At 46.4% G+C, this 72,089-nt stretch overlaps 1 protein-coding gene across 1 annotated transcript; it reads left to right on the plus strand.

Moving 5' to 3' along the window:
- Positions 1–12,069: 12,069 nt before the first annotated feature.
- On the plus strand, positions 12,070–38,997 carry LOC122922394. Its single transcript, XM_044272985.1, is given in 7 exon segments — positions 12,070–12,606; positions 36,722–36,848; positions 36,895–37,251; positions 37,254–37,717; positions 37,817–38,335; positions 38,450–38,581; positions 38,584–38,997. Coding segments are annotated over 7 exon segments (2,550 nt in total).
- The last annotated feature ends 33,092 nt before the right edge of the window (positions 38,998–72,089 follow it).

The raw sequence follows: 72,089 nt of genomic DNA on the forward strand, positions 1-72,089 counted from the left end.
AGGAATGGAGAGAAAGAGAAGGAAGGCAGAGAAGCTTCACATGGTCCCAGCTGGGAGAGCTGGGGGACCCCAAGGCTGAGTAGGACTGCTGGACTTTATCCCTCTGAGGTTTCTTCATGGTCACTGTCAGGAGGATGGGTGGACCGAACCCCATGTGTGGCGGGGTCACAGCTAGGAAGCTGTCTAACTTAATTCCTCAGTGTGAACGTGGTCTTAGAGGTGAGATAGGGAGACCACTGTATAGTTAGCGTTCAGACGAGCAGGGTGTTGTAACTTGGATGCCGCACTGTTATGCTGAAGTGTTGGATAAAAACACCATTTGAGCTTGACCACATTTCCAGGCAAGCGTCTCTGCATGCTGCTCCTCTGCCCAGTAATTGATAGGAAGTTCAGGTGACCGTTGGACTCTGCTTTCTGGGACAGAAAATAACAACGCAAAATATGTAACAGTGCAAAAAGTAATTACTAATAATGCAGAATAGGTAGCAATTCTGAAAATTGTTACATCAGTATTTTTGATGCTGCTACCCCCTCCTTCCCATCCCCCACCCCTCATCACTATCTATTGTAGCATTATTTCCCTATTTAGAAACAAAATTTGCAAATAAAATAAAAATAAAATTTCTGCTAAATCTGTGTTTGGCGGTTTCCCAGGAGCGTAGTGAAGGCGGGTTTATATCCTTGCGTGATTATAAGTGAGCTGTTACTTCTTAGAAAAATGTAGGATGTAAAGCGATATAAAGGAGAAGTTATGCCGCATGTGTTATTCCAATGACTATGACCCTCCGGGGTACGGGAAGGAGGTCACCGGCGGAATCTTGGCTGTGAAGACTTCTTCTGAAATACATTGTATCATTCCTCTGGGTGCACCATGAAAAGGAGAGTTTGGTAAATCATGTTAATTTTAGGGAACTTGCTCCGGTGTAGGATCCCGGAAAGGTGTCTCCATTTCCTTAGAAAATCTCTGAAATAATGAGAGACACATTGGGCCAGATGAAGGCTCTCGTCTATCTGTCCTGTGGCTCCATGGCCTAATAAAAGCTAGGAACGACGGAAGGAGATGTGATTCATTCTCTCAGATACAACCCTTCCGTCATGTACAGCGCAAAGCATAGGGAGGATAGAGATGGAAGGGGGGTTCTTGGAATACAGATGCATGGCTTCATTTTCCAAAAAACCCACAGTTGCAAAAAATTACGTTCAGCCATTCCCTAGATACTTATGTGAAAAAGTATGTCCCCCCCTCATTACTGTATATCTGCCCCTCTGAATGCTTTGTACATCAGTAGAATTGCATTTTAGGTTTTAGGGCTCATCCTCCAGAGGCTGCGCTTCTCATATCCTTCGTGATGTATTTCTGGAAAGCTCTGGTTTCTGTCCAAATAAAATGTCAAGAATTTGTTCATTTGTCTTGCAAAACTTTCAAAATATTTTTATTCTGATTAAGGCTACTTTCACACTAGCGTTAATATTTTCCGGTACTGAGATCCGTCATAGGGTTTCATTACCGGAAAAAAACGTAACTGAACAGAACAGAGAGCTCTAAAATGCATAGTGTGAAAGTTGCCTAATTCCTCTTTCAATTAATTTTGCTTGTTTCCCTCGTGACACCGGTTTCATTTCACTCGATTCAATGTTTCTTTCCGACTTAATTCATTTTGAAGTCATTGCGGTCTTGGAAGTTGTGATGATTCAGAGGTAAATTGGGTCCAGAAGTGCAATTTGCAACTTTGTGGGCCCCAGTTCCATAAGTAAAATTCATTGGGCCCTATTGTAAAATTAAATGGGCCCCTGCCACCTAATGACCAACAAGTACCAATAATTGGAGGTATGGATAATAGCACCATGGATCAGAGAACCCTTTAGTAGTGCCATTCCTGTACAAAAGGTGCAATGTTTTTACACCCGAGTGGGGCCCCTCAACCCCTGGTCCCTATAGCAGATGCTATGGTTATATTTACACCAATGGGGGCCCAATACCATGTGACATTTATTATACGGGTGTCCTCTCATGTGTCCAAGGCATCGCTCACTCAGCCAGTCAGAATTATGCTCCATACTGCAGCACCCGAAACAGCTGTCTGCAGACGGATATCTTGCTTATCGAATAGTCAGATTTTGATTCATACCCTGTCATTTCCAAAAGGTGGAGCTAGTGAGACAATTTCCTTTCTCTGGGAGATACTGCTTTGCATATTATTTTCCCATGGGGCATTGCCTCTAAGTCTCCATACACAGCTGGTCTCCTTAAGGGGGGCCAGCACCCTCCCAAGCTGTGTCCACGGCGTTCACCGCGCCACAATCCTACTCTATACCGGTAAGGTATGTCCGCTGTTCCAGACGTTGACTCAAGGGAAGCTGGTTCTTTTCCCTTGGGAGATAGATCTTTGCATAAAGTTTATTCCAAAAATGTTATAAGAAAAATAAAACGAAGGAAAAGATAAATGTAAAATATGAGCAAAATTCCTTTCCCTTGTATCCTGCCCTTAGTTTTCCAGCTGCTGAAACACTAACCCTAGAAATAAATGATACAACTAAACAGAAGGTTGAGGCATTTCCTTAACCTGCAGGGAACACAGAGGTTAATCCCCTTCTGCTGGTGCCCCAGTGAGGGGCGGGGCTTAGTACACTGCAGACAGGACAGAGGAGGGAGGCTCCTGCTGCAGACAGGACAGAGGAGGGAGGCTCCTGCTGCAGCCAGTTGTCTTACAGCCAAGAACGTGAAGATGAGGAGAGAGGATCTGGTTGATCAACTTGGAGACTGAGAGACAGTTTCTTTACATACTTCTCAGTTTTAGTTTTAATATGAGATAAAATACGATCAAAAGAAAGCAGGGAGATAAGGGGGAGGGATATTTTAGATTATTTTGTGCATTTGCTATAGTTTAGTGTTTCTTTGAAGGGCTGCCCATGGTAGAATGTTGCTTCCCTGGTGATCAGATGATTGCTGATTGTCGAGCTGATATTGTTGGAGACAGTGTGGTCACTACCATGGTAATGTATACAGATGAGCGAAAAATTAGGTTCTATCCTAATAAATTCACTGGGAATTTAGTTAAAAAACGACTATTTTCTTGGCTGCAGAGAGCCTGTATAGTGGTGTAGAGCACTGTGCCTGTATAGCGGTGTAGAACACAGTGCCTGTATAGCGGTGTAGAACACTGTGCCTGTATAGCGGTGTAGAACACTGTGCCTGTATAGCGGTGTAGAACACTGTGCCTGTATAGCGGTGTAGAACACTGTGCCTGTATAGCGGTGTAGAACACTGTGCCTGTATAGTGGTGTAGAACACTGTGCCTGTATAGCGGTGTAGAGCACTGTGCCTGTATAGTGGTGTAGAACACTTTGCCTGTATAGCGGTGTAGAACACTGTGCCTTGCAGTAACACACATAGGGAGTCTGCTGTGGTAGTGAAATAATACTGTGAGTCTGTATGACATGCAGATGACAGGTGTCGTTCTTACAATCACTGCACACTTCACTTATTTGGGCAGTCACGGGGCAAAAACTGACCAAACAACTCAAGTGTGAACTCAGCCTTACAGGTCGATGTTGGCTCCAAGAAGAAGCGCACTCCTTTTACACCGTCGTCAGCTGATTCCACATAGATGTCTACAGAACCTGTTCTATTAAACGCTTATACAAGTAGAGCCCCATTGCTACTACCAAAAAAAAAAACAGGAGTGGATCCAAGGAGTGGATGACACGTGAATGGAATATTTGCATGTCTTCTGTGCTTTGTACACACTCCTGCTTTTGGGGGGGGGGGGGGGGGGAACTGCAGTGTGATTGACAGCTCTGTTCTGAAACAACAGGTCCGGTTATGCCATCATATTACTGACAGTACTACAACCCTAACGGATGCCATTTTGTGGGGTTTGGTGCATTTAGGGTAGATTTTTTTTTTTACACGGATTGTACTATGCACTGGAGTCACCATGTGATCTAGAAATAGTGGCTGAAACAGTTGTGATGTGTGATTGACAGCAGATAAAATCGTAATTGAGCTTCTTCAAGAAAACCAACGAGATTCATATGGCGATACCAGTAATGAGACATATGGCCGCATTTGTTTTCCCAAACATCCCAATTAAGGGAAGGGAAACGGCTCTGATGGCGTTAACGATGAAGACGTATGCAAGGTTTAATATCATTTGCCTGTTCAGCTGTGAAATCAAATTTAGTGATATTAGGCGGGACATAGGACGATGTAATAGCGGCATATGGAAATATATTTACCATGACTAATAAATTCCACAGAATAAAAGAGACAGAAAAGAGAAGAGGCCATTTCACATGAAAAGAGAGATAAGAGAATCAAGTTCTGCGCGATTAAACATTGAAAATGAAAACAAAAACCGCCGCCGCGGGTAACGATATTCCCTGCCTGCCGTTTCCGAGACCGTCCGATATCCTGCAAGCCATGCATTAAATTATATACTCATCAGGGGTGCTTTAGTTCTTTAGGCAGTCATGGATTATGGGACATACCATAGGGAGAGGAGGGGCATCAAATTAGAATGGGGTCCTCACAGATCCTGATGGGCTTCATCAAGTCAAGAATTTGCAGTTGTCACCAAGTTGTTGCCAAACTCCAATTAGCTGCACATAAAGAGTATATTAATTAAAGGCAGACTTACTTGGGGAGGGCTGATGATGTCAGAGAGTAGGGAGATGGACTTATCTGGGGAGGGCTGGAGATGTCATAGTGAGGAGGTGGACTTATCTGGGGAGGGCTGGAGATGTCATAGTGAGGAGGTGGACTTATCTGGGGATGGCTAATGATGTCATAGAGTGAGGAGGTGGACTTATCTCGGGATGGCTGGTGATGTCAGAGAATGAAGAGGTTGACTTATCTGGGGATGGATAATGATGTCAGAGAGTGAAGAGGTTGACTTATCTGGTGAGGGCTGGTGATGTCAGAGAGTGAAGAGGTAGACTTATCTGGGGAGGGCTATTGATGTCAGAGTGAGGAGGTGGACTTATCTGGGGAGGGCTGGAGATGTCATAGAGTGAGGAGGTGGACTTATCTGGGGAGGGCTGGTGATATCAGAGAGTGAGGCGGTGGACTTATCTGGGGATGGCTGGTGATATCAGAGAGTGAAGAGGTGGACTTATCTGGGGAGGGCTGGAGATGTCATAGAGGGAGGAGGTGGACTTATCTGGGGAGGGCTGATGATGTCATAGAGTGAAGAGGTGGACTTATCTGGGGATGGCTGGAGATGTCATAGAGTGATAAGGCAGACTTATCTGGGGAGGGCTGGAGATGTCACAGCGTGAAGAGGTGGACTTATTTGGGGATGGCTGGTGATGGATCAGTGGGTGCCACTGACTGGCTATACGCGTGTCTAAGCAACTACCTGGTTTTCACTAGAGCCTCAGATGGTGAGGATAGATAGACTTGAGCCGTTAGGGTAGTTTCCAGGGGCTACTCCAGAGCAATCCTCGAGTCAGTGGCAGCTGGTTCAGGCGGACCAGGAGATACCTGGGTAGGTACCAGAAGTACACGCGTAGTCAGGCAGGCGGGGTCGTTACCAGGAGCAACAGTGCAGTACCAAAGGATGGGGCAGCGGCGTAGTCAGACAGGTTAAAGGTCAGGGCACGTGGCACAGGAACAGGTCAGGCAATCCGGGTTGGCAACAGAAGAGATGAAGCAACCCAAAACCAGACAAACTAATGATGTGTCCAGGGCTGAGTGGAAGCTGTGGAGCGGAAATCCTCAAAAGCAATACACCTACAGAAACAGAGCCCAGGACCGTATAATTAGAGCTGTTACTAAGCCCAAAAACAGGGATAGGGAGCAGGTCACCTCCTACAGCCGCCCTAATCCTGACCCTGATCTCTTGACCGTATGAGCGCCCCCTAAAGGTGGGAAGGCTCATACACTCGAACATGGATCCTACTGACCCTAACGGTCCATTGCATAGGGGTCAGGGATAGGAGACAACAGGTTCCTCAAGGAGACAGACAAACCAGAGTCTCCAGCGGCCTAGTAACAGAAGGGAAAAGATAGAATCAGCAGCAACTGAACGGCAGGTAAGCACCTGGAGAAACAGCACACCAGAACATCAAACACTTACCTGCCGCAGCAAAGATGGAAAAACACCAAAACAACCTGGACCCCCATGCGGACACCGATGCAAGGTGGCTCCAGTCAAGGCTGCAAATATCTTTTAGGTTCACCCCTCCGGGAAACCAATGGGACACCCTTTCGGATGTTACAACAGACAGGGGAAAATATCAATCATCCATGCAGATCACAACACCAAACTGACCTGACATGGAACACCAGACATGACATAAACAACTAAACCCCAACATAAACCACACCAAACAACATAACAGGTGAGAAGGGGAAAGAAGACAAATGTTATCCAACTAAGATGCCCTCACACAGGAAAGATGACACATCCAGAAAGGAGCAGAGCTCCTACACATATACAGGCAAACAACCATCTGACCTTCAGGTTTACAACACTGTATAAGAAGAGCCAGAAGCCACACCCAGCTCCACCAAGCACACAGCTTAACCCCGAACACACCAGGATGGGAAGGGACACACAACTTAACCCCTTAGGGACACAGCCTTATTACACCTTAGGACCAGGCCATTTTTTGCAAATCTGACCAGTGTCACTTTAAGTGGTGATAACTTTAAAACGCTTTGACTTATCCAGGCCATTCTGAGATTGTTTTTTCGTCACATATTGTACTTCATGACACTGGTAAAATAAAGTTAAAAAAAATATTTTTTTTTGCATAAAAAAGTCACATTTACCAAAAATTTGGAAAAATTAGCAAATTTCAAAGTTTCAGTTTCTCTACTTCTGTAATACATAGTAATACCCCTAAAAATTGTGATGACTTTACATTCCCCATATGTCTACTTCATGTTTGAATTATTTTGGGAATGATATTTTATTTTTTGGGGATGTTACAAGGCTTAGAAGTTTAGAAGCAAATCTTGAAATTTTTCAGAAATTTACAAAAACCCAATTTTTAGGGACCAGTACAGCTCTGAAGTCACTTTGCGAGGCTTACATAATAGAAACCACCCAAAAATAACCCCATTCTATAAACTACACCCCTCAAGGTATTCAAAACTGATTTTACAAACTTTGTTAACCCTTTAGGTGTTGCACAAGAGTTATTCGCAAATGGGGATGAAATTTGAGAATTTCATTTTATTGCCTAATTTTCCATTTTAACCCATTTTTTCCACTAACAAAGCAAGGGTTAACAGCCAAACAAGACTGTATCTTTATTGCCCTGACTCTGCCGTTTACAGAAACACCCCATATGTGGCCGTAAACTACTGTACGGCCACACAGCGGGGCGTAGAGTGAAAGGTGCGCCGTTTGGTTTTTGGAAGGCAGGTTTTGCTGGACTGGTTTTTTGACACCATGTCCCATTTGAAGCCCCCTGATGCACCCCTAGAGTAGAAACTCCATGAAAGTGACCCCATCTAAGAAACTACACCCCTCAAGGTATTCAAAACTGATTTTACAAACTTTGTTAACCCTTTAGGTGTTGCACAAGAGTTATTGGCAAATGGGGATGAAATTTGAGAATTTAATTTTTTTGCCTAATTTTCCATTTTAACCCATTTTTTCCACTAACAAAGCAAGGGTTAACAGCCAAACAAGACTGTATCTTTATTGCCCTGACTCTGCCGTTTACAGAAACACCCCATATGTGGCCGTAAACTACTGTACGGCCACACAGCGGGGCGTAGAGTGAAAGGTGCGCCGTTTGGTTTTTGGAAGGCATGTTTTGCTGGACTGGTTTTTTGACACCATGTCCCATTTGAAGCCCCCCTGATGCACCCCTAGAGTAGAAACTCCATAAAAGTTACCCCATCTAAGAAACGACACCCCTGAAGGTATACAAAACTGATTTTACAAACTTTGTTAACCCTTTAGGTGTTGCACAAGATTTAATGGAAAATAGAGATACAATTTCAAAATTTCACTTTTTTGGCAGATTTTCCATTTTAATATTTTTTTTCCAGTTACAAAGCAAGGGTTAACAGCCAAACAAAACTCATTATTTATGGCCCTGATTCAGTAGTTTACAGAAACACCTCATATGTGGTCATAAACTGCTGTACGGGCACACGGCAGGGCGCAGAAGGAAAGGAATGCCATACGGTTTTTGGAAGGCAGATTTTTGCTGGACTGGTTTTTTTGACACCATGTCCCTTTTGAAGCCCCCTGATGCACCCCTAGAGTAGAAACTCCATAAAAGTGACCCCATCTAAGAAACTACACCCCTCAAGGTATACAAAACTGATTTTACAAACTTTGTTAACCCTTTAGGTGTTGCACAAGATTTAATGGAAAATAGAGATACAATTTCAAAATTTCACTTTTTTGGCAGATTTTCCATTTTTTTATATTTTTTTTCCAGTTACAAAGCAAGGGTTAACAGCCAAACAAAACTCATTATTTATGGCCCTGATTCTGTAGTTTACAGAAACACCTCATATGTGGTCATAAACTGCTGTACGGGCACACGGCAGGGCGCAGAAGGAAAGGAATGCCATACGGTTTTTGGAAGGCAGATTTTGCTGGACTGTTTTTTTTGACACCATGTCCCATTTGAAGCCCCCCTGATGCACCCCTAGAGTAGAAACTCCAAAAAAGTGACCCCATTTTAGAAACTACGGGATAGGGTGGCAGTTTTGTTGGTACAAGTTTAGGGTACATATGATTTTTGGTTGCTCTATATTACACTTTTTGTGCGGCAAGGTAACAAGAAATTGCTTTTTTGGCACCGTTTTTTTTTTGTTATTTACACCATTCATCTGACAGGTTAGATCATGTGGTAATTTTATAGAGCAGGTTGTCACGGACGCGGTGATACCTAATATGTATACAATTTTTTTATTTATGTACGTTTTACACAATAATTTCATTTTTAAAACAAAAAAAATGTCTTAGTGTCTCCATAGTCTAAGAGCCATAGTTTTTTCAATTTTTGGGCGATTATCTTAAGTAGGGTCTCATTTTTTGTGGGATGAGATGACGGTTTGATTGGCACTATTTTGGGGTGCACATGACTTTTTGATTGCTTGCTATTACACTTTTTGTGACGGAAGATGACAAAAAATGGCTTTTTTTACACCGTTTTTTTTTAGTTATTTTTACGGTGGTCATCTGAGGGGTTAGGTCATGTGATATTTTTATAGAGCCGGTCAATACGGACGCGGCGATACCTAATATGTATACTTTTTTTTATTTATGTAAGTTTTACACAATGATTTCATCTTTGAAACAAAAGAAATCATGTTTTAGTGTTTCCATAGTCTAAGAGCCATAACTTTTTCAGTTTTTGGGCGATTATCTTGGGTAGGGTATGATTTTTGCGGGATGAGATAACGGTTTGATTGTTACAATTTTGGCGTACATGCGACTTTTTTGATCACTTTTATTACCTTTTTTGGGAAGTAAGGTGGGCAAAATTCCAATTTCATCATAGTTTTTAATTTTTTTTTTTATGGCGTTCACCGTTCGGGTAAAGTAACATTACCGTTTTATAGATCAGGTCGTTACGGACGCGGCGATACCAAACATGTGTAGGGAATTTTATTTTTTTCATTTTTAATCAGTGATAAATGTGTTTTTTGATTTCTACTTTATTTTCACATTTTTTTTTGACCCAGACCCACTTGATTCTTGAAGATCCAGTGGGTCTGATGTCTGCATAATACAGTACAGTACAATATATATTGTACTGTACTGTATTTTACTTACACTTTGTCTGAACAGATCTATGCTTTCAGCACAGATCTGTTCAGAACCATGGACAGCAGGACGCCTGAGAAGGCGTCCTGTTGCCATGGGAACCTTCCCCGTCTGCTCAGTAGTGGCTAGAACTGCGCAGACGGGGAAGGGTAAGGACGGGGCTCTGGGGGGGCTGCCTGGAAGCTCTCTCCCTCTACATTCGGGGGGCTGCAAAGGCACAGCAGCCCCCCCATGGGAGAGGGAGGGAGCTCCCTGAGCTGTTAACCTTTTCCATACAGCGGTCCGTACGGACCGCTGTATGGAAAGGGTTAAACGGCTGACATCGCAGCACAGATGTCAGCCATTTATACCAGGGTGCCAGCAATGTGCTGGCACCCTGGTATACCCACTAGACGCCAACGATTACGCAATGGGAGGCGGGCGGGGGATCGCGATCCCGCCTACCGCACCGCCCGCCTCCCGCACCGCCCGCAACCCTCCCCCTGCACCTCCCACCGTGCTCAAATAACTCAGGGGTGCAGGGGGGGGGGGATACTGGAAAAAAAATATAATCCTAAAGTTTCTGATCCCCGCGGTCAGGGACCGCGGGGATCAGAAACTGCAGAAATCGCAGCAAACCGCAGGTCTGAATTGACCTGCGGTTTGCCGCGATCGCTGACATGGGGGGGTCACGGGACCCCCCCGCGCATTTAGCCTAGGTGCCTGCTCAATGATTTGAGCAGGCACCGGGTTCCGATCATTGCCAGCCGCACGGCAGTGATCGAAAATGCACAGGGCGTACATGTACGCCCTGTGTCCTTAAGTACCAGGGCACAAGGGCGTACCTGTACGCCCTGTGTCCTTAAGGGGCTAAAGGGGAAGAGTCAAAACATGCAAAACAACATGTTGCCACCAGCAACAAGAATGCACGGCAAAAGTGTCATGGTCCACTACACCAGACCATGACACAGCCGTGACAAGTACACAGCTGTAGATTGAGGGTATGAAATCTTGATAGTATATATTTAGTGATTGACTGTCACGGCTGAGGATGGGGAAAATCCTTAGCCGTGCGATGCCAGATGATGTTATGGCTGATCGGCCAGGACAACAGGATAGGGAGCAGGTCACCTCCTACAGCGTCCCTAACCTGACCCTAACTCCTATCTGCATGGGCCGACCTTAAAGGTAGGAGGACCCATGCGCAGGAACCTAGGAGCCCTGACTTACCCTCCGTCCGGTCCCTAGCTAGGAGTCAGGGTAAGACAACCTACTCCTCCTAGGCACAGAGGAGCAGGAGTCTCAATGGCCAAGCTGCTGGGAAAAGGGGAACACATACAGCCTTACGGGTATGGCAGGCGAACTAGTAGTTCCACCAACCTGCCACAGCCTTGCTGACTGGATCCCTATGCAAACAGGAATCCAGAACCGTAAGCTGCACAAAGTCACAAGGAAGGTCCCAACAGAACATCACATACAACATCACACACAAGAAGACATAAACATAATGACAATAATGGTTATGGAGACAGCAGTGGCAAGCCAACTCCAGCTGCACGTAGAAAAGCATCGACTTCTAGATGAACACCAGTCGGGCTTTAGGCCAACACACAGCATGGAATCAGCCCTGGTCAGCCTATGGGATAAACCTATCACTGACTCTGCTCCTGAGGAAGGGGTCTATGTGTCCCCGAAACGCGTTGAGCCTACCTGATTTATTCTTCAATTAAAGGGATTATACCTGAAGACCCTTGGTGTGGACTGCCGTATTTTTCTACCACTCTACTTACGAACCAGGCGAGGGAGGCGGCTGTATTGGGTGTCTTGAGTTTTATCCCTCTACACCCCTCCCTGGTGAAGTGAGTTTCGGTGTTGTTTACCTTTTACCCTACCTTCTTTTATATCAGTTATTCCTTGTGACCCCATAGGGGCTTTTAATTAATTATTTATCTAACAGTGTTTCCTCTGCCGTATTCTGAGACACTCTATACCATAGCATTCACTACATGTTATCAGCGGTTGGCGCCATTTGGTGATTTTTTTCTTCTTTATCTCTCTCCAGTTTCACTATACTGCTTTTCTGCAGATAGTTTATCACCTAGGCTGCCCTGCTTTCTGGACTCTGATCTCTGATACAACAGTATATATACCTTACTATTTAACAATTTTTTGTTCCCCACTCCACTGTGTCCTTTACCTCTGGCGCCCTGTCTGTTCATCCCATACTTCCTATTTTTGGAGTACAGGATTAACCCTCTTCTTTTTTCCCCCTTCTACCTCGATATGGGATGAAGCCCTAGGGGTCGCAGACGAGGGAGGGGGGACCTGGTTGGTCCTCATAGACATGTCGGCAGCTTTTGACACTATCAGTCATCCCATCCTCCTAAATAGATTAAAAGCTGACATCGGAGTAGATAGCCACGGACTTACCTGGTTTGACTCCTTTCTGAAAAACAGAACTCAGAGAGTCAAACTGGGCTCATTCTTTTCCCCAGTCGAGAAGGTGGAGTGGGGAGTCCCTCAGGGATCTCCCCTCTCGCCATTACTCTTTAACATATATGTCCGACCTCTGCTCGCTATTCTGAAGGAGTATAACATCAGCTATGAGTCTTATGCGGACGATACACAGATCCTTTTGAGAGTATCGAAATCCGCTGATGACTACAAGCTCACACAAGAAGGACTAAATAAGGCCAGGAACTGGCTAGCACATAACCACCTCAAACTCAACCCGACCAAGACTGAGCTTATTGCACTACATAAAACACCTGAGGCTGCCGCCCCGTCTATCTTTGGGGAAAACGTTGCCATCGCCACACAAGGAAAGAGTCTGGGGATAATCTTGGATCAAGAAATGAGCCTCCGTCCCCAGATTAAAGAAGTAATACGGAAAGCAAACTTCGCCCTATTCCTTCTAAAAAAAAGCCCTACCGTTTCTCCCCAACACATGCAGACAGGTCGTGGTGGGAGCTCTAGTCAACTCCCACCTGGACTATGGTAATGCAATGTATGCGGGGCTGCCAGAGAAAGATCTGGGAGCTCTGCAACACTGTCAAAACAGAGCCATCCGGCTCATCAAGAAACTAGACTGGACAGATTCTGTCACAAAAGCACGCAGGGAACTCCACTGGCTCCCAGTGAAAGAGAGAGTGCAGTTTAAGCTGTGCTGCTTAACACACAAAGCTCTCTACAAAACAGGTCCCATCTACCTGCAAAAAAAGATAACACGTCACCATCCTCCTAGAGAACTGAGATCCACCTCAGCCTCCCTTCTGTCGGTGCCAAGAACCCGCCTCAAGACAAGGGGGGACAGACGTTTCTCAGTATTGGCCCCCAAGATCTGGAACTCCCTCCCAGAACACATTAGAACAACATCAAATTACCTGGAATTTAGGAAGTTGGTTAAGACCTGGCTTTTTGTGTAGGATGACGTAGGGGCCCACCAATATAGCCGTCGACAAGCGCTTCGATCAGATTGAGTTCCTCTAGAGCGCTATACAAGGACTTAGTAACATAACATAACACAGGGGTGGCTCTCACTGGCAGGTGGAAAATACAGGAGGCTGCTCCAGCAAAGCATGGCTGAAGCAACCTCCAGACCTGGGAAAACAGTGAGGCTTTATAGGCCAAGAAGCCACACCCCACAGTCGGACACACCCAGTAACCCACACACACACACTGGGAAGGGAGTTAACCCTTCCAGCACCAGAGAAGGGAAACACACATTAAAGGGAAAGTGTCCAACTCACTAACACACACTGTGGCTGTTGCCGCAGGCCGGGACACTGCCACCACATGTACACACAACCAAACGTTGCAACGGGCAACCACAGTGCAGGAAAGGTGTCAGTGCACGCCACACATAAAACCAAGTGTACACATACACACACACCTAACAGAAAGGTTGCTAGGTGCAACCGCATGCCATGCAGCAAGCTGCCCGCTCAAGCTGCTCTGCAGAAACCAACTAATACAACAGGTTGCCCGCGGCAACCACAAGTGAGGCCACACACCAGCGGCCCTCACCTGTGATTGAACAGCAAAACCAAACCGCAGGCAACCGCATGCGGTTGAGGAGTCACGGTCATGGCCATGGCCGTGACATTGACATGTTCCAATGTTTCTAAAGATATGTAAACACACTACCTTCATACTTGAGCGATTTGGCACACCTCATCCAAAATCTAGAAGATGTAACCTGGCAAGATGACTTCATCTGGGCAACTTTAGATGTCACGGCACTGTATAGTAATATTGTACACTCAATAGGCCTAAAAGCCACTAAAGAATTTTTAGATGCTGATACCCTCATGCCCCCCCACACAGAAAGATTTTATCCTTAGATCCATAGATTTCATTTTATGCCACAATTATTTTTCTTATAATGACACATTTTATATCCAAGAAAAAGAAACAGCAATGGGTATGAAATTTGCACTAACTTATTGAAGGGTGCTTTTGAAAACCACTTCGGCCTACTTAAAGACCCTAATGTTGCCTTTTACAGAAGATACGACATTATACTTATCTGGCAAGGGAGCAATGACGATCTTAGGACATACATTGAGATATTAAATGAGAACGACTGGAACCTAAGCTTCACCCTCAGGTCCCACCCCAAAGAAGCTATTTTTTTAGACCTCTATCTTAACAGTATTAATAACACCATCTCCAAAGGGGCCAACATGTTTGTGAGGGTTTTAGCCCTCTGGAAAGTAAGTTTGGGTTGTTTTGGTATCTCTTTGCCCAGTATGGGGTCTTTAATAATACAGTCCAATGTTTTGTTATTATTTGTCTAATTAGTTTATGGTTGTGTACACATTTAAAAAATGTTGATGCAAACAGTTTCTTAGATTTTAGAAGCTGCCACTATCACAAATGGAAGACCAACATACCATTTAGCCAGATGAAATGAATTAGACGCAACTGTACAAACAACGACACTATGAAAAAACAACTAGACATCCTTGGTATAAGGTTTACAGAAAGGGGTATCCCCCACAGCTTATTAAAGACCCGAAAAAAAAGGATGTCACAAATTGATCAAAAACAAAGCTTCCAACCCAAAATAAGTAAAAAAAAAAATACAGAAACTCCATTCCGACCAGGCCTTATAACAAGGTACAACCACAACCATAAACTAATTAGACAAATAATAACAAAACATTGGACTGTATTATTAAAGACCCCATACTGGGCAAAGAGATACCGAAACAACCCAAACTTACTTTCCAAAGGGCTAAAACCCTCAAAAACATGTTGGCCCCTTCGTGCCCTCAAAAACAAAACTCCCAAACATTGGAACAGATACACAGAAAATCACTAGAGCCAAAAGGCTCCTCTAAATGTGGTGCCTGAAAATGCAAATGCTGTTAAATGATCACCACATCCCAGAGAGAGATCCATCTACCGCATCCCATAGGAAAAATACAATTCCAACAATTTATGACCTGTGGAAGCAAACATATAATATACCTACTCCAATGCCCCTGTAATTTTGATTATGTTGGCCGCACCACACAAACTCTTAAGGAACGGATAACCGAGCATCGGTCTAACATCAACAGAAAGGTCCTAACGCACAGTGTATCACGTCATTTCTCAATGACACACGAGGAAAACCCATCAGGCCTCAAAGTAACCCCATTAGAACAAATCTCATCCTCCTTCCAACAATTGTGCCGGAAGGAGATGTTTTGGATATATCGGCTGAATACCCTCACTCCCTATGGTCTGAATGAAACATTGGAACACGTCAATTACTAAATATATACTATCAAGATTTCATACCCCCAATCTACAACTGTGTACTGTTTGCACTCTCGGCATGATGCTATTCTATGTTCTATTTTTTATGGTATACTGTTCACCCCACTGTATCTTCTGCTTCTACAAGAGATCTTTATTCTAAGGAAATATCCCAATATTTTAACATTTCAATATTTTTGTATTTTACTATATATAAATATTTAAATATCTTAATATCTACATCTATTATCCCCCCGAACACAGAACCCAACCCCCCCTTTTTGGGGGGGTAAAATATCCATGGATAAAAGGTAGATTTCTATACATAAGCCCAGATATACATTTACACACCAGTCTCATCTTAAGAATCCTTTTATACCCCTTTCAGCTTTTTATATCTAGATTTTAGTCTTATTCCAATTGTTACAATCCCACCAATGTCTAGAGGTGAGATCTAGGTCTAGATATTTTATCTTTTAGATATTTTATCCATTTTCGTAATATTATTTCTAATTTATTTATTTATCTATTTTTTAATCTATTTTTTTTATTTATCTACATTCATTTGTATATATATGTAATTGTGTGTATCGAGAGGTTATGTTTAGTTATATTGATTCATATATTTATATTTATTGGTATATATCTTGATGTCTCTGTATTTATGTATCTATATATCGACATATCTTTTCCCTTTCTGTATACCCCAAACACATTCCCTGTCTGGTATGACTGCTATTAGGATAGGACTATCTGCAAATCACCACTATCCATTTATATAGACATAATGTCTACTGATGAACATCAAATAAATATTAGGTAGTAAGCCCCTATACATATGAATACATATAAGGTATTGCGCTCCAACAACCTTTTTACACATAGGCTTATCCCCTAAAGACTTATTTCTAGGGTAAAACTACGCCACGAAACACTGAGAACCAACCTTGCTGGTAACCCAGCAACCGCCGAAGCATGCGATCCAACTGCTCTAGCGTGCGTTCCAGCTTGGAGCGCACCACACCGGAACTCCGCTTTCGGATATGCGCATTGGTCACAATGCGTCTCAGTCTGTAACGCATCACCCCAACCCTTCTGGTCCTGCGCACCACCGCCACCCAGCGCTTCCGCTTCCAGGCTGCTTTGAGTCCGCCAGACAGGCGATCCTCTTAGACGCAGATTGGAAGGACACTCCCACTATTTTTTGGCGGTCTTTTCCTAATTACCCTCAAGGTATATATATCCCATGTATGTAAATATGTAAACTGTTTGAGTACATGCTAATCATAATATATATATATATTTTATGCATTTACCTTTTACATAATTTTATACCATTTATGCTAGCGCTTACGGTACTCTAGCTTTTATGTGACACATAGCTGTTTGCTTCCCTCACCTACGGGCACATATCCCCTGGGCACGAGCAAGTGATTGATTCCTCCCACGAGGTGTTTCCACAGACTGGGGTAAATACTACAAACCCCATAACTAGAAGTTAACTACCTATAGTGAACTGGTGCTCGTCTTGGGTTATTGGAGTAGGTTGTATTGTGAGGACTAATGATGTCAGAGAGTGAAGAGGTGGACCTATCTGGGGAGGACTGTGTCACCTAGTGATGTGGGAGGGAACACCACACCGACAACAGAAGGGAAAAGGATCTCAGCCTCAAAGCTAGGGAAAGGGAAACGGACACCTCCTATGGAAACCCTAATCCTAGCCCTGAATCCTATCTGTATGAACGGACCTTGAGGGTAGGAATGTTTATACATGTGCACCATCAGGGGTAAGGAGATCTGGCGGTCTTTTCTCCTTACACTCACACTGCACACGCATGGATTGAGAAATCTCCTTACCCTCACAAGGGTTAGGGTTTAGGGTTATGCCCCCCAATATGCTGCACCCACCCCCCGGATGGCTGATAGTGCTGGGAGCAAAAGGAGATTCCACAATCCGCGCGTGTGCGCAGTGTGAGGGTAAGGAGAAAAGACCGTCTCCTTACCCCTGACTGCGCACGCGCGGTGTCTGTGAGTCAGGGCTCCATGTAATTTTATCTTTCCCGTGCCGTGGTAGTGCACTTGCGCTGATGTGCACACCCCCGGAAGTTGAGGCGCACACCCCCGTAAGTCACGAGGGGTAAGGTATTTTGACGAAGTAAGGATTTTTGGCAGAACACAGGCTTTCCACCAAGGCAACAACAAATAGAAGTCCAGGGTAGTAGATTAGACTAAAACTATAAGGCAGAGTACATATAAGAACTTAATGATACCAAGGGCTAGGTGCATAGATATTGCACAAAGTTACAAATGCTCCACTTGGCTACTGGCGGAATATATAGTGCTGAATACATACAAAATCTAGTTAGTCCTAAAGCTGAGTACATATAAAGGCTTTGTAAGTCCTGAAGCGGAGTACATAAATATTGCACAGAGCTGCAGAGTCCTAGGTGCTATGTTTCACCGGAGCAGTAGTACTGGTGCCGTGCTGAGTACATATAAATAATGACATATAGTAATTAAATCAATAGTTGCACACATATGTACATACAAAAAGATAACAAACTACTCAAAGGAACAGCCCATATGCAGCTATAGCAACCTACCCTCAGACATGATGTGCAATATGCTGAAGTATCACCCCACGCACAAACACCTCGACACGTGTTTCGCCCCTCAGGCTTCGTCATACGTCTCTTGTCAGCCATACGTTTATACTTGTTGCCCATCTTTTTCAGATCATTTAGAATTTTCCACCAAATAGATGACAAAGAAGAGGAAAATCATTCCTCTTCAGGTATACCAGAAGTCTCAGTACCAGAAAATGTGCCAAATTGCGGGTGGTACCCATATGCCCTAAAAAATGGCGACTTATCAGTGGACTCCTGTCTACGGTTATTTATCTGATTAGTGCGCTCAGTCTGTCCGTTCGACTGAGGGTGAAAGGCCGAAGAGAAGGACAATTGTACCTCCAGACGAGTACAGAACGCATTCCAGAATTTGGAAACAAACTGAGTCCCTCTATCAGACACCACATCAAAGTTTCACGATGTTATCGACAAACACTTGTGCAAGAGTTTTAGCCAGAATCTACGAGAGATGAGATCGACAGTGGATCTCCTCCCAGGGTGTCCTGTGAGAACCGTACAGTGATGTTCCTCGAACACCTTGTCAAGTAATTCAGAAGGAACAAACAACTTCCCCGGAGGGCAAGAATCCGGGGCATCTCCCTGGGCCTCCAACACCTCTGCCTCAAGGTCGGGATATAGGGCGGATATTGCTACCTCTTCAGACAATATCAGACCAGGATCTTCCGAATCGCCAGCCCAGGAAACCTACGCGACAAGGCATTCGCCTTGACGTTCTTAACCCTAAGGCGAGAGGTGACATTAAATCTGGTAAAAATCAACAACCATCTGGCCTGCCTTGGGTTCAGTCGTTTAGCCGACTCCAGGTAAGCCAGTGTTTTTGTGGTCAGTAAGCACAGTAATAGGATGAATTGCTCCTTCCAACCAAAGACCCCATTCCTCAAAAGCCAACTTAATGGCCAGCAATTCTCTATTACCTATGTTAAAGGGGATATTAATTATTGGTATTTATGCAAATCTCAATAATTATTATTCATAAAATATAGATACCTATCTAGGTTAACTATGTTAACTAGCTAACTACCTCTGTTACCTATACACTCCACTGAACTACACTAAAAGGTATTTATTCACACACTATACGTCACAGTATAATATTTGTTTATAATTATATATATCTATATCAATGGAATAGATATATATATTTATAGCAGCACACAGCAATATAAGTAAACACCCTATAACAGTGATGGTGAACCTTTTACAGACAGAGTGTCCAAACTGCAGCCCAAAACCCACTTATTTATCGCAAAGTGCCAACACAGCAATTTAACCTGAATACTGCAGTTCAATATAGTATATCTTTCATGTACTTTATCATTTAGCTATAATGGCCTGCCTACATTCAGTGTCCTGCCTATTCTGTTCATAGCATGCCCTGCGCTGATGAATGGCAGAAAAAGTCTAAGGCATATTGGTACACCATAGACTTTTTACAAGATGTGGGTGCCCACAGAGAGGGCTCTGAGTGCCGCCTCTGGCACCCGTGCCATAGGTTCGCCACCACTGCCCTATAACAACACACTAATACGGTTCTAACTACACTAACACAGTCCCAAATCCTCCCCAGAATCTAACTACAATTACAATAATACACACAAATATCAGTAAGGGTTAAACACAATTGTGGCACTGCAGGAGTAAATACATGCAGGCCAAGGAACACAGAGTAAGGGGTTAATGGTCAGGGACAATAATACAAGTCTAATTATACGCTATATCTATATATATTTATAGATCAATGGTTATAAATATATATATACATATAGACGCACACACCACAATCCAAACCTATCTACACTAGACAATTTACAATTCCCAATTCCACCCACACTCTAGCTATACAATACACTTACATACATTCCTTAGCAGCCCAACCCAACCTGGCTCTAAGCTATCCCTATGGGAGGCAAAGGGTTAACACACCATCAGCTGCTGCTGGGGTAAGCAGGCAGCAGTGAAGGGGTAGGATTACAGGGCAGCTACAGGGGTAACTGGGTTGCCTCCAGGGTACAGGCTCATCAGGGATTAATGCTGAGGCATGAGGTCAGCAGCCAGGGGTTAGGGGATGGTTGGTACTCAGCCATCTCCAGGGGCATGTGGTCTCTCTTCCTTCAGGCAGCTGTTCCCATGTGTCTCTGATTGTAGTCCAGATGCAAGAGGCCACCCCTTTGTCCTGCTTTGGCAAATATAGCCCCAAAAGCAGCCCCCTCCTCCCTCAACAGGAGGGTGATGACATCATCGTGGGAGTGTGACGGAATGCTTGAACTGAATCAGTTGGCCCCCCCCTGAGGCTAGCTCAGGAATCAAAAGACTTCCTGCCGAAGGTGTAAATGAGAGCATCCCCCCAGATGCCACAACATAGCACCTCACACGCCTACATCATAACAGAACCAGGCTGATCAATATATATATATATATATATATATATATATGTACACATATACACACTACACAACCTGGGGATCATATCAGTATATGCATATATATCCACCCAACCTGGGGGCACTTAGGTACTGGGCCCACATTTAGGTATATACATCCATATAGATGTTTGGGGCACATCTACTTGCATGTACATATACACAATATAATTCTGGGGCATAAATAGGCAGTAATAAGCCCACCTGCCTATGGATATATTATACATAGAGAATGTATGCTGGCAAGGGGGTATACATACATCTCCATGTATACACCCATACCACCTGGACCGGCCCATGCAAAAGGGCCAATATACATGCATATATGTAAGGGCATATATACATATATATTTTAATCCAACACTTCCCTCAACAACCCACGTCATAATTCCTTTCTGCAGCCGAGAGCTTCTTAGAGAAGAATGCACATGGGTGCCATTTACTAGGTGAAGGACCCTGAGACAAGATTGCTCCTACTCCTACCTCAGATCTGCCAACTTCCACAATGAATGGCTGTGACACATCTGGTTTCACCAGTGTAGGAGCTGAAGCAAAACATTCCTTCACCGCTGAAAAGGCTTGTAATGCCGCATCAGACCAGACTGAGACATCCGAACCTTTCCTAGTCATTTCTGTTAAAAGTTTAACCACAGTCGAGTAGTTCAAAATGAATTTACAATAGTAGTTGGTGAACCCCAAAAACCACATAAGCGCTTTCAGATTTTTGGGTCGATCCCAGTCCAACACAGCACGGACCTTTTCCATACGAAAACCCAAAGATTAGAGTAGGTAAAGCCAGGAATTGCACTTCCTGAACTGAAAATACACACTTCTCCATCTTAGCATACAATTTATTCTCTCTTAGGATCTGTAACACCTGTCTCACATGATCCTGATGAGTTTCCATGTCTGGAGAATAAATTAGTATGTTATCCAGGTACACAAAAACAAACCTCCCCACCAGATGATGAAAGATGTCATTAAAAAAATGCTGGAAAACTGCAGGAGCATTAGTTAACCCAAACGGCATGACCAGATTCTCAAAATGACCCTCTGGGGTATTAAACACTGTCTTCCATTCATCCCCTTCCATGATCCTGACCAGATTATATGCCCCCCTTAGGTCCAACTTTGAGAACACCTTGGCACCAACAATCTGATTAAACAAGTCAGGAATCAAAGGAAGGGGGTACGGATCACGTACCGTAATCCGATTGAGCTTACGGTAGTCCAGACATGGCCAAAGAGTTCCGTCTTTCTTCTTTACTAAGAAAAACCCTGCTGCCACTGGGGACTTGGAAGGTCTAATATGTCCCTTAGCCAAACTTTTGGCAATATACTCTCGCATGGCCGCTCCTTCGGGTTCAGAAAGGTTATACCTACATTTGCGCAACTTTGCTCCGGGAATAAGATTGATAGGACAATCATATTCCCAATGTGGGGGGTAAATCCTTGCAACTACTCTCAGAAAATAAATCTGAAAAATCAGAAATGAAAGTGGGTACAGCTTTAGCGGTTAAGAGAGAAAGAGATGTATTAAGACAGCTGTCCATGCAATAATCACTCCAATTGAGAATTCTGTCTCGCTTGCTAGTCAATAGTAGGATTATGTTTGCTTAACCAAGGTAAACCCAGGACCAACGGAGCAGGCAGACCCTCCAGCACAAAACACGAAATGGATTCCTGATGAAAATCACCTACTCTTAATCGGATGTCCTGCACCATCTGTGACAAACATTTCTGAGAAAGTGGTGCGGAGTCTATTGCAAACACCGAATAATTTTTTTCTAATGCACTTGTTGTCAACCCATGCAAACGGACGAACTGACCATCAACTAGGTTAACTCCTGCCCCACTGTCAATAAACACCACAATTCCCACACCACCAAGAGTAAGATGGGAATTAAACTTATTTTTTTTGTTTTCACCTTGACACTGAACGTAAGGGCAAACATTAACAAAATGTCCCCTTTTTCTGCAGGAAAAAAGTAACTCCCTTCTTAGGACTAAAACTCTTGCAAGCAGGCCCAGGGGTAGCTACCCCTAACTGCATAGGTTCATCACCAGGCATAAACTCGGGAGTCTCTCAACCCAAAGTGTCAGAGGAAGCCACCACATTATATGATGATTCGTCCTGAGAGGGATGGACCTTAGATCTCTCTCTCAGGCGTCTATCAATAAGTACGGCAAGGGACATAGCCGCTTCCAATGACTCAGGATTTCTGTCAAAGGCCAACGCTTCCTTTAGCCTCTCGGATAAACCATGACAGAATTGGCTATGGAGAGCTGGGTCATTGCACTCCGTATCCATAGCCCATCTCCTAAATTCAGAGCAATAGATCTCCGCAGAACACCCTCCCTGCCGTAAACCACGTAACTCAGTCTCGGCCAGGAAGATCCGATCCGGGTCATCGTAGATAAGACCCTAGAGCTCTGAAAAATTCATCTACCGACCGGAGGGACTGTCATCTGGTCGGTAGAAAAAAAGCCCAAGGCTGAGCGTCCCCTTTAAGCAACAAAATGATAACATCAACTCTTTGACTCTCCTCTCCAGATGACAGCGGACGTAACTTAAAGTACAATTTACACTACTCTCTGAACCGACTGAAATTATCCATTCCCCCAAAAAATCTGTTCAGAAGTGCAACCTTAGGTTCAGGACAGGCCTGGTAACTACTACTGGCACCAGCAGCCTGTGATCCCTGGATCTATGTGCGAAGGTTGGCTACCTCCAAAGACAGACCCTACAATTGTCTAGCCAGTGCAGTGATAGAATCCATAGCCTCACTGACACAATCAAAAATGACGGTTTTCGGCAGCTGATAATGTCGCGTAGTGATGTCGGTAGTAAACTCCACACCGAACACAGGAGGGAAGCGAAAAGGAACTAGGCCTCAAAGCTAGGGAAGGGGAAATGGAAATACCTCCTATGGAAGCCCTAATTCTAGCCCTGATTCCTATCCATATGAATGGACCTTGAGGGTAGGAATGTTCATACACTGGAACCTGAGACCCTGGAAACCCTGAATTTCCCTGGAGTAATGTCTGGGCTTGAGATGGCCTGTTCCTTCCAATATGAAGGAACAAGCATCTCCCTGAGGCCTAGTAACAAAAGACAGAGGGGAAACAACAAAATATAAAAGGGAAGTAACACTTAACTTCTGAAGTAAATGGACGAGCAGGAACTCAGAAGAGGACCACACACCAGCACTTCCAATACCAAACTGAAGCTATCAACCGCATATCATGATGTGTGAAGCCAGACTAAATAGGGGAGTTGGAATGACCACCAAACTACACCTGAGACAAGGTGTGTGGTCATTGCCAGCAACCACACTGACCCCAGTGAAACCAAAGAGGCTGTCAGATCACATCACGTGCAGCCAATCTCTTAGATCTTCTTACACCTGTCACGTTAGAGACCGTGACAGACTGGTGATGTCAGAGTCAGGAGGAGGACGTCATACGTCACCATGCACAGGATTTAGTGTGGGATCTTCAATCAAGATAATATGCAAGTATGATTTTTTTTTTTATCTTTTACCCTATTTAATTGAAAATCGATTTGTTACAATGAAGCATGAGGAAAATCGGCTTTGCTGTGAAACGAATTTTACCTAAAATTCTTATCGAAGTGCACTTCGTGAACTTCGATTTACTCTCATCAGAGAGTGAGGAGGGCTGGTGATGTCAGGGTGAGGAGGCAGACTTATCTGGGGTAGGCTGGTGATGTCAGAGTGAGGAGGCGGACTTATCCTGGGTAGGCTGGTGATGTCAGAGTGAGGAGGCAGACTTATCTTGGGTAGGCTGGTGATGTCAGAGTGAGGAGGCGGACTTATCTATAGATTTGACTGAGACAAGGGCGTGGGCAGGGGCTGTTACATTGAACATTTCCTCCATAATATTTAACAAATGAATTCAAAATAATTGCCTGATAAAAAATCCAGACTTTTAAATTAACCATAATATTTTTGGTGCTGTCCGTTTTATGATTGACCCCTTCACATCCAGGTGAGGATCCCTCGGAGCTGCTTGTTCCTATCCCTCTCTCTCATCCCCAGTGAGAAGCTGAACATTCATGATGTCTTTGGGAAAAGAAAAATCTGTAGACACCTGGAAGGGGTTTTCTAATTTGGGCATCATTATAAGAGCGGTGCCTCTGTAGCAGTTCTCACAGTCTGCAATGCAGCGACAAATAATCAGCATTAAAATAAACCCTCTCTGGAGCCGTCTCTGGAGTCTGCGGAATAAAGCTCTTACTGAGCACAAAAATATAAAAGTATGTGAACCCCAACTATTTGTAAGGATTTAGCTCCAAAAATCCACAGTAAGTCAAGCATACGTAACCGTTACGGTAACATAAGGAGCCCCTAGAAGTCTGTATTATTGACCTATAGTCATGTGTCACCCCAGGGTGCTTCAATACTGCACCATATTCTTCCATAGAAGCAATATGGGAAGAATTCCTCCTTAAGGGTGAATTCACACAATGCAGATTTCCTGCTAAAATTTCCTGCAACATCTCATTGTAATAATTTTTTAGCATGCTGCAAACAAGCACATCCAGATAAATGCAGCAGACTTTCTGCACCAAAATAAGAAGTCTGGTGGATTGTGACCAATATATTGCCCCCTTGTAAACTTGGAGGCTCATAGAGATACATTATGGGGCCACATAAGGCTAGGGACATCATATCAGGGACCTGTATAACATGGATCCAAGGTGGTCAGGCAATATGGTTGACCTGAAGTCACTTACCCGTTCTGGAAGCCCTGGGCATGCGGGCATCAGTAGTGCTCCCATGGGATGCGGGCATTGGTAGTGCTCCCATGGGATGCTGGCATCAATAGTGCTCCCATGGGATGCGGGCATTGGTAGTGCTCCCATGGGATGCTGGCATCAATAGTGCTCCCATGATATGCGGGCATCGGTAGTTCTCCCATGGGATGCTGGCATCAGTAGTGCTCCCATAAGATGCGGGCAGATTCAGTAGTGCTCCCATGGGATGCTGGCATCAGTAGTGCTCCCATAGGATGTGGGCAGATTCAGTAGTGCTCCCATGGGATGTGGGCATCAGTAGTGCTCCCACGGGATGCGGGCATCAGTAGTGCTCCCATGATATGCGGGCATCAGTAGTGCACCCATGGGATGCAGGCATCAGTAGTGCACCCATGGGATGCAGGCATCAGTAGTGCTCCCACGGTATGCAGGCATCAGTAGTGCTCCCATGGGATGCAGGCATCAGTAGTGCTCCCACGGGATGCGGACATCACTAGTGCTCCCACGGGATGCGGGCATCAGTAGTGCCCCCACTGGATGCGGACATCACTAGGGCTCCCACGGGATGCGGACATCAGTAGGGCTCCCACGGGATGCGGACATCAGTAGGGCTCCCACGGGATGCGGACATCAGTAGGGCTCCCACGGGATGCGGACATCAGTAGTGCTCCCACGGGATGCCGGCATCAGTAGTGCTCCCACGGGATGTGGACATCAGTAGTCCTCCCATGATATGTTGGCATCAATACTCCTCACACCGATACATTTAAACAAACCTTCTGGGGGTAAGAAGAAGCCTGGGTGCGAAAGGGGAATCTCAAAACCTGAATAAAAGAACACAGATGTGAAAGTAGCCTAAGCGAATACTTACATTCCTCATGTATTAACAATTCTGGAGAATCGATTCATTTGACTGTATGCTGTCGCATTCCTCAATTATCCCTTCTGTAATAATGGTTAAGATGGGTGTTGCCATCTGGGGATGTGTCCCTGCACAATCTGACAATGAAAAAATGCTGAGGATTCTAAGTGACGTCATGGACTTTCCACCTTAAAGGGGTTCTCCCATGAGTAATGTAAAAAATGTAAATCAGACATCATACAGTACATGGCAATCTCTTTCTAATAAACCTAGAACCAGCGCTGGACCTCACATGGGTCCAGAGATCTCCTCAGTCATTGCTCTGCTAGATTTATATCGAGCTGACAGGTCAGGGGGTGTGTCCTTGTCAGCAAAGGGGGCGTGTCTCAGCTCTCCCTATCACAGCTCAGGAGGCAGTTGAAGGATGAAACTGATCATGTGCGACTGTCACGGACATTCCCGTGACAGGTGGCAGGAGATCGGTGAGACTGGCTACACGTGGTTTGATCTGACAGGTTTTCCTTGTGGATCAATAGGCGTCTGTGCTGTTTCTGCGAATGGCCCTTGCCTCAGGTGTGGCTATTATGGTCATTTAACCTTCCTTATTTATTGTTGTTTCTCCCATCATGCTATGCAGTTTATAGCTTCTGTTGGAGTTGTGGATAGCTTGTGTGTGGATCTCGGCTGAGTTCCTGGTGCTGCCGTAGCTACTTGAAGTTAAGTGTTTTCTTTCCCTTTTGTATTTTGTTTGGGTTATTTTGTGTGTTGCTTTTCCCTGTCATTTGTATTAAGGCCTGAGGGAGACTCCTGTTCGTCCTTCCTTTTGGAGGAACAGGTTGTCTCAGTCCTGACATTAGTACCAGGGTCCTATAGGGGGAGTTAGGACACTAGGTATTCTGGTGTATGAACCTACCTACCTCTGGGGTCTGTTCATACTGGTAGTTAGTCAGGACTTTGATTAGGGTGTTACTAGGAGGAGTCCATCACCTTTCTCGAGTTTCCAGGCCTATTTCACCCCTTTCCCTCCTATGTTTGGTGTGGTGTTTCCCTCCCACACCCGAATGTGACAGCGGCCTTCTCAGTGAGCAGGTCAAAGAAATAATAAAAAGAGCAAACAACAGGTGGCGCTATACAGATATATTTTATTGAATAACTTGCTTTCTATGCAAAAATTTGAATTGCATGCAATTACAAAAGCATTCAGATCCAGCTGCTGGTTTGAAAACTGTAGAATATTTTTCATGGACAACCTCTTTAAAGGGCATCTGTCAGCAGATTTCTAACTATGACACTGGCTGACCTGCTACATGTGCGCTCGGCAGCTGAAGATATCTGTCTTGGTCCCATGTCCATATGTGCCCGCATTGCTGTGAAAAATTATGTTTTGATATATGCAAATAAGCCTCTAGGAGCAACGGGGGCGTTGCCATTACACTTATAGGCTCAGCTTTCTCTGCAACTGAGGAGCCCTCTGCTCTTTGATTGACAGGATCAGGTGAGATGACGTTTCCACTGCCTGACGCTGATCAATCAAATTGCAGAGGGCGCAGCAGTTGCAGAGAGAGCAGAGCCTCCAGGTGTAATGGTAACGCCCCTGTTGCTTCCAAAGGCTAATTTGCATATATTAACACTTCATTATTCTCAGCAGTGCGGACACATATGAACATGGGACCAACACAGATGTCTTCAGCTGCCAAGTGCACATGTAACAGGTTAGCCAGTGTCATAGGGACAAATCTGCGGACAGTAATAATTTTTTATTTTATTTTAAAATACATAGGGACTCATTTATTAACTGATTGTGACGTATGTAGGTTGCAGATTTTGTCGCAAGCCATTTCGCAACAAAATCTGTGACTTTTCAACACTCCCGCCAGGTCCAGGCCTTCACCTCTACAGGTCCTTCACCTGCACCTCCACATAACTTTGGCACATCCTCCAGCAGCACAGACACTACTAGGAGCAGTGTGTAAATTGCCAGTCTTAATAAATGTGCCCCATAGTTCACATCTTTTGTAGAAGTGGAAAAATTATAGTAAAAATTGGTTCCGTCATATAGTCTTCTGTAAAAGAGACACTGAGGGTAGATAAGTAGTACATAGAACACAATGGTACGTGCACAGGGGCGTAGCTACAGGGATCGCAGAGGTCGCAATTGCGACCAGGTCCCTAAGCCCTGTGGGGCTACCTGCCAGTGAAGCACCAACAATTATGTATCGGCTTCTTCCAAACAGCGATACAGTTAGATGCAGCAGCGGGGCAAATAAAGCGATGTCACCTGCCCCCACGTTACCTCTGAAGGCCTGAAGCCTATCAGAGTCTTGCCCAGGCCGTGCAGTGATGTCATCATCATTGTGCCACCTGAGCCGTAAAGTGTACAGCTCCAGACACAGGCCAGAAGAGGTCTGCACTGCATCGCTGATGACCGCATGTATTTGAGTTTATTGTTTTATATTTGGGACCATGCCGGGCTGTGAGATGAGGAAACAGCTCTCATTGTGTGAACATTGTATTTGTGTAAATAAGTGAAGTTAACTGACATTCTGCTGTTTGGCCACAAGAGACCGCTGTTTCCTAAGCACAGCTAACAGACTGCATATTTCTATGTTCATGAGGTGGAGTTACAAAGTCTGGAGAGAAAGTGAAGGATCCTTCATCTTAAAGTGAGCCTGGGAGAGGCATACAGGAGCTGTGTGTGAGGAGAATCCCCCAACATCCAGGTGTGAGAGCATCCTCCAGGGACCACAGCTGCAGCCAAGTGGAGCTGATTGTGTCCATGATCCTGATCTTGTCAAGAAGAAGGGGAACTACTGCCAGGAACAGAACAGACGGATTGGTAAGACTGATCGTGCACGCACTTCATCACAGTTTTGGTGCCTAGAATCCTAGAGACCAGGCCTGTAATTAGTTAGGGTTTCCGTTTGCGTCAGGCCACAAGTGCTGTTAACTGCTCATAACAAGGACTTCACATTTAAAGTGCCAGTTCACACCAGAGAGCTGATAATCTTCACAAGAAATTCAAGCCAGGCTGGTGTTTATTCAGGAGAAACGGTATAGGCACGTGCTGTTTGATCAGTTATTGGGGGGAATATTATAGCATGGAATAAGATTGTAGGCTGTTGTGCTGTACCGCAGGCTAGCCTGCACCATGCACCCAACAATTGTTCCAGGGTAATAACAGGTAAGGCATAGCTGGTCTATTTGAGCTCGCCAGTAGGTAAATTTACCGCTCATACCTCCAACATCCACCGGAGGGCGCCACGCTGTGCAGCACAAGGGTCTCAGCCGCCTGGCTGGGTGTACCCAACATCTGTGGTTATGTTCATGACCATGTTAAACTAAAATATGGTTTTGGCAAAACTGGTGTTGGAGTTGCTTTCCTCGTTCGTGACTTCGCTGTATCCTGGGGAACCCACCCCGGTACTTGGCTTACAGGGCCACCATGAGAGGGGAGCATGTGGGGGCATCTACTCAGGGCATTTTGTACTGTCACACATTATGGGCACATTGGCTCTACTGGAGGAACTAAGAGGGCAATGTTTGTACTGGCACGCATTATAAGGGGGAATTTTTTTGTACTTGTGCACATTGTAAGGGGCTACTTTTTTCACTGCTACACAATTATTTTATATTTACACTATTAGTGTCAGGAGCACTATTTGCTGGGCGCAGTTATTTTTGTGCACTGTGGGCCAATAATTACTGAAGCGGGCACTATCTGTGTGGTACTAGTACTTTCAGGGGTATCTGTTTCTGCAGTACAGTATTGGGGAGCACAGCGGGCACAGTATGGGAGGTGGCAGGATGGGGTGTTCAGAAGGTGGGAGGATGATGGAAAACTAAGATGTCTGTTTGTCAAACTCTGCAGAGAGAAGAGATGCCCAAAAGAAATCATCATAGTGGTCTGGTCTGAATGGAGAAGATGAGGACAGAGAACATCTACTGTACATCAGAGGAGACGTCACTGGATGTACGAGGTATGAGGCAGTGTATTACCCTGTATGTTCTGTAGTGTTGTATGTAAAGTTTTCCAAGTATGTCTGTAGTAGGGCTGGAGGAAAGAGGTTAAGCCTCATGCACATGGCCGTTTCTCAGCCGTTCCTTGCATTGGAGGCCGCAATTTGTGGTCCCTAATGCATGGGCAACATCCGTGCGGCTGCCGCAACGGATCCAGATCCATTCAACTTGAATAAGTCCGTGATCCATCTGCACTGCAAAAAAATTGAACATAGTGCTTCTGTGGGTTCCGTGCCTCCGTTCCACACCGCACCCTCCGGCACATCTGGGCAACGTCAATGTGCATGAGGTTGAGAATTTGGCATGGGAAGGGGGGGGGGGCTTTTAAATTTTTGCCTCAGGCAGCAGAAGGGCTAGGTGCCCCCCTGCCCCTGGCCACAAAGTACTGAGGGAAGGGGGGCCCAAGCTACACTCTTGCACCAGGGCCATGAGCCTTTAGCTACGCCCTCTGTACATTCACACACATACAGAAATGTTCGGATGTGAAATGTAAATAAATGTAAAAAGAGAATGCAATGATCTGTAAATATTATATTCACAATAGGTCATAGATCACATATCAGATTCTGAATGAGACATTTTACCATTTCATTAAAAAAATGTACTCATTTAAAACTTGATGGCAGCAACGGATCTCCAAAAAGTTGGGGCAGGGCCGTGTCCACCATTGTGTTGCCTTCCCTTTTCTATTAACAACAGTCTGTAGACATCTGGAAAGCGAGGAGATCGGTTGCTGGATTTTTGGGAGAGGAGCATTGCCCCATTTTTCTCTGATGTCGGGTTCTCATTGCTCCACAGTCCAGGGTCTTTGCTGAATTTTTCATTTTGTGATGTCTTCTATTGATGAAAGGTCTGGATGCGGCGGCCGGTTCAGCACCCGGACTCTTCTTCTGAGAAGCCATGCTGCTGTGATGGATGCAGGATGTGGTTTAGCATTGTCTTGCTGAAATATCCAAGGCTTTTCCTGGAAGAGACGTTGTCTGGATGGAGCATATGTTCTAAGACCTCTAGATACTGTTCAGCATTGATAGCGCCCTTCCAGATGTGTAAGCTGCCCACGACATAGGCACTAATGCATCCCCATACCCTCAGAGATGCAGGACTGTGCGCTGATAACGAGCTGGATGGTCCCTCTCCTCTTAAGTCATAACATGGTGTCCATGGTTTCCAAATTTTGATTAATCTGTCCACAGAAGTTTTCCATTTTGTCTCCATCCATTTTACATGAGCTTTGGCCCAGAGAAGACGCAGCGTTTCTGGATCGTGTTGACATTTGTCTTCTTCTTTGCATTACACAGATACAACCTGCATTTGTGGATTGCACGGCGAGCTGTGTTCACAGAATGTTCCTGAGCCATGCAGGGATTTCCAGCACAGAATCAGCCTGTATTTAATGCAGTGCCTCCTGTGGGCCTGTAGATCAGGAGCATCCAGTACTGGGAAAACTCAGAGTCTTCACAATTTTACTTTGAGGAGCAATTTTCAGAAATTTTTCCATATTTTTTTTCTTTTGTTTTTCGCAAATTGGTGAAACTCTGCCTCTCTAACGTACTCTTTTTATACCCAGTCATGTGACTTAGTAGTCAATGGCTCCTCAAGCTGTTTATTATTACCACCACTTACTTTTCCAGCTTTGTTTTGCCCCTGTCCCAACTTTTGTGAGATGCTTTGCTGCTGTCAGGTTCTAAATGAGGTCATATTTTCACAAAACTGTAAAATGTCTCCCTTTCATCTTCCGACATGATCCATGGTGAATAAAATATATGTCTATGAGACCAAATCATGGCATTCTGGTTGTATTTACATTTTCTACAGCGTCCCAACATTTTTGGAATTGGCTGACACATACCTACCTACACATATAGACAATGTGACACATATAGACACAATAGTAAGAGAAACACCACTGCACACTCAGGGTTAACATGCAAGTACAATTCTTTTATTGTGACATATCTTCCAATGAATACATAGGTAGATAAGGAAGAACGCCTGTTTTTGTGACTCCAAATCTTGAAGTTTCGGTCAATTCAGACCTTGGTCACATAAGTCACAGGAGAAAATCAGAAGTGAGTCAGGAGGACCCCCGTGGCACAGCATGGAAGCTGCGGGGAGGCTGTAGGGCCACGCTGTGCCACAGGGCACGAGGCACTGGCCCAAGGGTCATAGTAAGAGGGTGCAAGGTCTGTATGTTTGCAATCGAGGCACGAAAACAGTGGTCTCAGGGTGCATCATTGTGTCGCTTGGTGGATTTGCCATTTTGGAGTCTGGGAACGTTAGGTGGCAAACCTATAGGAGCTGTAATGGTGGCCATATAGGATGTTGCAGTGGAGGTTGGGCCTCCTCGTGTAGTGTATATGTGGATAGGATCCAGCCTTTCATCACTGATGGAGATTGTGCAGAGCTGCATTTAGACTTTCCCAGGGGAAAGATTCCGTTTGCTGCCTGAGCCCTGGATTTAAATACCCTGCCCAAGGATAAGTGTCTTGTTGGCACGTCCTGGCACTCAGCACCCGGGGCACATTCCCCGGTTGATCCCCCCCGACAAGGCCCCTGGATAGTAAATTATTGCAGCTGCAATTCTCCAACTTCTGATGAGTTTTTCACGCCGTGATGATTGCAAAATAAGCGAATGTAAATGGATTGGCCGTGCTATAAATTCCGTGCTAGGACTGAAATGATACAGAGGATGAAATTAATTATGTTATTCATTAAGTGCATTCAATTTCCTCCCTTTTTTCTTCATCTTGAGTTATGACATTTGACTTGTAATAATTTGTAAATTAATGACATCTTATTTCCTTTATTGCTTTCTGGATTTCTCTTTCTTCGGCTCCGGTCACATTTGTCACTCATTAAATTTATATCTCATTGCAGCAGAGTCTGTCAGACTAATGGACAAACTTTGCCGTGTCCCTCGCTGAGACGCTTTCTCCAGACTTTCCTGAAGACGATGAGATGATATATTGAGCGTTTCAGACTTAATAATTATTTACAACCTGGGGGGAAGTAGAAAGATGAGGATTGGAAACTCTCGCCGATGACAAGTGAGCCAATTATAAAAAGAAAAATATCTGGACATATCAGTCGCCGTCTTGTATTCTATTCTCCTATAGACGGTGGATGATAACTACTAATAGCCACCATTACTGTGCCCCACACACTATGAATCCACATTATTATACTCACTTATATAACACTTTGCAGACATTAGCATCACACGGTCCCCAATGGGGCTCACAATCTACGCTCCCCATCAGTCTGTCTTTGGAGGGTGGGAGGAAACCGAAGAAAACCCACATACATGGGTAGAACATACAAATGCCATGCGGATTCGAACCCAGGACCCCAGCACTGCACCATTGCTAACCACTGAGCCACTATGCGGAACTTAACTCTCTTCTTCTGTGTGTCAGTCTTTACTGTACTTCTGGCATCCAGTTCATTAACCAGGCAGCCCAGGATGGATGAATACAATGAATTTCTATAAAATATTTAGCTAATAGTGAGGGGGGGGGGGTCTCTAGACCTTCATTCTACTGTATTAAATAAATCTGCGTTGCCTCTAGTCCACCTCTCATCACTTGTCGCCCACTGAAAATACAGCCTAAGGGAGAATTTACACAAACGTGGTTTGGTTCCGTATCCGAGCCGCACTCCGTGTGCTGTCCCCGTCCATTGCTCTGTTCCGTGACCCCGCAAAAATGATAGATCATGTCCTATTCATGTCCATTTTACGGACAATAGGCACTTCTATAATGGGCTGTCTGTTCTGTTCTGCAAATTGCGGAATGTGTTTTGTGGATCCACAATTTGCAGACTGTGAAACACGGCATGTTCATGAGCCCTAAATCCCATGAGAAGCCACCCCATTAGACATACATAATCGTATATGGTCTCTCCCGTGCTGCCGTCATCCAAAAACCACCAATGTCTCAATATTGCAGACAGTTTTCTGCCTCATTCACACGTCAGTGTTCAGTCAGTGATTTCCATCAGTGATTTTGAGCCAAAACAACTCTAAACCCACAACAGGTGCACGTCTTTCCCTTATACCTCATGTCTGTGGAGGCTCCACTTCTGGTTTTGGCTCAAAATCACTGATGAAAATCACTGACCGAACGCTGACTGTGCGAATGAGGCGTTACTATGTTATTCTTTGGCTACAATGAGATACAATGTTGCAATGCAGATCAGCAGTGATACATGACCCACCCCACTGTACAACTGGATCGAATCACCATTCAGGTGTCTGGGAAAGCTTAGTGGAAAGTTTTATCTATGTGATGACCGTGGAATCTATGAGGAGGTCTGATGGGTCACTCCAAACAACATGAAGCCTGTGATGGAAGCGTCCACATCTGCAGTGTGTCCAGATGTCTCTTATCCTCCTGAGGACACTTCACACTTCAATATTTCTGGATTGCAAATTAGAACCTAAAGGCAAAACTCTGCAGTTATTGTACAGTTCCACATGGTCCATTACCAGCCCATCAATGTCGCCCTCCGAGAATTTCCCAGCTCTCTGCTGACGCTAGAATTAGTGATGAAGTTTTGTTCGAGATTATTACTTTAACCATTTCTTGCAATGTCATCCAAAATGTGGTTCTGTATAAAGGGGTGCCACTTTAGGGGGTGTCTGAGGGGGTCTACGTGCATCCCTCGGCCCAATATAAGGATACCAAAGATAGGAATGATGCATGATAACTAGAGATGAGCGACTCAAAGCTGACGAAGTGGAAAAATTAGATTCACACCGAATGCGAATTTCCTTGCGATTCGTAGTAACGAATCACATTTTTTCTAAAATGGCAACTGCAAGTGTGAAGACGTGGAAAAGGGAACTCTGGGAAGTTGGCATCACCCATAATGCCATGCATGCAGCCAATCAGCTGCCAGCCAGCCCTGTGATGTCACAGCCGTATAAATACGGCTGCCATCTTAGATTCTGCCATTCACCAGTGTACTTAGTGCAGGGAGAGACGTCAGCCCAGTTTGCCGTGTATTAGTGGCAAAATACAAATATATTTGCCTTTCATTGTTGCAGTTATTTGTAGAAAAGCCTTTTGTGTAAAAAGTGAAAAAAATGAGGGCCTATTTGCTGTTTAGTGGTGCAGTGAGATATTCTAAAGCCCTGTTTGCTGTGTATTAGCGGCAAAATAAAAAATATTTGCTCTAACAGTATGTCAGGCAGATAAGTGCCAGGCCCTGCACAGGGGAGGCGCAGGCAGAGGTCGCAGCAGAGTAAGGGGCCGTGGCAGCAGGAGTCGCAGCGAGAGGCCTGAGCTCCCAGTGTCAGCTGGCAGACGTGTCGTGACCAGCAACCCAGCGGTTCTAGAACGGTTGACTCGATCTTCGACTTCGTTGCAACTTACATCAGACACCTCCAGCCAAGAGTCGGTGGGTTCATCAGGCACAACCCTTAGTTAGCATGGCCCAGGAGCAGGCCCTGTGCCCTCACCTGTCCTAGGCAACACTTAATTTTTTTTAATTAAATTTATTAAATATTTAATATTAAATGGGACCAAAACTTGATTAAAATTATAAGAAACTAAACTTAAATTCGCCAATATATTATCCAATCCTCGATGGAAATTCCCAGAAAAACAATTTGCCAAGCCTTTTGTGACGGAGATCATGTATTATTAAATCGTGCATAGCCGAGGTGGTCTCCTCATGCTGCTGCCACCTCCACAATCTCTCACCATCATGCCACTTTGTGGCCTCCTCCTGATGCTGCTGCCACCTCCAGACTCTGTCATTGGGCCACCTTGTGGTCTCCTCATGCTGCTTCCACCTCACCACTATGTCATACAGCCATAGGGGTGTCTAGGGAGGGGTAGTACCTCTGGTGGTGGGCATGTCGTGCTCTTTTCAGGGCAGCTCGAACACCTTTGGTCCCTACCTGACACTCAGCTCTCACCTGTGGCTCCTAGCAGCTGTAAAATGCGCATCATCTACACCCCGTGCAACAGTTTCGACAGGCTGGCTAAACCAGGTTGAGAGTAGCTGTCGGGTCATTGACCTTCGTTTACAGAGGGATTTGCCTATCCCGAGCATGTGAAGACAGAGTCTGGCTAGGTGAGCGCTACTAAATAGGACCAACGGTCATGAAGGCAGTATCTGCAAGCGATGTGGTACGCTAAGAGCACAGACAAGACATGAAAGATGCCCTGATCAACCACTGCGCCCAACCCATCTCCAACCGTCTCGACTTCTGTCCTGCCATTGGAGCAAGATGTAGTCTGGGAAGAAAGAGTGAGGCTGACTCTGCGCACCTCTCCCTCACTTAAATCCAATTCACGAGCAAGTCTTGACATCTCGACCAGTTCAAAGTCCTGTGGCGATAGGCGAGTGATGAAGCAGCAGGTGTGGAATCACTGGGAGCTGTGGACATGGACCTGCCCACAGGTGGCTCAGGTCTAACGGCCATCTTCATGCTGACGAAGCAACAGCTGGATTCGGCGTCTACCTGACTGACTGAGCAGCCCTCTTTAGGATAACACTGCTCACCTCTGCAGTATGAGGAAGGGGCTAGAAAAGGTGCCCGAAACATTGTTGCTTCTTCAAAACCCAGTCCAGCTTGCCGCAGCTGGAGGGAATCCCATTTTATGTGGTCGAAATACAAAACCAAAGATGAGACAAAAGGTATTACCACTTACTGTTGGTACATGGAATGTACATATGCTTCAAGACAATCCATTAGCAGATCGCCCAGAAAGAAGAACAGCTCTGGTGGCTAGAGAGCTTGCAAGGTTCGACATCAACATTGCAGCCCTGTGTGAAACTCGCTTAGCAAATGAAGGTCAACTCACAGAAACAGGAGGCGGCTATACATTATTTTGGTGTGGACGTAGCAGTGACCAATGTCGTGAGTCTGGAGTTGGCTTTGCGGATAAAAATCCTCTTGCTCGCCAACTTGCCAATCTTCCTAAGGGTGTAAACGATCGGCTGATTTCACTGCAACTTCCATTACTATGTGGAACACAAGCTACGCTGATCAGTGCCTCTGCACCCACAATGACGAATCCTGATGAAGTCAAAGACAAGTTTTTAATGATCTTGATGCCCTACTTTCATCTGTGAAGAGCACTGACAGAATGATTCTACTTGGAGATTTTAACGCGAGAGTGGGATCCGATCACTCCACCTGGGATGGCGTCATTGGCAAAAATGGAATCAGCACATGTAACAGCAATGGTCTGTTACTATTGAAGACATGTGCTACTCATGACCTGGTCATTACTAACACCATCTTCCCCCTACCTACTCGCAAAAAGACGTCCTGGATGCACCCACACTCCAAGCACTGGCATCTAATTAATTATGTCACAGTGCGGAGGAAAGACATACAGGATGTAAGAGTAACTAAGGCCATGCCGAGTGCTGACTGCTGGACTGACCATAGACTCATCATTTCTAAACTAAATATCCACATCAAACCAAAGAAGCGGCCACAGGGAAACAGAGCTGTGATAAAGAAGCTCAATGTCGATACATTGGCAAATCCCAATATAGTAGATCTTGATAATCAACTCACGAACCTGCAAATACAGGAAAGTGCTGAGAAGGACTAGGAATGCTTCCAGAACATCTTGCATTCGTCTGCACTTAAGGCTTTTGGACCAGCATGCAGGAAACAACGGAACTGGTTTGATGAAAGCAATGAAGAGATTAAGGCCTTGCAAGCCGAAAAACATCGCCTTCACCGCGCTCATCAAAATGACCCGTCGTCTACTGCAAAGAAAAATGCTTTTATCAACACTCGCAGGACTATACAGAGAAAACTCCGTAAGATTCAGGACTCCTGGCTGAGTGCCAAAGCAGATGAAATTCAGAAGTTTGCTGATAGAAACGATGCCAAACGTTTCTATGAAGCCATCAGATCCCTGTATGGACCTCAGTCTTCAGGAAGCTCTCCTCTACTGGACTCGAATGGTACAACTCTCATCACTGAGAAAACTCTGATTCTACAGCGTTGGGCTGAACATTTCCACTCTGTGCTGAACCGCCCATCTACCATCATTAATGAGGCAATTGACAGAATACCTCAGGTGGATATCAACTATAGCCTGGACATCCCACCATCAGAGGCTGAAACCTTACAGGCCATCAGTCAACTGTACAGCTGTAAGGTGCCAGGATCTGATGGAATTCCGGCGGAAGACTATAAGGCTGGTGGTGCAGGGCTTGTTGAAAAACGTACCCAATTGTTCCAGTCTTTTTGAAATCAAGGTTCCATACCGCAGGAACTGAAAGACCCGTCCATCGTACACCTTTATAAGAGGAAAGGAAATAGACAAATCTGCGATAAATATAGAGGGATATCACTTTTATCAAATACAGGCAAGACCTTGGCACGAATGTTGCTAAATCATCTGATTATGCTGATCATCTGGAACAGGGTCTGCTACCTGAGGCACAGTGTCGTTTTGGTAAAGAGGGTGGCATGGTGGACAGGATATTTGCAGCTCAACAGCTTCAGGAGAAATGTCGGGATCAAAATCGTGAACTTTACACCACCTTTATAGATCTTTCCAAGGCTTTTGACACAGTTAGTCGCGAAGGCTTATGGCGCATTATGTCGAAGTTTGGATGCCCAGACAAATTCATCCTGATGGTTCGGCAATTCCATGATGGTATGGCGGCTCGGGTTCTGAGCAATGGTGTATCTTCAGAGGCCTTCCCAGTCATAAATGGTGTGAAACAAGGGTGCATGCTCGGACCAACGCTGTTCAGCATAATGTTTTCATGCTGTCAGATGCCTTTCAGAACAGTTCACTGGGAATCAATCTGAGGTGTAGAACCGATGGGAAACTGTTCAACGTACGAAGACTCCAGGCTGTCACCAAAGCAAAAAAAAGACTCTGCTTCATGAGTTTCTTTTTGCTGACGATTGTGCCCTTAATGCGGAATCAGAGCAGGAAATGCAAGCCAGTATGGACAAATTTGCAGCAGCATGCGACAACTTTGGCCTCATCATTAACGCGAAGAAAACCAAAGTAATGTACCAGCCAGCTCCGAAAGCCCAATATCAAGAACCTACCATCACAGTAAAAGGACAGACCCTGCATGCAGTGGACCAATATATGTATCTTGGCAGTACCCGCTCCTGTGCAGTGACAACTGACATCGAGGTCAACTGCAGAATTGCAAAGGCAAGTTCTGCATTCGGCTGACTGTGGACCATTGCGTGGGACCGCTGTGGAATAAGCCTTGCTACAAAGCTTAAAGTCTGCCAGGCGGTAGTGTTAACCACCCTGATGTATGCTAGTGAGACCTGGACAGTATACAGAAGACATGCTGGACAGCTGAACCACTTTCACATGACTCACGTCCGTAGAATGCTGAGGATCCGGTGGCAGGATAAAGTCCTCTCTGGAGCAGTCTTACCATCAGTTTACACCGTATTGATGAAAGACCAGATTCGCTGGGCAGGCCACATCATAAGGATGCCAGACCATCACATCCCTAGACATCTCTTCTATGGTGAGCAGCCCAAGGGTAAGCGATTGCATGGGGGGCGAAAGAAGCGATACAAAGATACACTGAAAGCCTCTCTCAATTCCCTGGATATCAACATCACCTCGTAGGAATATCTGGCCATGATCATTATACATGGCGTTCCCTGATCCATCAGGGTTGCTAGACATATGAATCCAGAAGGACAATCCTAGCACAGGAGAAGCGTACACTTCGTAAATATAAAGCTGAAAATACAAATGCTGAAACATAAACATCCATATTTGTCTGTTCAGTATGTAACAAAACATTTAATGCTAACATAGGCCTTATTAGCCATCTAAGGATACATCATCGCTAATGGCTGAAGATCTATCTATCAGATGTCAAGGTCCTCATTGAAAACGATGGACAAACAACAACATGTCATAGGTCCACTCTGTGGTCTCCTCATGCTGCTTCCACCTCACCACTCTTTCATAAAGCCACTCTGTGGACTTCTCATGCTGTTCCCATGCTCCCCACTTCATGACTGGGCCACTATTTTGCCTCTCGGCCTGGCTGACATCATCATTTATTTGACCCTTCCTCTGATCTATCAGAAGGAAGGAAAAATGAGACGCACAACGGATCCTGTCTGTGTAGCAGCTGTAAGGCCTGAGGTGTGCAGTGATTGTAAGAGCGACGCCTGTCATCTGCATGTCATACGGACTCACAGTATTATTTCACTACCACAGCAGACTCCCTATGTGTGTTACTGCAAGGCACAGTGTTCTACACCGCTATACAGGCACAGTGTTCTACACCGCTATACAGGCACAGTGTTCTACACCGCTATACAGGCACAGTGTTCTACACCACTATACAGGCACAGTGTTCTACACCACTATACAGGCACAGTGTTCTACACCGCTATACAGGCAAAGTGTTCTACACCACTATACAGGCACAGTGTTTTACACCGCTATACAGGCACAGTGTTCTACACCGCTATACAAATGATAGATTTAGGACCTAACCTGGGCAAGGTTAATAACAACTTTATTTACAAATGCCTACACGGGCAATGGCAACCTATCTTGGCCCAAGTACAAATTTAATACTTCACTTTTATTGTTGTAATCATTAAAAAGTGTCACTGGTGTATGTGATTCACATGTGATAGGACACAGACACACAAACAGAATAGCCTACTAAAGTGTTAAAAACACAGTCACACAGCCCACTGTGAGAGATGATGGATATGGCCGGTAGGAGGCGATACATATAATCGCTTGCTCCAATATACGTGAAGAACAGAACAGAATATAGTGCCACCACGTCCCGCATATATTGTACCAATTAAATTCTACTGGACTATCAGTCCAAAGTCAATAGTGGGAGAGTGATGCCTCAATCCCACTATGTAGATCGAGAAAATGTTAAACCCACCCCTGTTTATTAATGCCAGGGTGTATTGCCACGTCTGCAGGTGCTAGTGACCAGTCTGACTGTCCAAATAGTTGCCCTTTATTTGTAAGGGAGGGGGGGGGGATTTGTTTCATCACCCCTCTACTCAACTGGAAGTGCTATTTGGCACTAGTACTTAAATACAGACAATGGCTTCACTATTAACCACCTAGGTGTGGTGGTACATTCGGGGTTAACAATGATATTTTCCTCTTGAATGGTACAGCCTGTTTGTGGTGCCAGGCGCGTACCTATGGTACTAACGGGACTGGTGACACTACTATCCTACTGAGTGAACGACCTGCTGGTGATGCCAGACAGGTTACACTACAACGATCAGCCTGCTAACACTCTCCAACAGTGGGAGACATGACTGCTATTTAAAACTTAAATCTGCCCCCCGACATGTTTCGCCAGTAACACTGGCTTCCTCAGGGGTAACGGGCAGCAATGGATTACATACAATGCCGGATGTAGATGTAGTGTTCCGATGATTGACAACAGCAGGCGCCCTATCCATAACAGGGGCGGAACTTGCCCCCAACCAATTGCCGCGACAGAGGAGGCTGACATCATCACTCCATGCCAGCCCTCCCTGTCGCGACCCGATTGACATCATCGCCTCGCCATACACTCTCAGCGCGCAAATAGCACTTCCAGTTGAGTAGAGGGGTGATGAAACAAATCCCCCCCCCCTCCCTTACAAATAAAGGGCAACTATTTGGACAGTCAGACTGGTCACTAGCACCTGCAGACGTGGCAATACACCCTGGCATTAATAAACAGGGGTGGGTTTAACATTTTCTCGATCTACATAGTGGGATTGAGGCATCACTCTCCCACTATTGACTTTGGACTGATAGTCCAGTAGAATTTAATTGGTACAATATATGCGGGACGTGGTGGCACTATATTCTGTTCTTTACGTATATTGGAGCAAGTGATTATATGTATCGCCTCCTACCGGCCATATCCATCATCTCTCACAGTGGGCTGTGTGACTGTGTTTTTAACACTTTAGTAGGCTATTCTGTTTGTGTGTCTGTGTCCTATCACATGTGAATCACATACACCAGTGACACTTTTTAATGATTACAACAATAAAAGTGAAGTATTAAATTTGTACTTGGGCCAAGATAGGTTGCCATTGCCCGTGTAGGCATTTGTAAATAAATAAAAAAACACCGCTATACAGGCCCAGTGTTCTACACCGCGATACAGGCACAGTGTTCTACACCGCTATGCAGGCACAGTGTTCTACACCGCTATACAGGCACAGTGTTCTACACCGCTATACAGGCACAGTGTTCTACACCACTATACAGGCGCAGTGTTCTACACCGCTATACAGGCACAGTGTTCTACACCGCTATACAGGCACAGTGTTCTACACCGCTATGCAGGCACAGTGTTCTACACCGCTATACAGGCACAGTGTTCTACACCGCTATACAGGCACAGTGTTCTACACCACTATACAGGCGCAGTGTTCTACACCGCTATACAGGCACAGTGTTCTACACCGCTATGCAGGCACAGTGTTCTACACCGCTATGCAGGCACAGTGTTCTACACCGCTATACAGGCACAGTGTTCTACACCGCTATACAGGCACAGTGTTCTACACCGCTATACAGGCACAGTGTTTTACACCGCTATACAGGCACAGTGTTTTACACCGCTATACAGGCACAGTGTTTTACACCGCTATACAGGCACAGTGTTCTACACCGCTTTACAGGCACAGTGTTCTACACCGCTACACAGGCACAGTGTTCTACACCGCTTTACAGGCACAGTGTTCTACACCGCTACACAGGCACAATATTCTACACCGCTATAGAGGCACAGTGTTCTACACCGCTATACAGGCGCAGTGTTCTACACCGCTATACAGGCGCAGTGTTCTACACCGCTATACAGTCACAATATTCTACACCGCTATACAGGCACAGTGTTCTACACCGCTATACAGGCACAGTGTTCTACACCGCTATACAGGCACAGTGTTCTACACCACTATACAGGCACAGTGTTCTACACCGGTATACAGGCACAGTGTTCTACACCGGTATACAGGCACAGTGTTCTACACCGCTATACAGGCACAGTGTTCTACACCGCTATACAGGCACAGTGTTCTACACCGCTATACAGGCACAGTGTTCTACACCGCTATACAGGCACAGTGTTCTACACCGCTATACAGGCACAGTGTTCTACACTGCTATACAGGCACAGTGTTCTACACTGCTATACAGGCACAGTGTTCTACACCACTATACAGGCACAGTGTTCTACACCGGTATACAGGCACAGTGTTCTACACCGCTATACAGGCACAATATTCTACACCGCTATACAAGCACAGTGTTCTACACCGCTATACAGGCACAGTGTTCTACACCGCTATACAGGCACAGTGTTCTACACCACTATACAGGCACAGTGTTCTACACCGGTATGCAGGCACAGTGTTCTACACCGCTATACAGGCACAGTGTTCTACACCGCTATACAGGCACAGTGTTCTACACCGCTATACAGGCACAGTGTTCTACACCGCTATACAGGCACAGTGTTCTACACCGCTATACAGGCACAGTGTTCTACACCACTATACAGGCACAGTGTTCTACACCGGTATGCAGGCACAGTGTTCTACACCGGTATACAGGCACAGTGTTCTACACCGCTATACAGGCACAGTGTTCTACACCGCTATACAGGCACAGTGTTCTACACCGCTATACAGGCACAGTGTTCTACACCGCTATACAGGCACAGTGTTCTACACTGCTATACAGGCACAGTGTTCTACACCACTATACAGGCACAGTGTTCTACACCGGTATACAGGCACAGTGTTCTACACTACTATACAGGCACAGTGTTCTACACCACTATACAGGCACAGTGTTCTACACCGGTATACAGGCACAGTGTTCTACACCGCTATACAGGCACAGTGTTCTACACCACTATACAGGCACAGTGTTCTACACCGCTATACAGGCACAGTGTTCTACACCGGTATACAGGCACAGTGTTCTACACCGCTATACAGGCACAGTGTTCTACACCACTATACAGGCACAGTGTTCTACACCGCTATACAGGCACAGTGTTCTACACCGGTATACAGGCACAGTGTTCTACACTGCTATACAGGCACAGTGTTCTACACCTCTATACAGGCACAGTGTTCTACACCACTATACAGGCACAGTGTTCTACACCGCTATACAGGCTCTCTGCAGCCAAGAAATAGCAGTTTTTTAACACGATTCACCGCAAATAAATTCAGATCCAAACAAATTTTTGCCCCAAAAATTGGCGAACTGCTGAATCGATTTATTTATTTTCATTCGCTCATCTCTAATGATAACGGATTTGGGGGGATTTGTTACAGATTTTGCATTGTAGCTTCACGTTACCCCTCTGTAATGAACGAAGGTTGTATTCACTGTCACTGTTTACAGTAGAAAAATGTATACTGACATATACGGCGCCAAAAGAGGGTATAAGGACACTCTTTTGGCCTCCCTCTACCGAATGAGGGCCCATAGATATAATTGACATAAGGGCTAAAAACTTTCATGGTGCATACGGCAGACCGTGCAGTAGGAATTCAGTCAAAGACCTATTTGCATCAAAAGCCGTGAGGTCTTCTGCAGACTTCAGAGCTGCAATCTCCCCCTGCATTTTCTGTGCCTGCAGATGATGGAAGAGTGGTCATTATCAGAGACAGGAGAAGACACAGACTGTAAAGGACATCTGAGTCCAATCAGTATACAGACCATCCCCCATGTAGCCTATGCATCATAGGTTTGCCATTTAACCAGCCGTTATGAAACCATTTGCATGTTCTATAAGTGCAGAAGACTTTTTCCATGAAAAATAGAAGAGGGTCTTATAGTCTAGAAAGACCATGGAGGTCGTACATCTGCCTTTTCCTGTTGTAAGTAGCATTTACAGCAGCTGCAATCAATCCCAGAACGTTGGGGACCCAATGCCTCATTAATGTTGAGTCCTGGGGGAAGTGTTGCTGGTAGCTGGCTGCTGAAGGGGAATGGAGGGAAACAAAGGTGGAAGAAGCAGAGACCAGGTGCAGAGATTGTGGGCAGAGGTGCAGCAAAAAGACTCTGGGCCCCGATGCAAAGACTGCAACAGGGCCCCGACTATCATGTCTTGTCCAGCACTGGTCTCTTCAAAGCAACCTCTTGATCTGTAGGGTCCCTGAGAGTCAAGGACATGGGTTAGACGGCTTCTGGCTGCTGGGCCATTCCAGTTTTGGTATAGGGCCTCAAAGCAACCCAGGATCAGTACAGGATGTGCCCATCTGCAGGAGGGGATAGGCACCGGTTGGTATTACAGAAAGAGGCTAGATGGATCCTGCGTGCCAATGCCCTAGGTGAACTAGGATTAAATGATCGTAACGATCTTAGTGTTTTTTTTGTGATGTCCTTACTGTTTGCATTATTTTTGCTATTAACCATAGACGTTTTGTCTTTTTAAGTGATTTCACCTGGAATGGAGGTAAAGCATCATGTGTCATCATGGCAACTCCCCCCCCGGGATAGTTTAAAAGGCAACGTGGTGATACGCTCCCACGGCTTGAAGAAGCGCTGCTTTGCGCAAAACGGCAGTCGCCGCTGTGCATGTTTGATGACTGTCCGCCCCTGTATGCCCTGACAGGCAGGTTACCTGTATCCCAGATGTAATAAAGGATCCTTGGAATTACTGCTGGGCGAGTGCCACCAATTATCTTCTCCTATCCTGTGGAAATTTTGGGCTATTAGCTTTCTACAGGCGTTGCGCCACCTGTCTGCAGGTTCACTCAATTGCGTCTGTATCTTCGCATCTGTGTTGCCCGTGCTGCAGGGATTGACCAGGGGATTCAGGCTGCGCCGCCTCTTCGTGATTTACATAATACAGGATGTAACTCAGGATCAGTACAGTAATGTATGTACACAGTGACTGCACCAGCAGAATAGTGAGTGCAGCTCTGGAGTATAATACAGGATGTAACTCAGGATCAGTACAGGATAAGTAATGTATATACACAGTGACTGCACCAGCAGAAAAGTGAGTGCAGCTCTGGAGTATAATACAGGATGTAACTCAGGATCAGTACAGGATAAGTAATGTATGTACACAGTGACTGCACCAGCAGAATAGTGAGTGCAGCTCTGGAGTATAATACAGGATGTAACTCAGGATGAGTACAGGATAAGTAATGTATGTACACAGTGACTGCACCAGCAGAATAGTGAGTGCAGCTCTGGGGTATAATACAGGATGTAACTCAGGATCAGTACAGGATAAGTAATGTATGTACACAGTGACTGCACCAGCAGAATAGTGAGTGCAGCTCTGGAGTATAATACAGGATGTAACTCAGGATCAGTACAGGATAAGTAATGTATGTACACAGTGACTGCACCAGCAGAATAGTGAGTGCAGCTCTGGAGTATAATACAGGATGTAACTCAGGATCAGTACAGGATAAGTAATGTATGTACACAGTGACTGCACCAGCAGAATAGTGAGTGCAGCTCTGGAGTATAATACAGGATGTAACTCAGGATCAGTACAGGATAAGTAATGTATGTACACAGTGACTGCACCAGCAGAATAGTGAGTGCAGCTCTGGAGTATAATACAGGATGTAACTCAGGATCAGTACAGGATAAGTAATGTATGTACACAGTGACTGCACCAGCAGAATAGTGAGTGCAGCTCTGGAGTATAATACAGGATGTAACTCAGGATCAGTACAGGATAAGTAATGTATGTACACAGTGACTGCACCAGCAGAATAGTGAGTGCAGCTCTGGAGTATAATACAGGATGTAACTCAGGATGAGTACAGGATAAGTAATGTATGTACACAGTGACTGCACCAGCAGAATAGTGAGTGCAGCTCTGGAGTATAATACAGGATGTAACTCAGGATCAGTACAGGATAAGTAATGTATGTACACAGTGACTGCACCAGCAGAATAGTGAGTGCAGCTCTGGAGTATAATACAGGATGTATCTCAGGATCAGTACAGGATAAGTAATGTATGTACACAGTGACTGCACCAGCAGAATAGTGAGTGCAGCTCTGGAGTGTAATACAGGATGTAACTCAGGATCAGTACAGGATAAGTAATGTATGTGCACAGTGACTGCACCAGCAGAATAGTGAGTGCAGCTCTGGAGTATAATACAGGATGTAACTCAGGATCAGTACAGGATAAGTAATGTATGTACACAGTGACTGCACCAGCAGAATAGTGAGTGCAGCTCTGGAGTATAATACAGGATGTAACTCAGGATCAGTACAGGATAAGTAATGTATGTACACAGTGACTGCACCAGCAGAATAGTGAGTGCAGCTCTGGAGTATAATACAGGATGTAACTCAGGATCAGTACAGGATAAGTAATGTATGTACACAGTGACTGCACCAGCAGAATAGTGAGTGCAGCTCTGGAGTATAATACAGGATGTAACTCAGGAACAGTACAGGATAAGTAATGTATGTACACAGTGACTGCACCAGCAGAATAGTGAGTGCAGCTCTGGAGTATAATACAGGATGTAACTCAGGATCAGTACAGGATAAGTAATGTATGTACACAGTGACTCCACCAGCAGAATAGTGGGTGCAGCTCTGGAGTATAATACAGGATGTAACTCAGGATCAGTACAGGATAAGTAATGTATGTACACAGTGACTGCACCAGCAGAATAGTGAGTGCAGCTCTGGAGTATAATACAGGATGTAACTCAGGATCAGTACAGGATAAGTAATGTATGTACACAGTGACTGCACCAGCAGAATAGTGAGTGCAGCTCTGGAGTATAATACAGGATGTAACTCAGGAACAGTACAGGATAAGTAATGTATGTACACAGTGACTGCACCAGCAGAATAGTAAGTGCAGGTCTGGAGTATAATACAGGATGTAACTCAGGATCAGTACAGGATAAGTAATGTATGTACACAGTGACTGCACCAGCAGAATAGTGAGTGCAACTCTAGAGTATAATACAGGATGTAACTCAGGATCAGTACAGGATAAGTAATGTATGTACACAGTGACTGCACCAGCAGAATAGTGAGTGCAGCTCTGGACCAGCTGTTCCTGAGCTGCGATTACCTGTGGGTGTGGTCGCCTGTGGCTGTGTGTAGCTGCTGCTGCTGCTCCTGAGCGTTTGGAGGAAAATCTATCCACCTGAGGCCGGCTCTCTCCTCCCCAGGGGGAGAGTGGGTTCTCAGGCATGAGCGAGGGAAGCAAGCCCCAGGCTCCTGTTCCCAGCGGCAGGCCTTCAGGGGACAGGAGAAGCCAGCGTTTGGCCTGCATGGAGGACTCAGGGGTAAGAAGATCTGGCAGGAGTCGCAGTAATGTGGCTTCTGTCTCCCCTGAGTCTGAGGGTAGTAGGAAGAGCCGCAAGGCTGGATCCGCTAAGGAGGACCCGAATGCCAGCATGGGTGAGAGTGGCCCTTCCGGGGCCCAGCAAAAGCCGAGTGTTCACGGAGGTGAAGCAGATCTTGAGGAGGAAGGCTGGGGCGTACTGAGGGCCCGGGAGTCCATTTCCACCTACGGATCCCGGGTCATGAGCCACCTCCGTGAGTACGAAGACGCGACTAAGACCCTGAGGAGGCTCCGGGAGGAGCTGCGCGGCTTGAGGTCTTGTGTTGGAGTGGCCCCAAAGAGGAAGAAGCAGGGGCTGGAGAGCCAAATAAAGCAGCTACAAGCTGACATTGGCGAGATTGAGCAAAGGCGGACTGTACTCCGAGATAAAAGCGGCCCGTTTAAGGAAAAACTCCTAAACGAGGAACGTTTTCGGAAGATGGCGGAGGAGAAGGGGCAGATGGGGCAGCAGCCTGACAGCCAGGTGGAGAAGGAACCAGTCGTGCAGGAGGAGGATGATGATGATGACCAGCAAGATCCACCTGGCAGCCTGCAGGAGCAGATTCCGTACAGTGGGCCCCCTGCACGCCAAATAGCAAGGTCACCCAGCTGCGGCTCAGGGGATGAGTATGAGACCTGCGGCCCGGGAGGGGCCCTAGTGGAGGAGATCCAGCTCCTGGAGTCCCCAGTGCGTTTCCAGGACTTATGCTTTGGTGATGAGTTGCCACCGGAGACGCCTGGGGAAGGAAAGAAAAAGGCTAAGAAGACCAAGCTCCAGGAGCAGGTAAGATATGTATACACCCCCCTCCCTGGGACCCCCGGGTCGACCGCAGGGCCGGCTCACTGTATTAGCCCCTCTTCTCAGCCCAGCCCGTGTCCTGCAGTGGACTCGGTGCAGGAGAGAGGGGAGAGCGAGGTATCCGATATGGTGGTGAGCTCCGTCTCTGTTTGCAGTAACGGGGATGGAGCTGGTGCGACACCGGCTGAAAAGCCGGACAGGAAGGTTACTGCGGAGGATGAGAGAAAAATCTCTGGCGCTGGAGTTTGCTCCCTGATGGGAGGAGGGGGTGGCTCCACGCCACAGATGGCTGCAGGAGCTCCGATGGCTCCAACCGCTGATGACGCTGTTCCCTCGGGCCAGCAGAGGCATGAAGGAGCTGTCGGAGCTATGACGGTTACGCCTCCCAATGAAGGTCAAGAACTGAGGCCAAAGCCTTTGTTTTGTATTGGCGCTGCTGGTCCAGATGAGTGGCGCCATGAAAGAACAGATCAGCAGCGTTTGGATCAGCGGCGCCCGGTAATGGATCAGCGGCGTCCAAAAGTTGTAAATGGTAGTACTGAGGAAGCGGAGGGCAATGATAAAAGTGGGGTTGGGGCTGTGGTCTGTCTTTTGGGGGCAGCTCCGACCCCAGGGCCCAGTGATGCTGAGGTACCAATAATTACACCAAAACACACCGGTTCAGCCAGTATGAGTGAGGGAGCAGGTGGGGGGCAGAAAATTATTTTTAATAAAAATATGTCTGGGGGTTTGGATGGTGGAGTGAATGGTGTTAGGAGGGAAGGAAGGGAGGTCGCAGAATCTGTTGTAAGTAAGGCTGGTTTGGGGATGGAAGATATGGAAGTGGGTGGTGGAGGGTCTTTGGTAAGCGGGGAGGGTGTGGAACCTGGTCCGGTTGTCCCCCCGGCTGTGGCAGCCCCTGTGCGCAGTTTTGCTACTGTCACGGCCGGGGTGAGTAGGGGACCCTCCTTGTCCTCTGGCTCTGGGGACGGCGTTTTGCAGCGGCGTCTTCTGGAGGCTCTAAAGAGAGGGGAGAGCACAATCAATGTAGAGGGGAGGGAGGTTGATCTATCCTTTTGGATAGATAGGCATGGCCTCTCAGCCTTCCGAGAGCAAAGGAGCGGGGAGACCACGTGGTCCCTCCCGACAGCTGGGCAGGGTGCTCTCCGTAGGAATGTGGTCCGTCTGAGGTGGAGGGGCAGTGATACATGTCCTTCAAGATCAGAAGTTGTTGAGCTCCTTCTAAAGATGGGCTTCAAGGCGACAGACATCTACGCCTTGATACATCCCTATGGGACCCCTGAGTTCGATGTCAGCTTTGTTCGGCCGGAGGGACTTGAGCTCTTCTGGTCGAACTATGAGATGGCAAAGGACGAGCCCAGCTGGCGAGATTTTGCCGTCCAGGCAGTGTCTCGTCAGAACAATGTGAAGAGGGTGACCGTTCTAACCCGTAACGAGTCACTCTCGTGTATTGACATCATGACGTGGCTCGGCCGATATGGGGAGGTGGTGGAGGTTCCCAAGAAGAACAGGGATGAACATGGCATCTGGTCTGGGGCCTGGACGTTCATGGTAAAACTTAGGCTTTTAGGAAACACAGTTACTCACATACCATCTGCCACCTTCCTTGGAAGGGATCGCATCCAGATTTTCTACCAGGGTCAGCCGAAGCTCTGTCACAGATGCGGCAGCCCCACACACTTCAGTGCTAACTGCACTGTACAGAAGTGCGCGCTGTGTGGGGAGATTGGCCACCTCGCTGCATCATGTGCAGAGATTAGGTGTCACCTGTGTGGTGACTTAGGTCACCCATTCAGTCGCTGCCCTCATTCCTTTGCCAATGCGGTCAATGCCCCGGCGGGAGGAAGCCGTGAGGCCAATTCTACTGGGGCAGGGGCTGGCAGAAGTGAAGGAACAGAGGGGCCAGGGAAGAAAAGTAAGCAAAAGAAGCCTGCCCAACTGAGGCGTCAGGAAAATCGCCGAAGGGAGAGGGAGATGGGTGAATCCCGGGAACCTCAGGCAACTGGGGAAGCTGGGATGACCCCTGATCTCACCCCTGAGACTGCTGCTACTGCTGAGGCCCAAAGGGACAGTGAGCTGGATGAGGAAATCAGGAGGATCCAGGAAGAGGAAGGTGCCATCTCCTCATTATCCCCCCATGACGGGGGAAGTGGGGGATGGCAAAAGCAGGGTAATAAACGTACAGGGAAAAAGGGAGATTTAAGATCTTCTCCCACCCGCCAGATGCCAAAGGAAGGTACAACCAACCCCCCTCTGATTAGTCTCTCAAACCGGTTCCAAGCCATTGGTGACACCTCCCCCTCCTCAGGGGAGGGAGCCGGTGGGGAGGTTTCGGGAGTCGCGGTGACACCTGGGCCTGCGGGGGACGCCGAGCCTCCTTCTACTGGGGAAAACATGTCCTCAGGGGTGGGGGCTGGCTTGGAGTCAGAGCACAAGGGCAGAGGTGAAATGGACACATCTGTTTGTTTGAAGAGGGGTAAGCCATCATCTGATGAAAAAGTTGGTGGGGGCAGTGGGAAAAGAAAGCCATCTAATTCAATCACCCATGATGGCGGCACTCACTCCGTTGACGCTGGCGTCCATTAATGTCGCCAGCATTAAGTCAGATACGGCTAGATTTGCGGCCTTTGATTTTTTCAGCTGGGTTGAAGCTGACATTTTGTTTTTGCAGGAGACCAGGCTGCCAGATTTGGCATCTGTATTTAAAGCTAAAAGGGAGTGGCGACGCGGATCCTCCTACTGGTCTCTTGCGGCCGAGCCGTATAGCGGGGTGGCAGTCCTTTTTACTGCACCGGTAGAATGCCGACGGGTTATTGAATTAGAAATGGGGAGGTGCCTGATCCTGGATGTCCTCATGAGGGGACAAGAACTTCGTCTAATTAACATCTATGGTCCCCAGTCCAAGTGGGACCGTAAGTGTCTCTTCATGAGGATCAAGCCCTATCTTTTTACAAGTCGGCAGGTGGTCTTTGGAGGGGACTTCAATACTGTCACGAGGCCCCAGGATAGGGGAGGTTCCAGGGACAAGCTGACTTACGACAGCATTGCGCTTAATAAAATAGCTAGTGAGGCTCGTCTGGTGGATGTCCACATCCGGCACACCCCAGGCCACCCGGGGTTCACCTATCATAGGGCTAGTTGTAGGTCTAGAATAGACAGGTTTTATTTAAAGGAGGAAGCCGTCTCTTCAGCCGTGTCCGCTGTGGAGGTGGAGTTCTCCGACCACTGTATGATTTTGTTTTCTCTGAATGTTGCAGAGACCCCCCGAATGGGAAGGGGCTACTGGAGGCTCAATTCGTCTCTCTTGGAAGAAGCGGAGATAAGACAGTCCTTTGAGGATTTCGTTCAGAGCCAGGTACCATTGCTGGATCTCTGCGGCAGTAAGTCTGAGTGGTGGGAGATCTTCAAGGAAAGGGTGGGGAGATTCTTCCGCCAGCTCTCGAGCCTCAGGAGTCTGAGTAAGTATCGCCTGTATCAGGGCCTGAGGAGGAAACTCGAACGTCTTGTCTCGACTGGGGGTAGCCGTGAGGAGATCTCCAGAGTGAAGTCTTTGCTTATGAGGTGTCAGTACGATAGGCACGCATCTTTGGTTTTTGAGAGGGATTACGGGAAATACCGCTCGCCCGACCCTTACAAAAACTGCAGGATGTCAGTGAGTAGTAAGATTGTGTCAGGACTGATTGATAGTACGGGTTCTCTGAGAAGGTCCAGATCAGGGATCCTGGAGGTTGTCAGATCCTTTTACTCACATCTCATGGCAAGGAGGGATCTTGATCGTGATAAGATATCGGCTTTCCTGACTGAAACTGTCCCTGAACCAGGGGTAGACCCCTCTCTTGACGGTTTGACGGAAATGATCAGTGAAGAGGAAGTCAGTCTGGTGATTGAGGGGCTTGCTCCCAAAAAATCACCTGGTCCGGATGGCTTAACATCTGAGTTTTACAAGACCTTTAAGGACACCTTAGTTCCCCTCTTGACCGAGGTATTAAATGAGTGTCTCTCCTCGGGTACTCTACCAAAGTCAATGAGGAGGTCGGCCCTGATCATCCTGTCAAAGGGTAAAGATCCTTTCCACATTGAGAATTGGCGTCCCATAGCGCTCCTCGGTGTGGACAGAAAGATTTTGGCAAAGGTGCTATTTAATCGGCTGGTGAAGTTTGCACCCCAGCTCCTTTCTGGGGCCCAGCATTGCTCTGTTCCCGGCCACAGTACTTTTAGTGCTGTGCTCAGTGTCCGGGAGGCCGTGGAGCAGGGCAGGGCAGGTCACTGGAAGGGGTACATGCTGTCCTTGGATCAGGCAAAAGCATTTGATCGTGTTAACCACGAGTACCTCTGGTCTGTCCTTCTGAGATATGGCCTGCCCGGGGGGTTTGTTGATTGGCTTAAGACCTTGTATGCAGGGGCAGAGAGTTTCCCGCTTGTGAATGGTTGGATTGGGCGTCCTTTTGGGGTGGGATCTGGGGTTCGCCAGGGTTGTCCTCTGAGCCCGCTTTTGTACGTGTTCGCGATCGATCCCTTCCTTAGAGGGGTTGATCGTGGGCCGTTGGCGGGCATCGGGATGGACCGGGCGGCTCCGGAGACTACACTGAGGGTGGTGGCGTATGCTGATGACGTAACTATCTTTGTGTCTTCGAGAGGGGAGGCAGAGTGGGTACTGTCTGAGGTAGAGCGCTACTCAGAGTCATCTGGGTCCAAGATCAACCGAGATAAGTGTGAGAGTCTCTGGCTGGGAGGTGGAGATCCTGGTTTTGATCTCCCGGACACCCTTCCAGAGCCCCAGGAATCTACAAAAGTCCTCGGCATTGAATTTGGCCAGGGGGATTACCCCCATCAAAACTGGGATAGCAGGCTTAAGATTGCCGCTCAGAAGGTGGACCAGTGGAAGGGTTGGTCTTTAACCCTCAGGGAAAGGGTGAACATTATCAAAACCTACCTGATCCCTTTGCTGTTATATCTGGGCAGTGTGTGCGTCTTGCCGGAACCTTTCTGGACTCGGGTCTACAGTCTGTTCTTCCAGATGTTATGGGGAAACAGACTGAACCTTGTCAAGAGGGAGGTTACTTACCGTACGAGGAGACTAGGAGGGTTGGGTATGGTCAACCCTGTGGTGTTCCTGGTGAACACCTTTATTAAGATTAATCTCTCGAACCTCTGGCAAGAGAGGGCTCCTCTGTGGGTAGCCTCCTGTCGGGGATGGTTTCGGCCTTTCTTCCAGGAATGGGAGACAGGGGGGCAAGTGAAGGATCTCCGCACACCACATGGGCATCTCCCGGCTTATGCTGCCCTGGTTCTGAAGGTATTACGTCGGTGGGGTCTGGGGATGTGGGAAATCAGGACTCAGTCAAGGAGACTCCTTGACCAGAGGGTTCTGTTGACCCATTTCCAGAAACCTCTGGCCCTCAGGGACTGCCCAGGTCGGGATCTGAGGGTTGGGTTACGGCTTTTAAATTCCAATAGGATCCCCTTGAAGTTCTTTGACTTGACTTGGCGCTGCTTCCATGGGAAACTGTGTGTGAGGGACAATCTGAAGTGTAGGAGCTCTGAGGACAGGGGGTGTCCCCGTGAGGAGTGCGGTGGTGTGCTGGAAAGCATGGACCACTTCCTGCTTCATTGTCCCTTTAACACAGAGGTTTACACCAGGGTGGGGACCTCCATTGGCTGGCCTAGGCTGGTCACTCTCTCCTATGCAGGAATGGGCCTATGGAGCATTCAGACACCTGGGTGGTAGGGACCTTTGCACTTTATTCCTAGTCAGCTCAGTGGTCAGGTACTACACGTGGCATGCACGGTGTTTAGTTTCGACGCAACGCAAAATCCTCCCCGAGGATGAGGTGGTTAGGAACATTCTCGGAGACCTGGTGAAGGTGCGCTCTCTGGAGTACGAGAGGTTGGGGGCGGGTAGAGCCTCTCTCCTCTGGAGGGGTTTTGCCTTTAGGGTACCCTAGCCTGTTGTCTCCCCTCCCGGTGGTGGGCTGAAGCTGACACTGTAGATTTTTGTTTTGTTTTGGTGGCTGTATGAGGACATAGGGCTTGCAGGCGCCAAACTTGGGCTTTAATGGGTTGTGTGTGGCTGAAAAGCCTCACGGTGGGTGGTGAGGTTAAGGTCTACTATGTAATGTACTATGTAATGTAGTTTATATGTCTTTATGTCTATATATATTTGTATATTTGTATAGGTTGAGTTGTCGGGTGTAGTGTTAGGTTGGGTGGTGGGTAAATGGGGGGAGGGTTCCATGGAACATTGGGGACTTTGGGACATATAAGAAAATCCTGGGCTGGTTCATGGACGTCTATTATCATGTACTGGGGGCATGGGATGCGGGACCAGCTCAGGGACCCAAAAAAAAATAAAAAAATAAAAAAATATATATATAATATAAAAAAAAAAAAAAAAAATTGTGTGTTGCATTGGGGTGGTGGTGGGTGGGCTTTTTGTAAGTTTAACTTCTGTATTTGTTAAGTGTAGGTAGGTGCAACCGGATCAGGAAGGTTAGTACATGTACATAGGTATTGTAAATATTGTACATAGCTGGTGTTCTGTGGCGAGTGGGCTGGACCGGTGCTGTCTGCGCCGCGCTGAGGAGCATCATGTCCTGTATGGTTGGTTTGGTCTCTGTTTTATATATTTATTTATCTGTTTGTTTTAAAATTTTAATAAAAGAAATACAGGATGTAACTCAGGATCAGTACAGGATAAGTACCGTAATGTATGTACACAGTGACTGCACCAGCAGATTAGTGAGTGCAGCTCTGGAGTATAATACAGGATGTATCTCAGGGTCAGTACAGGATAAGTAATGTATGTACACAGTGACTGCACCAGCAGAATAGTGAGTGCAGCTCTGGAGTATAGTACAGGATGTAACTCAGGATCAGTACAGGATAAGTAATGTATGTACACAGTGACTGCACCAGCAGAATAGTGAGTGCAGCTCTGGAGTATAATACAGGATGTAACTCAGGGTCAGTACAGAATAAGTAATGTATGTATACAGTGACTGCACCAGCAGAATAGTGAGTGCAGCTCTGGAGTATAATACAGGATGTAACTCAGGGTCAGTACAGAATAAGTAATGTATGTACACAGTGGCCGCACCAGCAGAATAATGAGTGCAGCTCTGAAGGAAAATACAGATGTAGCTTTGGAACAGATACGTAATATTATGTATTATGTATTACCCATATTAGGGTGGTTTATGAACTTACCTGTGATCACAGCTTTTACTCACAGTGGAGGTGAATCTGAGGGTCGTCATAGACTGAACATAAGATTTTTTTCCTGATCCCATTACATATTTGATGATTTACATATGACATCCAAATAATAAAGGATCAGATGGTGATCACTCGCACTGGGGATGGGGCAGGACATGAATTGATCCCAGTAATCCTATCTCCACCGGGGGGGGGGGGGGGGCTTTTCCTTTTTCCTTCTTGACCTCTTGCCCAGTGAGGACTGATAACCATCTCTATTTCCTTTTTGAATGTATAACTTGGAATTAAATGTCCGTTAGCGTTTCGGCTTCATCAGCCAAGTTTCCCTCATAAATAATCTTCTCACACAGGGAATTTATCTGCGGCGCCAAGGAAAATGATCTTAATATAATTATCCATAAAACTGTAAATCCAGAGTTTTCAGATAGATTTATGAAATCAATTGACTCTACTCCTGTCCCAATATAAAATATATATTACAAGAATTCTCTATTATTCAGCAGACTTTTCATTACAGAGATCAGGACAAAATTCAGACCCCCCCCCCCCCAAGAACGTCATCACCATAATTCTCACTATATCCTTAAAGGGGTCGCAGCAGTGTATTTTCTTTCATAGGCTCACATTTGTGAAGTATTTGCACCAATTTTCTGGTGCATTATTCAACAAAAATGGGGGTTATGTACAAAGACTGGATTTTTACACCGGACTTATACTTCCCTTTTGCACTGGTTTTGCTGACAGAAAATGCACCTAACTTATAGTAAGATGTGCGTCTTATTATAAATTAGGTGCACTTTCAGCAGTCTGGTGGAAAAACTAGATCAGACCCCGGCTGGAGTCGTTTTTCTCTAAGATTGACACAAATGTTGACAAATTTGTTGGGGACGAAGTTCCACTCCTGTTCCAGAACCTGTCATGCCGCCATTACATCATCAACACTCCTTTGTGTCAATCGCGGAGCAAAAATACCCTTTCAACAAAATGTTGTCACATGGGCATTCAAAATGTTGTGTAAATCTTTATACCAAAAACGGGTGTAAAAATGTTTGTAAATAACCCTCAAAGTGTCTTCTCATTTATAGGAATTTACTCCAGAAAATTGTTGTAAATTTTACCTGAATCTACTGTATGCCAGTGCACAGGTGGCGTCGGTTTCAGTGTGTAGCACAGACAACACACAATGTTATAAATTCATTAAGAGTTGGTGCACCTTCATTAAGATGGCGAATGACAAGTCATGTTTAGTAAGGCATCCCACAGAATTAGGCCTCATGCACACGACAGTATTTTTTCACGGTCCGCAAAAACGGGGTCCGTAGGTCCGTGATCCGTGACCGTTTTTTCGTCCGTGGGTCTTCCTTGTTTTTTGGAGGATCCACGAACATGAAAAATGAAAAAAAATCTAAGTCAAGTTTGCCATTGAAATGATAGGAAAAAACGGACACGGATCACGGACACGGATCACGGACACGGATGACAATCTTGTGTGCATCCGTTGGTCGTGAAAAAAATAGGACAGGTCTTATTTTTTTCACGGCCAGGAAACACGGATCACGGATGCGGCTGCCAAACGGTGCATTTTCCGATTTTTCCACGGACCCATTGAAAGCCAATGGGTCTGTGAAAAAAAACGGAAAACGGCACAACGGCCACGGATGCACACAACGGTCGTGTGCATGAGGCCTTACATGATCAAAAACGACCACTGGGGGGAGTGGGGCTCATTGCAAGCAGATCTCTACAGCCACCACTAAGGGACGCTCCACACACCAGGATTATACAGTCACCACTGGTGGAGATCACTAAATACAGATTTAATAGCTTCCATTAGGGGGAGCTCACTACACACTACATACAGAATATACAGTCACCACTAGAGGGAGCTCACTACATACAGATTATACAGCCACCACTAGGGGGAGCTCACTACATACAGATAATACAGCCACCACTAGAGGGAGCTCACTACATACAGATTATACAGTCACCACTAGAGGGAACTCACTACATACAGATAATACAGCCACCACTAGAGGGAGCTCACTACATACAGATTATACAGTCACCACTAGGGGGAGCTCACTACATACAGATTATACAGCCACCACTAGAGGGAGCTCACTACATACAGATTATACAGCCACCACTAGAGGGAGCTCACTACATACAAATTATACAGCCACCACTAGAGGGAGTTCACTACATACAGATTATACAGCCACCACTAGAGGGAGCTCACTACATACAGATAATACTGCCACCACTAGAGGGAGCTCTCTACATACAGATTATACAGCCACCACTAGAGGGAGCTCACTACATATAAATTATACAGCCACCACTAGAGGGAGTTCACTACATACAGATTATACAGCCACCACTAGAGGGAGCTCACTACATACAGATAATACAGCCACCACTGGAGGGAGCTCTCTACATACAGATTATACAGCCACCACTAGAGGGAGCTCACTACATGCATATTATACAGTCACCACTAGGGGGAGATCACTACATACAGATAATACAGCCACCACTAGAGGGAGCTCACTACATACAGATTATACAGTCACCACTAGAGGGAACTCACTACATACAGATAATACAGCCACCACTAGAGGGAGCTCACTACATACAGATTATACAGTCACTACTAGGGGGAGCTCACTACATACAGATAATACAGCCACCACTAGAGGGAGCTCACTACATACAGATTATACAGTCACCACTAGAGGGAACTCACTACATACAGATTATACAGCCACCACTAGAGGGAGCTCACTGCATACAGATAATACAGCCACCACTAGAGGGAGCTCACTACATACAGATTATACAGTCACCACTAGAGGGAACTCACTACATACAGATAATACAGCCACCACTAGAGGGAGCTCACTACATACAGATTATACAGTCACTACTAGGGGGAGCTCACTACATACAGATAATACAGCCACCACTAGAGGGAGCTCACTACATACAGATTATACAGTCACCACTAGAGGGAACTCACTACATACAGATTATACAGCCACCACTAGAGGGAGCTCACTGCATACAGATTATACAGCCACCACTAGAGGGAGCTCACTACATACAGATTATAGAGCCACCACTAGGGGGAGCTTACTACATACAGATTATACAGCCACCACTAGAGGGAGCTCACTACATACAGATTATACAGCCACCACTAGGGGGAGCTCACTACATACAGATTGTAAAACCACCACTAGAGGGAGCTCACTGCATACAGATAATACAGCCACCACTAGAGGGAGCTCACTACATACAGATTATACAGTCACTACTAGGGGGAGCTCACTACATACAGATAATACAGCCACCACTAGAGGGAACTCACTACATACAGATATTACAGCCACCACTAGAGGGAGCTCACTACATACAGATAATACAGCCACCACTAGAGGGAGCTCACTGCATACAGATAATACAGCCACCACTAGAGGGAGCTCACTACATAGAGATAATACAGCCACTACTAGAGGGAGCTCACTACATACAGAATATACAGTCACCACTAGAGGGAGCTCACTACATATAGATTATACAGCCACCACTAGGGGGAACTTACTACATACAGATAATACAGCCACCACTAGAGGGAACTCACTACATACAGATAATACAGCCACCACTAGAGGGAGCTCACTACATACAGATTATACAGCCACCACTAGAGGGAGCTCACTGCATACAGATCATACAGCCACCACTAGAGGGAGCTCACTACATACAGATTATACAGCCACCACTAGGGGGAGCTTACTACATACAGATTATACAGCCACCACTAGAGGGAGCTCACTACATACAGATTATACAACCACCACTAGGGGGAGCTCACTACATACAGATTGTAAAATCACCACTAGAGGGAGCTCACTGCATACAGTTATGAGAAGCAGTTTAGATTCCCACTCATACAGCAGGCTGCATTCAGTTCCCTCTGTCTATCCTGAGAGGAGCACTAGCTGTATGATCCCTACTGCATCTCTTGGATAAATTTCATATACATTGTGTATATTGTTGCTAGCAGCTTAGTATTCAGTCAGTTCATTGGCCAGTGTTTTCCTTCAGAATTATTAGATATTATAAAAATGTGGATTTCTCTCTTTAGACCTGTCCTTACAACTAGTAAAATTCTCACTCCAGCATGGTGTATAATAGGAATTCCGGCCCACAGCAATCAAGATGGCAGACATGGCGCATAGACTTTCTATAGTAAGCCTTGCAGTCATCACACATGGTAGTCTTTGCATGGAAAGCAATATATGGTACCATAAAGGGGTGGCATCTGACACATTCACTGGCATTGAAATGTCTGTGTCATGAAGATGACAGCCACAAACTGCTACAATGTAGAAACCATACTGTAAATGTCAATGTGGTGTCTTTACAATGTACGGCGGAGCTTTCATGCTTCTTTGGCCACCTTGATGTTCTCAACTAGTGCCAGAACATCGCCCTCATCTCCCCACATCATAGCAGACCACTGGGGCAGCATTCTTCTCCTGTCCTCTGTGTTTACAGAAGGCCACACCTTAGTAGGTGGAGTATCTCTTCCTGCTTTTGGACTAGGTGGCGCAGTCTTTTCCCGCTCTGGAGGCGGGTTCTCAGCACATGAGGCACAATGTAAAATGGCCAATTAACCGCTATTATACTGAAGTACCTCAACTGGAGCAGTTTCACACTTTTTAGCAGCAAGTAAATCCTTAGATCTCTTGGATACTGCAATAAAGTCACTTTTAGGGTTTTAAACATTGATATAAACGAGGGAGGCACAACCTCGTCTCAGGTCAGCATTGTCACATCGCTCTATCAAAAAAATGTTAATTTGCACTCATTTGCATCGGACTATTACGCAGGCCAATGCAAAGTGAATGGGGAGGAATGATCATTCCGCCTTCATTTAGTTCTATTGATTATTGGTCGCCCGCCCCTGATTATACAGTATGTGCTGCCAATAACTGTACATCTTTCATCCTGATAAGAATGTTGGGGGACAGTGAACACTCTTTTATTTTGAACTTTTTATTTGTATTTTATTTATAATTTTCTATTATTTTTTTAAATATACTCTTGCCACATAATATGTCTTCAAAGAGGAATTTATTTATTTTATTTGTATTTTATTACATTTTAAATTTTATTGTATTGTCAAAAAAATTTAATTTTTATTTATTTATTTATTTATTTTACATATTTTTTCCACATAATTTATCTCCAAGAGGTCACTGAAAGACCTTTGGGAGACAATGAGACTTTTTTTTGCACTACTTCCACTGTAACTGGGGCATGAAAAGGAGCCCAATTAATGGGGGACCCCAGCCTGCTGTGTGGGCTTTGTACAAGGCAGAGCTGATCAGGGTCTACTGACCCTGCAGCTATGCGCTTCTCTGCACCCAAGACACTGGGTGCAAACTGCATAACACTCGTTAAGAGCTATGCCACCTATCTGAGGAGAAGGAATAACCACTGATAAACCGCCTCTGCCTTCTCCTCGGCTCCCCCACTGACAGCTGAGGACCAGTTCTGCTCCTGCTAGAGTGGAAGAGCAGGAACTGTAATGCTGCATCATGCGGCACCTCGGGTTGAAACACAGATGATCACATGATCAGCTGTGCTTCTGCCCAGAAGGATGGGGGCCACAAACCTTGGTTCTGAGGGGCCACATGCGGGCCACGGGTTGTACATCCTTGATTTAGACCAGTGGTAGAAAGGCATGGAGGCCCATCCTGTTTGTGATGACAAATTATGCGGCGAGCCCCTGAGGAGCCGATGTAGAGGATGGGAGTAGAAGTTGATGAGATGTTGTCACGGTGTACTCCCTCAGGCCATCGCTCCCTGGGGCTTAGTGCAGTGGAAAGGTGGTTTGAAGAATCGGGCCAGAAGTAAAAGTATAAGATAGGCTTGCTATTTGACTGGTCTGGAAGAGGTCTAGGTGAGCCGTAGTCCCTCACCTGCAGTATGGTCTGTAAAGCTGTGATTTCACTGATCACTCTGCTGTCTTCTTGGCACACTTAAGCTTCTTAGAAGCAGTATTAGTGATTCTGGAAGTTTTCCTAATGTAAGGATCTCACAGTAGAAATAGATACTGTCTCTTGGAGTGGGAGCTCTGGCACAGGCTTCATATATCCTCTATGTCTGGACTAGACACCCCCCCCCCCCCCTTGCCCCTGCAAGGAAGTAGAATGGGCAGGTGGTGCCAGATCTTGTGGTACAAACATCATAGATACTTGATGGCCTGAGGACCTTGAGCACTTGATGGCCTGAGGACCTTGAGCACTTGATGGCCTGAGGACCTTGAGCACTTGATGGCCTGAGGACCTTGAGGACCATAGATGATGGTCTGGTGTACTGTCTACTGTAATAAACACTCTTATTCAGTGAATCGCTAGGGGATAGCTGAGGGTCTGTTATTACCCCAGAAGACATGGAACCAAACTGAAAGGACACCAAAAAGAAGAAAAATACTTTGATGGCAGCAGATGTGCTTCTTCTGGGAGACAAGCCCCAAATGTTGTTCCCCCAGAGACAGGGCACAGAGTTGAAAGGATCTCAAAAACAAAACAAAAAAATACCCTAATAAATGGCGGTGTCAGGTGTATCGTCTCCTGTGGGAGAAGCTCTCAGCCAGTATGTAGCTGAGGGTCTGTTGCTCTAACAAAAGATAAAACCCAAAACCAAAAGTATTCCAAAAAGTTGCAAAAAATACATCTGTGGCGGCGGCAGGTGTCTCATGGTCTGGAAGAAAATCCAGTGTGAATGGGAAAGTGTTGCCAGATATAAAAAGCTGAGGGCCCTTCATTAACTAACAAGACGAGACACAAAACTGAGTTGTGATCAAAAAGCAGAAATGCAGAATTCATTGATGGCGGCGTCAAGTGTATCAGCTCCTGCAAGAAAAGCTCTCGGCCAGTGTACACGGGGAAGTGGTGCCAGGTCTTGTAGTACAGAGATGGCTGAGGGCCTGTTGCTGCCCTGGGAAATAGGACACAAAACTGAAAGAATGCCAAAAAGAAGAAAATTAATAAATTGATGACGGCGTCAGGTGTATCGTCTTCTGGAAGAGAAGCTCTCTCAATGTGAATGGAGAAGTGGTGCCAGGTTTAGATGTGCAGTACAGGGATGGCTGAGAGCCCGTTGTTACCCCAGGAGATAGGACACAATAATATATATTTCTGCTTCTTTTTCTTATTTGGAAATAAAAAATAAAAAAATTGTGTTCTTCATATTCAGACACATCAGTAAAATTCCCCCATGGATGAGCCATAAAAACATTAATGTGCTGAGACTCATTTAATTTCTTGAAGTTTAGAAAAAAATAGAAAAATAAATTGTTATGAAAGGTGTTTGTCTCAGTGATGATCAATGCGGCCTGGTCTGGCGGCAGGAAGGGGTGACCTACTTAAAGAGAACATTGCTCTTTTGTCATTGCCGAGATGAGACGTTTTATTTCTGCTTGTAAATCGAGATTATAACGTTCTGTACATTATTTTGTGGTCACAGACAGAAAAAAAAACATTCAAATAACAGATTTTCTAATGAATCTGAGGTGACTGCCGCTATGTAACAGTATTTCCCAGCAATTGTTAAAATCCATCAGAATAACTTCTGTTTGCCCCCATCTGCAGCTGAAAGCCAGAAGAGCGGCAGATGGGAAGAGGAGCAGGAAGGACGTCTGCAGATCTTCATTAATAAGAAATATTTCTCCTGATAGCCTCGGAAAATTCCCCATTTATTTTGAAGAGCCCTGAAGTCCTCAGTCATCATACTGCACAATAGCACATCCTCTGCCCAGGACAAGATGGTGTCTTTCGGTCGTCAAGAAATTCCAACTGCACAGGAGAGTGTGATGACTTGGCCAGATATATGACATCGAAAAAAGGTCAAGTTGGCGGTGCACATTCATTTCTAATAAGATACAATAGAATACAGGACCGCACACCTCTTACATCCAGAGATGTCTCCTCTGATGGAGATGTTCTCTTTCCTCAGCTTCTCCATTTGGACCAGGCCGCCATGATTATTTCTTTCAGCTGCATCTCGTCTCTGCAGAGTTTACCACACAGACATCTTGGATTTATCATTTTTCCATCATCCTCCCCTTCACGGTGCCCCTACGATGTTATCCTACTTCTAGTCCCAATACTGTGCCCGTCGTGCTCCACAATTCCCTCGAATACCAGCAGAAATAATAATCCCATACAGATAGTCTCCCCATCACAATAAAGCCCCTAGAGGGGCCCAGTAAATTTAAGCCACTCCTATAATGTTTCAAGCAGTAACAAGGTCGCTCTAGAAGGCACCCCTATTGAGCCCAGAGAAGTAATAAGCCCCCTGGATCTATAATGTCCCCTGCAGTAGCTTCAGAATTTATAAAGCCCCCCCGCAGTGCCCCCTTTAGTTTCAATGCTCCCTGCAGGACCCTTTTGCAGGTATAACTCTCCTGTAGTGCCGTCTGTATTATAATGTCCACTCTGTTGTGCTTCGGCATGCATTAATGCTCCCTCCTGTAGTGCCACCAGCAGTGATGGTCAGTTCGTAGGGTGTTCGCCAGCGAACACATGCGGGCTGCCATCTTTAGTAAGGTAGACTCACCCGTCCGGCGATGCACAGGGAAGCCCTTACCTGTGCCTGTGCCGGGAGCTAGTCTGAAATCAAATGTAGTCACCAGGAGCAGGCAGTTCCGAGAACAGCCGCCGGGGGCCTTCATCAGGCTGTTCTCGGAACTGCCTGCTCCCGGTGACTGCATTTGATTTCAGACCGGCTTCACGGCACAGGTAAGGGCTTACCTGTGCATCGCCAGATGGGTGAGTCTACCGTACTAAAGATGGCAGCCCGCATGTGTTCGCTGGTGAACACTGTGAAATGACCATTACTGGCCACCAGTAGTGCCAACATATACAAAAAGAAATACCTGACTCCCATTTCCTGCTGCCATCTGTGATGCAGGCCACAGGCCTCTTCGGGCTCTGAGTTGCTGCGTCTCCATACATGCAGTGCTATGACATGACTACGTCACTGTGCCACCTGGGACCCAGTGCAGGAGGTTGTCATGATGTCATTGCGAATGCCTGTGCCATTCTACTGCCTCATAGGTTCCCTTGACCCATTGTAACCTGCTGCCCCTCAGAGGCTGGTCGGCCACAGTCTTAGGGGAGACGCAGTGTAAAGAGTATTGTAGGCAATGCAATGCTCCTCAGGGTTTCTGGAAAAATATATGCAAGTTATCTGTTTCCAAAAAGACTAGAAAGCCGAGCCTCCAATGCCACCAGATGTGAGGTAGCCATCCTTAAGCCAAAACTCAACCTTATAAAGGTCCTTGATGCATTCCTTGGATAATAACTTGGATTAGGTATTTATCATCCAAGTTATGCTTAAGGTCGATTGTTGACTTTTTTGGGAGATACTTTACATTTGGTGGCATTAGAGGCTCAGCTTTCTTTTCTTTTTGTAAGGAGAAATAATTTGCATATTAAAGTTTTTAGTCAGGGGTCAACCTCTCACAGGTAGTAGTGCAGCCTATTAGTGTATCTACCTCCTGTAGACGGCGGTGCGGCCTGTGATCAGTCAGTGTATCTACCTCCTATAGACGGCGGTGCGGCCTGTGGTCACAGTCAGTGTATCTACCTCCTATAGACGGCGGTGCGGCCTGTGATCGCTGTCAGTGTATCTACCTCCTATAGACGGCGGTGCGGCCTGTGATCGCTGTCAGTGTATCTACCTCCTATAGACGGCGGTGCGGCCTGTGATCGCTGTCAGTGTATCTACCTCCTATAGACGGCGGTGCGGCCTGTGGTCACCGTCAGTGTACCTACCTCCTATAGACGGCGGTGCGACCCTTGGTCACCGTCAGTGTATCTACCTCCTATAGACGGCGGTGCGGCCTGTGGTCACCGTCAGTGTATCTACCTCCTATAGACAGCAGTGCGGCCTGTGGTCACAGTCAGTGTATCTACCTCCTATAGACGGCGGTGCGGCCTGTGATCGCTGTCAGTGTATCTACCTCCTATAGACGGCGGTGCGGCCTGTGATCGCTGTGAGTGTATCTACCTCCTATAGACGGCGGTGCGGCCTGTGGTCACCGTCAGTGTACCTACCTCCTATAGACGGCGGTGCGACCCTTGGTCACCGTCAGTGTATCTACCTCCTATAGACAGCAGTGCGGCCTGTGATCACAGTCAGTGTATCTACCTCCTATAGACGGCGGTGCGGCCTGTGATCGCTGTCAGTGTATCTACCTCCTATAGACGGCGGTGCGGCCTGTGGTCACCGTCAGTGTACCTACCTCCTATAGACGGCGGTGCGACCCTTGGTCACCGTCAGTGTATCTACCTCCTATAGAAGGCGGTGCGGCCTGTGATCAGTCAGTGTATCTACCTCCTATAGACAGCGGTGCGGCCTGTGATCACTGTCAGTGTATCTACCTCCTATAGACGGCGGTGCGGCCTGTGGTCACCGTCAGTGTATCTACCTCCTATAGAAGGCGGTGCGGCCTGTGATCACTGTCAGTGTATCTACCTCCTATAGACGGCGGTGCGGCCTGTGATCACTGTCAGTGTATCTACCTCCTATAGACGGCGGTGCGGCCTGTGGTCACCGTCAGTGTATCTACCTCCTATAGACAGCGGTGCGGCCTGTGATCGCTGTCAGTGTATCTACCTCCTATAGACGGCGGTGCGGCCTGTGGTCGCCGTCAGTGTATCTACCTCCTATAGACGGCGGTGCGGCCTGTGGTCACCGTCAGTGTACCTACCTCCTATAGACGGCGGTGCGACCCTTGGTCACCGTCAGTGTATCTACCTCCTATAGACAGCGGTGCGGCCTGTGATCACAGTCAGTGTATCTACCTCCTATAGACGGCGGTGCAGCCTGTGATCACTGTCAGTGTATCTACCTCCTATAGACGGCGGTGCGGCCTGTGATCACCGTCAGTGTACCTACCTCCTATAGACAGCGGTGCGGCCTGTGATCACAGTCAGTGTATCTACCTCCTATAGAAGGCGGTGCGGCCTGTGGCCGCCGTCAGTGTATCTACCTCCTATAGACAGCGGTGCGGCCTGTGATCACTGTCAGTGTATCTACCTCCTATAGACGACGGTGCGGCCTGTGGTCGCCGTCAGTGTATCTACCTCCTATAGAAGGCGGTGCGGCCTGTGATCAGTCAGTGTATCTACCTCCTATAGACAGCGGTGCGGCCTGTGATCACTGTCAGTGTATGTACCTCCTATAGACGGCGGTGCGGCCTGTGGTCACCGTCAGTGTATCTACCTCCTATAGACAGCGGTGCGGCCTGTGATCACTGTCAGTGTATCTACCTCCTATAGACGGCGGTGCGGCCTGTGGTCGCCGTCAGTGTATCTACCTCCTATAGAAGGCGGTGCGGCCTGTGATCAGTCAGTGTATCTACCTCCTACAGATGGCGGTGCGGCCTGTGATCGCTGTCAGTGTATCTACCTCCTATAGACGGCGGTGCGGCCTGTGGTCACCGTCAGTGTACCTACCTCCTATAGACGGCGGTGCGACCCTTGGTCACCATCAGTGTATCTACCTCCTATAGACAGCGGTGCGGCCTGTGATCACAGTCAGTGTATCTACCTCCTATAGACGGCGGTGCAGCCTGTGATTACTGTCAGTGTATCTACCTCCTATAGACTGGCGGTGCGGCCTGTGATCACCGTCAGTGTACCTACCTCCTATAGACAGCGGTGCGGCCTGTGATCACAGTCAGTGTATCTACCTCCTATAGACGGCGGTGCGGCCTGTGGCCGCCGTCAGTGTATCTACCTCCTATAGACGGCGGTGCGGCCTGTGGTCACCGTCAGTGTATCTACCTCCTATAGACGGCGGTGCGGCCTGTGGTCACCGTCAGTGTACCTACCTCCTATAGACGGCGGTGCGACCCTTGGTCACCGTCAGTGTATCTACCTCCTATAGACAGCGGTGCGGCCTGTGATCACAGTCAGTGTATCTACCTCCTATAGACGGCGGTGCAGCCTGTGATCACTGTCAGTGTATCTACCTCCTGTAGACGGCGGTGCGGCCTGTGGTCACTGTCAGTGTATCTACCTCCTGTAGACGGCGGTGCAGCCTGTGGTCACTGTCAGTGTATCTACCTCCTGTAGACGGTGGTGCAGCCTGTGATCGCTGTCAGTGTATCTACCTCCTATAGACGGCGGTGCAGCCTGTGATCACTGTCAGTGTATCTACCTCCTGTAGACGGTGGTGCAGCCTGTGATCGCTGTCAGTGTATCTACCTCCTATAGATGGCGGTGCAGCCTGTGATCACTGTCAGTGTATCTACCTCCTATAGACAGCGGCGTGACCCTTGGTCACGGTCAGTGTACCTACCTCCTATAAATCGTGAGGTTGGTTTTCTACTCGGCATAATCACAGTAAAACAAAAGCCTGAGATATAAACACACTGATGAGCAAAAAGGGTAACAATGTTTAGAACGTTTGACTCTCAGGCTCCATATCTCACCATCCACTTCAGCTTGGAACACGAGACTCCCATCATCCTATAGACAATCCTCTCGGCTATCTCATACATACATTGGACTTGCAGCTATTCAGCATGTGATTAGTTCTGCAGATTCTTGTACCTGCATTGTGACTATTTTGCTCTTTGGCTTTCAGCACGGCCTGAGTCCTTCTGGGCATGCTCTCCATCAGATTCAAGCATGTCTCGACTGAAATCTGTTCCCGGGTCTCTTCTACATGTTCCTGATGTTGGTGCATACTGGTCACCTTACTTGGGTACAAATACAGCTTTTTCTTCATCTCTACCCACAAATGTTCGATCAGGTTGAGGTCACAGGACTGTAGGTGCCGATCCAGCTCCTATACTTCGTTGTCATTGAACCATTTGCCCCGACGTATGATTCGGGTCATTGTCCTGCTGGAACACTATGTCGTCCTTTTCATACCCATAGTACTCAAGTGTACGAAGTAACTCGTCTTGTAGGACACTCACATACAGCTCAGCACTGAGACCACCAACGATCCTGGGATCCAACGTCTTTGGCTGTGAACCCCATATCATCAGGCTTCCTCAAGTGAACTTGACAATTCCTTCAATTTCTTGATCCATTAGCCCCCTTGCCCCTTATTTTTTCCAGACCCATTTGCTCCCATCAAAGCCCAGTTTACTGACTTTCGTCTCATTGCTCCAGATCACCCGTTTCCAATCGTCCACGGTACGTACTTTTTTGCAAACTCTAGCCGGCGCTTCTTATGACGATAGGCTTCTTCACCTTTCTTTGGGCCACCATTCTGCACGTCTCTTGCATGGAAGTCTATGGTCTCACTATTATAAAGCATACGAGCCGCCTCCACTGCCGTGTACTTCGTGACAGAACTGATAGACCTTGCGATGAACCGACTTGTTGACTCTGACATTTTGCCTGGACATCGACCTCTTGGCTTTGGAATGGATAGGCGGGCCTTATTTCGTATTCTTCCAGCTGTCATGGCCTCACATGATGCAGTTTGGCAATTTTCTTGGCCGAGATACCGCTATCGATGAGCTGGATGACGCTGCTTCTCTCTTCTTGGGAAATCTTCTTCATGGCGGCTCCTGGATTGGAACCAGTGACCTTTCGCTTGGGAATCAACCTAATAAGATACTGAGCTCTTAGGGAATGTGAGGACAGGTTGTAATTTGTAGTTTACAAGAACATAGTAACATAGTACATAAGGCCGAAAAAATACATTTGTCCATCCAGTTCGGCCTGTCATCCTGCAAGTTGATCCAGAGGAAGGCAAAAAAAAACTGTGAGGTAGAAGCCAATTTTCCTCACTTTAGGGGAGTAAAAAATTCCTTCCCGAATCCAATCAGGCAATCAGAATAACTCCCTGGATCAACGATCTCTCTCTAGAAGAAAAGATTGTTCCACCGCCAGGAGCAGTACAGTCACAATGCAGATACATCAGAAGAATCTGCAAAACTAATCATATGCTGAATAGCTGTGAGTCCAATGTATGTATTAGATAGCTGGGAGGATTGTCTATAGCAGTGTTTCCCAACCAGTGTGCCTCCAGCTGTTGCAAAACTACAACTCCCAGCATGCCCGGACAGCATTTGGCTGTGCGGGCATGCTGGGAGTTGTAGTTTTATAACAGCTGGAGGCACACTGGTTGGGAAACACTGGTCTATAGGATGATGGGAGTCTCAGGTCCGAAGCTGCAGTGGATGGTGAGATATGGAGCCTGAGAGTCAAACGTTCTAAACATTGTTACTCTTTTGCTCGTCAGTGTATGCAGGCCCCCCCCCACCCCACACGATCATGGTGCCGGCCTCTCCCGGTAACATTGTGTGTACACAGCATATATGAATGCAGCAATGCCCTGTATACTTTCTCCTACCGTCCTATGTATTAGATGCTATGTAGAAGGTAGGTGCAGAGAGCGGCAGGTTGCTCTCCCTTTCATGCCAATGTCCGCTGCTGCGAACTGTCTCTGGTTTATTCCTAAGGTTTCTGTTCCAGTCAATATGAATGGGATTTCCTGACATCTCATTCACTACGGTGTAACATTTTGCTGCTACTGTACTTCACTGCACCCCCCTCCCCCCTCCGTGTGAATACAGCCGAAAATAGCATTGTTTTTCGATTTAAGGCGTAAATAGGCGATGTGAACAGATCATTACCCATTTCAGCCACGGTATAATGTGCTGTAAATGCGCTACACAAACACAACAACTCTGTGACATTTGTTGTCTAGGGCAACGGCGAATGTGTAATTTTCGTCATAGGCGGGGGGGAAGACAGCAGCCATTGTGTGTGCCTGCCAATGACACGGTAATTGTGCAAATTAAATGAAAAAAAACAAATCTAAAACCACAATTAGCCGAAATGCCTGAGGCGCTTGGGTTTTAAGTTTTTGCTTTGTCTACTAAATTGCATTTGTAGTCGTAGTGTATGTGCCAGGAAGCGAACAGAGGAACAGATTGCGGAGGAGCGTCTCCCCCTAAAAGGTGACACACAGGAAAGGTGAATAATAAAGATGCCTTCAAAAAAATCATGATAAAGGAAATACAACTTCACCACCAAGGGCGCCCTTTGGGAATAACCTAGCTGAACATTATTACTGTTAATTAATTATTCAGACCCCAGACCAGACCTTAAACCCCAGATCTGACCCCTGAAATACCAGACCCTAGACCAAACCCCTTAATTGTCAGACTCCAAACCAGTTACTTAAATTATCACACCTCAGACCAGACCCCTTAATTTTCAGACCTGAGGTCAGACCCTTTAATTTTTAAACCCCTTATATAACAGACCCCTGACCAGAACCATTAATTACCAGACCCTAAAGTATCCAGACCCCAGACCAGACCTCATAATTATCAGACCCGGGGCGTAGCTAAAAGGTCATGGGCCCTGGTGCAAGAGTTCATCCTGGGCCCCCTTCCCTCAGTGCTTTGTGGCCAGGGGCAGGGGAGCACATAGCCTTCCTGCTGCCTGAGGCAAAAATTGAAACGGCACCCCCCTCCATGCCAAATTCTTGACC

This window comes from Bufo gargarizans, unplaced genomic scaffold (assembly GCF_014858855.1).
Source record: "Bufo gargarizans isolate SCDJY-AF-19 unplaced genomic scaffold, ASM1485885v1 fragScaff_scaffold_320_pilon:::fragment_4:::debris, whole genome shotgun sequence".
NCBI lineage: Eukaryota > Metazoa > Chordata > Amphibia > Anura > Bufonidae > Bufo > Bufo gargarizans.